This window comes from Saccostrea echinata, unplaced genomic scaffold (assembly GCF_033153115.1).
Source record: "Saccostrea echinata isolate AGI-Se365-2 ecotype Australia unplaced genomic scaffold, CSIRO_AGI_Sech_v1 ptg000005l, whole genome shotgun sequence".
NCBI classification, from domain to species: domain Eukaryota; kingdom Metazoa; phylum Mollusca; class Bivalvia; order Ostreida; family Ostreidae; genus Saccostrea; species Saccostrea echinata.
The window spans coordinates 15,219,839-15,291,927 of record NW_026889754.1 but is presented as its reverse complement, the minus strand read 5'-3'; the positions used below and the strand labels follow the sequence as shown (position 1 = coordinate 15,291,927).

The following is a 72,089-nucleotide window of genomic DNA, read 5'->3' as shown; positions in this document are numbered from 1 at the left end:
ATATCCAAATATGAAACAGATGTGTCAGACTCTGTAGTATCATTTATCTCAAGCTCACCGGGATATATCGTATCGACATAAGAATGGAAATAACCACTGTTTATTGACAATACGTCGTCGATATATCTAAATGTCGAGTTGAAGGCCACAGCAAGTGTTTTCGTCTTTTCACGTATAAGATTTTGGACAAAGTCTGCTTCATATGAATATAAAAAAAAAAAAAACAAATACAAAATCAATGAAATTACACCATTCAGTTGACGGAATGGTAACTGAATGCCAACTGAATGGCCACTGAAAGGTCACTGAAAAGATCCTTTCCCATGACTTTTCCGTAATCTTTCAGTTACTATTCAGTCGACTTAAAGGAAGAGACACATTTCAGTTGCCTTTCAGTTATCTTTCAGTCGTATCTTTTCATTCAATAATTGGCTTATTTTTTAACTTAATTTTCGAATTAAAAAAATGAAAAAAAGTGAATATAAGAAAAAAAATTCTTGCAGAAAGCCAGGATCGAACCGCGGGCTCCCACTTGAGAGTTTGTGACTTTATCCATTACGCTACGGCGTCTTATTGAAAGATTTAATATCAATAATTTGTAGAAATCGAATTGGGACAGCCAGTTCACCTGTTGTATCAAGGAGCTGGGCAATGTGTATATATCTTGTATAGATTTTGTATATTCTCTGTTAATTGCGCGGATTTTGGTGGCAGACTAATTAATCACACATTTCTTATCGGAATGGAGACAATTATCGGCGACGGGCAGCTGTTTTGATTTCTTTCCCCCAAAGAAATAAATCAAGATCTTCGACTCGGAAAACGTTGTAAATTTTCATGCGATTTTAACAATCAAGAGACAAAATTTACAATGTTAGGGTTCTTCCACAAGAGGCATAAAAAATTAATTATGTTTATGTTAAATAATTTTATTTCGATATCTTTTAAAAGCTAAAATAGCATGCGATTTTAAAAATTAAGAAACAAAATTTACAATATGAAGTTTCTATCAAAAGAGGCATAAATAATTAATTCTGTCTCGGCTTTCATAACCAGATATTTCTATGAAAACTAACCGCACTATACACTGTGTTAGATGGATTTAAAAATAATGAAAAACTATATTAAAGCTGAAAAAAGCGAAGAAAACTTTTTTCTTGTTTAAATTAAGAGCATTTTGACCGATATCCTCGAATTTTTCTCAGATTGACACATTGTTTTTTTTTTTCATTTAACAACTTGTTAAATTGATTAAGCTTGTGGAAATATTTATTCTTGATTTAGAGATTTTACAGAAAGAAAAAATAAGACAATTCTATTTCCGTTCATTAAATTCTGATGCGAATATTATTTTTCATCATTTGAATAAATTTCTTTTTCTAAATCAATTTTTCACAAATTAGAAATTCGAAAATCATCTTGAATTTTATGAGTCCACAGTTGAATTTTAATCTTTAATGTTAATAAAATTATATTTAGACATAAATGTTATGATTATTAATCACGATTTAACATTATAGTAAACAGTTTAAAGACAACTGAATATCTACCCATTACTAATTCTACGAACCTGAATTTTAGAATTTTATCACAAGAAGAAAAAAAAAATTTAACATTATAGTAAACAGTTTAAAGCCAATTGAATATCTACCCATTACTAATTCTACGTACCTGAATTTTAGAATTTTATCACAAGAAGAAAAAAAAAATTTAACATTATAGTAAACAGTTTAAAGCCAATTGAATATCTACCCATTACTAATTCTACGTACCTGAATTTTAGAATTTTATCACAAGAAGAAAAAATAAATTTTTAACATTATAGTAAACAGTTTAAAGCCAATTGAATATCTACCCATTACTAATTCTACGTACCTGAATTTTAGAATTTTATCACAAGAAGAAAAAAAAAATTTAACATTATAGTAAACAGCTTAAAGCCAATTGAATATCTACCCATTACTAATTCTACGTACCTGAATTTTAGAATTTTATCACAAGAAGAAAAAAAAAATTTAACATTATAGTAAACAGTTTAAAGCCAATTGAATATCTACCCATTACTAATTCTACGTACCTGAATTTTAGAATTTTATCACAAGAAGAAAAAAAAATACAATTATTAATGATGTGAATAATTTTATTTAAAAAATATTAAGGAATAATTACTGATAAACTAATGAAAAGCCGATGAAAAACTGGTTGAATTAAGACTGAAAGGTCACTGAAAGATGAACCCTTTTTATTACATTATTTTAACAATAAGTTATTATTAAACATGGACAATTGGGGCGTGCCTGAAGCCATGCCATAATAAAAAACCTATGCAATTTTTAATAAAAACATGACACCTCTCTTAAGCGGTCACTTTCTTTAGTCATTTACAATGGATGTTTGAATATACAGTACATATTGTTTTAATGTAGTATAGATACGTATATACAAAAGTTACACACGAAAAATTTCTTCTTTCAAAGCGAGAAGATCAACAAAAACATCAAATAAATGTATGGCTTAAAACACATGTATACATTTTAAATGCTGAAATGATATAGAATTTGAATGAATTTAGATATCTTATTGAAAGGAATAGATTTTGCAAAAGTGTTAATGTAAAACTTCTTCTCTAAAATTGTATAAAAAGCAAGCAAATTTAAAACAATGAATTATTAAATACAGATACATGTATTAATTGAGCAGAGGAGCTTCTCCATTGAACTGGTCACCATTTCACATCAATCTAACGTCTTAAAATAACACGGCAACAAAATCTCCGAAGTTCGTGTCTAAATTTCATATCAAAAAACCAGTAAATGTATGGATTAGCAATGTGATTCAAAAGATTGATACGGAGACAGAAAACGTAAATATTAAACTTGTAACCTTTAAGGTCCAGGTCTCCTCGCTCTGCGAAACTGTAAATGTTTGTACCTAGTGAGGTCAGATACGAAACTACATAAACAATAATGATAACAAAAAACATAATACTTATATTTTGTCTCGCTTTCTGTTTGTGATTTCTTTTGACAACTGATTTGTTGCAATGGTCAGTGTTATTTTCTCTCATATCCTTTTCTGGTAGCTCCATTTCGATATTTTCAACACAAGAGATTTGAATATCTGTGGAAAGAGCATTGGTATCGCAATCTTGAAACTTGTGGTTACTTGGTATATCAGGCGAAAGTGTCCTAACAATAGTTCTAATCACAGGGATATACAGGGCAGAGGTTATCAAAATATTAATGAAGGTAAGAAATAGCAAAAATCCTAAGTAGGAAATCATAGCTTGAATTCCACTGGAATCATTGTCAGAGTGACAGACATAGGCGCCCTGAGATACATTGCCAACACTGAGCTCTTCATATTCATGTACTCCTATAAATATGAACGATGGAGACGAGTATCCAAATGAGATAAGAAAAATAATCAAAATAGATATTCTACATAATGTGCTGTTCATTTGCTGGCCAAACGGACGACAGATGATCAAATATCTCTGCAAAGCTATCACCAGAATCAAATGAGCGGAAACTCCTCCAGTAAAGAAAATTAAAAAATACATTGTTTTGCACAAAATTGCATCAGGGTAATTAAAGTGCATGGTATCTGACAGGTAAAACTGAATCGTGTTCGAAACACATCCCACAAGATCCACAAACGCCAGAACTGGGACGAAATATCTCGAAAGTGTTTTGTCTTCTATATATTTTGTATACAACAGAAGAACAAGAAGGTTTCCAAATAGTCCAAAGGCAGCCACAATTAGTTGTATTATTGTGTTTGGGAGTAAGCGTTCCGAATATACCTCGGACAAAACCTGTGAATCAGCCATAGCGAAACGTAAAGGAGAGAAAAGATCACGGTTGCCTTTTACACCTTGCTCTGATTAAAGCTATGTCTCGATATATCTAGATTTAAAAGAGAAAAACGAGAGGTTATTAAAATATATGGACACCGATATCTGGGTGTGTAATTCTACACTTGAGATAAAAATGTTATTTGAATGTAGAATTATTTCCTGAAAAAAAAAATGCTGCACAGAATACAAAAAGTTCATAAATCATCTTATAATATAATAATTAGAGATGGCAATTTAAACGGTTATTCGGTCAGAATATCTCGTGGTTGATCGATTGGCAATTCTGTATTTGATTGTAATAATAATAATATTGGTATTATTCTAGATAATACGCTTATAACGTAAACTTGTCAACAAAGAAGGAAATTTATTGTTTCCATTTATATCTCTAAAATTACTCATGAAAAGAGTTATAAGTATATTACATTGATTGAAATGCAATAAAACAGTTGTCTCGCCATAAAAAATGCTTTTATAAATATGGATTTAAAAACAGGATCTTACTAGCTAATAAGCGATTCTATTTATTATTTGATCAATATCGAAGGGTCTTAATAAGAAATTAAGTAGAAATTATTCAACTGATAAAAAACCCAATACCGGTATTTTTTTTTCTTAAATTACAATGATGTTACATTTTAGACCAATGTTTGAATTATCTATGACACGCTCACCTGAAATAGGTACGTGATCAATCAATCAAGAGAGAGAGAGAGGGAGATTAATCAATCTATTGGAAAATACATTGATCAAGTCTAGAGGGGGATAAATGACATGCAGTCTTTGACTCAAGGTGTATTATAACAGATTTTTTTTTCCCGAGGAAGCTTTATTTTATATATATATATATATATTTGTCTAATAATGCTGTGATGTTTAATTTGTAAACTTCATGCACCCTTGGATTTTTTGCAAGGAGCTTTTCAGAAGAAAGTGTGCCTATAATTAAATTGGTCAAGATGGAGAAAATTACATTAATGCCGTACTGACTGAAATAATGAAGGATTGGGAAAAAATGAGGTAGTTTGGATAATAAAAGGAAGTAGTATTTTTATCAGGACTATTCAAATTATTTAGAAATAAAGAGGAGCACAAAAAAATGTTAAAGCAGTAAAAAATCAACGCCATTTAACGTACACTATTTTTCTTTAATTTAACATTAATTGATATTCATCTTGACTAATTGAAGAAATTATTTAAGATTAAACATTCTTCTATATGTTTAAATAGTAAAAAAAATGTTTGCGATGATTTATTTTGCCAACATTTGTTACTAAAAGTAAAGATGAAGTAATGCATTTGTTTATCCTAATTTTGTAAAATGCTTTTAAGACTTTTTTTGAAGTCATAGTGATACAGTAGGAAGAGTCTCAAATTCAGTTAAAACTATCGAATGACAAAGCCATTTTGAATATAAATTTCCTTGTGGCACTCCTATTTCATATTATGTATCACTACTACTTTTATATTGGAAAGCCTGAGTACATATATAAATCAGATAATTTTTCCTTGTTTTAAAAATTCTTTTGATTTTTCAACTGAATTAAAATTCTATTGTTTGAGGCCATTTTAAAACAAGAATCGGTTACATAGGTTGAAAACTGGGGAAGATTTTTTTAATCCAATCTCCATATACGTTCAATAACGGAAGTTAGAATAAATAGAATGAATATGTAGTGTTTGCAACATATGTGTGAATGAGTGTTAAAGATTTCCTTTCTATATATCCCTTGAAATATTCATATTTCATAATCTGTTTGAGTTAATCTTATTTAGCATTATCAGAAACAATAAATAAAAACATGTTCATGAAAGGCATATTTCACTAATATAAGAACAGAATAAATAAAAAAGAGAGTCCCTGCATGCTTTTACCAAACTAATATATTTTGTCCTAAAGAATGGTTGATTTATTTTTAATTCCTTTTGAAAAACTTAATCAAGAAGTTTTTTTAAGAACCCTTACTCAAGAAATAAAAACGGGAGAAAATGCAGTTTGGGAAGTTAATATGATTATTATTTGTACTTGCATATGCAATTGAACACAATGTTCAGAAAAATATTTGTAGATGGCCAATGACAAGTCATTAAATCAACAACTTCCATTTTATTGACGTTCACGGTAGCTCAGTCGGTAGAGATCTCGCTCCGTGATCGGTAGGTCGTGTATTCGAATCACGACCGCAACTGACCTAAGTCGATAAAAAATAGGTAGCAACTGTTCCTTCGCCAAGTGGACGTTGCGGGTCCTTCGGATGAGACCTCAAAAAATGAAGACTCGTGTCACGGCAGGCGTAGGCACGATAAAGATCCCTAACTGCTCAATGGCCCTGAATGCCGAGTAAAGGTCTAAATTTGAAGCCCTTCACCGGTATATGGTGACGTCTCTATATGAGTGAAAAACATGCAATAAATCAGTAAATCCATTTTATTGAAACAGTTGTGTATGGTATTAAAAAAGTCTGCTCTTTAATTTATCGTGTGGTGTACATGCAGTCGTATGAAATGTTGAAAATTCATTTTGTTGCTTTTCTGTTTCAATTTCTTTACAAGGGGACAATAATTAAAGACAGAAGGATAGATGTTGTTCATATTGCCCCTCAACTGTTTCAAACGAGACTTCAACATACATTTGATACTTTTAATCGATTTTATTTGTTTGGAAGCAAGCAAGAATACAAAAATAATCAAATACTGGATAGGGAAGTGAAATCACGAGAATCTTTTGTGTAAGTTGATTTCAGTTGTCTTAGAAAAAAAAGAAACTAGGATTTTTTTTCCAGCTCATCACATTATCGTAGCAGATGAGTCAATTATCCTGATCAAAAGGATGTCCACTTCAAATAATTTGTAAGAATGCATGAAATTTAAACCAAATGTTCATCCTTTTAATACAAATCAGAAGAAAGAGACATTACCAATAATATTAAGCGATTAAAATTTATGTTATTTTATTGAATTTCAAACTGGAGACGCGTAAGCAACAGAAAGAGAAATATAATGAAGATAGCAGATTCTGCACATTTTTCTGAATATTTGTAATGGTAAAAATCCGATGAGCGTAAAATTCTTCAGTAAATAATTAAATAGTTATCGCTTCACACAAAAAGACACCAGGGAAAGATAGTGCAAGGTGGTATCAAAGTAAAACCGAGTAACGTAGGACATAGTTCCCACAAGATCTTCAACAGCAAGAACTTGTATAGAATATCGAGAGTCGGGTTTTTCCCCTTCATATTTAATGTATAACAAAATAACAAGACAGTTTCCAGATATTTGAAAGGAAGCAATAATTCGTTTGACAATTGTGTTGCGTAAAAGCTGAACCGCACAGCTATCGGACAAAGTCTGTGCATTGGCCATATTCAAATTTAACCTAAAAAAATATGCCACACGATATTTTGATTTTTTTAAAACTATGATTTAAAAATGCAGAATTTATTAGTGCATTTGGTTATTACAGAGGTACTTAAATTCTAAGATATAGATCCTTCTTTTAAAACGAAATTTAGAGTGTGATGTTTCCCCTTAACACAGGGAAGTGAAAGACAGTCTTTGAGCTCTTTGTAAAAATGCAATGATGTGTAGAGCGAGAGAAACAATTTTAATATAAATTGCTTTCTTTACTTCTTTTTATCCTAGGAAATTGATACTTTATGATAATACTTATCCTGACGGTTTTCATACTAATTGATAGGCCATTATTTACACACTGATTACACACGGATTTCTCCTTTTGACCGATCATAATAAGGAGTGACCGGTCGACAGGGGGTACTTACTCCACCATGGCACCTGATTCCACCTCTGATGTTTAAAGAATTACTCCCAAGTAAAGCAATTTAATTTTCTTGGGTTTTTATTTAAATTTGATCGGTATTTATTCAAAGGTGACCAATATATCTAACAGCATATAGAAGAGCATGACCAGGTGATTGTTACTGAAAGATTCACTCTCATCAAATCATTATGTAGAACAGGTAGCTTTCTTGTAAATCAAATCAGTAACTATTGTTTCTATAATATGATTGAACTGTATTATGATTGAAGTGTCTTAGATTGATGTTAAAGATTGAACTTAAATATCTTGAAGATTAAACTCTAAGTTTTGCAATAAGGATATTAAAAGTGATCATTGAGCAATTCAATAGAACATATCAAGTTCTATAAATTAAATTTCCGCTTAGATATAATGCTTTGACCCTTATATCGTTTTTCCCAGTTTCATATCAAGTGGTATGGCGATGGTACGACTCTTCCAATTTTCAAAATGTTTTGCTCTGATGCAAATTTGTATTGGTATTGTTTCAATTGACTTTTGAGCTTCATTACTGTTCGTTATCTCAGTATTTCACTTATCCAAATTTTCTGTCGACAATCCTTCCTCCACAGTTTCGCATTTTATATTTTGATATTTGGACTTCAGGAATTTAAAATGATGTTTTAGATTTTTAATATTTATTTGTATATTTTTTTCTTTTGAAATCCTTTGCTTTATTCAAATGTTTATGCACATTCCCTATAGACTAATTGTCAAATATATGTTAAAAATTGTACATATAAAGACATTATCACAACTTCCAAACTAAAAAGGTAACTCTTTAGTTACTCTTAGTACATGTATTTCTCAGCATTAACAATATTTTTTACAAAATATTTATCAGTGACTATAAGAAAGCACATTAAACGGTAGCATGAACGATATTATCCATCACAAATGAGATTATCCCCCCCCCCCCAAACAAATGTATAAATTATCATTGATCAACCTTCATAGTATGTATGTAAAAATATTAACAAATGAGTTGTTTTTGCAATCGTACTTAACGAAACCCAAATTGGCCTAATATTTTTATCAAAATTAAAAAATATTGTCTTATTGCACATTTAGTAATGCTAGAGAACGGATGATTTACTTATACTCACAACGTTCATATATTATGTACTTTTGTTATTTCGAAATTGATGATTAATACTTTTTTGTTCTGAAATGCTCTAACTTTATGATGCAAATAGGAAATTGCACAATAATTTAACAGTATAATTGGTATAGGCCAAGTATGTATAAGCTTGCACAATTGTTGTCAACAGGAAATTTCAATAAATGAAGTAATATAGGGGAACTCTCATAGAAAGCACCAAGAAAGTACTTATTAATATTGTAACCAAGGAAACATTTTTTGAGGAAAAATATTCTTTTGGTAAACAGTTATCGCCTAAACTAGTATAGAAGTCGGTTCGCTTACAAGTCGCTTTTTTATATTTGAGACGAAATTAAACCGCTTATAAATTGGTACTATTGTTTGAATCAATTGCTAATTTATTGATACATGTTCTTTTGCATTAAAACGTTAAGTTTTCGAATAATTACTGATGTCAGGAAAAGTGTCAAAAATTTCCATGAATTTTCTAATTAATCAGCGCAAAGAAAGATGAGTCTAGTTGATAAAAGTTAAATGATTACATACTAGTATCATTTTTGTATATGGCATTTTCCCAATTAATGCAACAGCAATTAATGCTTTTTAAATGAAATAAAATGTACTAAGCAGTTTCCGCCGTCAGCCTAAGTTAAATGTATCACTGGTCGAGAGAGAAGTTCTGATTATTGGGCGGATAAAAAAGGTATTTCTCATTCTCTTATTTACAAGTAAAAAGAAAATAATAATAATTAAAAAATTTAACGTGGACATTTATGCTGGGTGAAAATTTGGAATTTCCATCGTACAGAGCATTTGGGTGGGGATTTTTTTCGCCGAAGCAAAAGTTTTACACATTATATTGATTTGTTGTTTACTATGATCGTTCATGTGGTTTAAATTTTGCGAAACTAACTAATTGCAGAATTATAAAAAAAAATTCCCCTCACACGAATATTTCCATTTTACAGTAAACCCTACATTTCACTTACTCAAAGATTTCCTTTAAACTTTGTATACGCTAAATGGATTAATTATTAACAGGATTGGATATTATTGGCATTGAATCTTGTGAGAAAATTCAACACAGAGATGAAAGAAGGGATTACTCTATCTAATCTCGCCTTAAAAACGTGGATAGAGTACCGTCTAGAATTCAAGTTTTTTAAATAAAAAAAAAATAAAATGAACAAGGTGAGGAAATTAATGGCAAGAATATGAGCAGGAATATTTATAACGCATTTTTGGTTAATCTATCATTTAAAAAAAAAATATTCATGGAGTGAATTAATGACATGACCTGAATTATTCTCAATATACCGGCAGCTTTTCTGTGCCAAACATCTCTCTAGGAAATGTGAAGTTACGCAAAATCCCTGGAAGTGACCATCATCTCTAATCTTACCAAAATTTACTATAGTTAACAATAGTAAGTACTTTGACACTTTGTATTCATTTTTTTACACTTTCTTTTAACCTTTTGAGCCTTAATATTTCTTATATTATATACCAAGTAAATTTGTGAAATAAACTGTGAATATACAAGTACTATCTCTTTTTAATATATATACAATAAAACAGCAATTAACTTTTTTATATAAACTCTACGTTATGCCTATTTCAAACATACAACATTTTTTTTTATCGCAAACCCTTACCAAATTCTGAGATCAAGACTGAGTAGGCTCTAAGAATTGATGTGTATGTGATTTCTTCTTTTATAGTGTTTTATAAGCCAACATCGATGCAATATTATATGTAAAGTACAACTAGTTGTCATTCACACAATTTTTTCTCATAACTTTTGTCATTTTTAAAGTTAATGTTTCATTTCAATTTTTTTTTAAATTCTGTTTTTGAATTACGTTTTATGATTTGAGTTGTTAGAATACGAAACAAAGGAATAAAGAGGATTGTTGTTACACAGGTAATTTGTAGCAAGCACTTAAATATGACACTTATAGAAACTTAAATAAACATATTCATTTGGTTTTCTCAATAGATCTTTTTCATGACATTTTGAAAATTGGAAGAGTCGTACCATCGCCAAACCACTTGATATGAAACTGGGAAAAACAATATAAGGGACAAAGCATTATATCTAAGCGGAAATTTAATTTATAGAACTTGATATGTTCTATTGAATTGCTCAATGATCACTTTTAATATCCTTATTGCAAAACTTAGAGTTTAATCTTCAAGATATTTAAGTTCAATCTTTATCATCAATCTAAGACACTTCAATCATAATACAGTTCAATCGTATTAGAAACATTAGTTACTGATTTGATTTACAAGAAAGCTACCTGTTCTACATAATGATTTGATGAGAGTGAATCTTTCAGTAACAATCACCTGGTCAAGCTCTTCTATATGCTGTTAGATATATTGGTCACCTTTGAATAAACACCGATCAAATTTAAATAAAAACCCAAGAAAATTAAATTACTTTACTTGGGAGTAATTCTTTTAGAATAAAATATTTAAGAGTGGAATTTAAGCATATCAATACAATTCTACAGAAATTAAACGTAAATTTTGAAATTTCCTCTGTCGTTATTTTGAAGTCAGCACTATGGAAACCAAAATAACTGTGGCAGAATCTGAAGAAAATAATTCGCTATTTAAGCCATTGTCTCCATTATTGATACTGAAGTATGGAGAGAGAAGTTCCGGTAAGATTTCAGATTAGTAGCTCGTCATTTCAACCCTTGCCCGGATTGCTTGTGTTGACCCTGTGTCGTAAATAAATATCAGCTGTAGTACCTAGAGAAATTTCTAATTTCTTGATAGCTAATATCCTACAGATTAACGAAATTTCTTCAAGACTTACAACACCTTATAAAGGGGAAATTGAAAAAAAAAAGCATGGTTACATCACTTCATGCCTTAAAAAATGACAATTCAGGCCATCTTTAAAAAAAAAATTGTTAATCCTCTCCTGACCGACTGACTAAAAACGGTCCGACTCAAAAAATAATTTTGATCTACATTTCCAAGTCTTTTCATCCCATTAATGACTATTTTAACATCATATTCGCAAGTGTCTTTGAATTAAAAAAAAATCCTCCTACCTACCTACCCAGTCTTTTTATCCTGGGTCGGGAGAGGGCAGGCAAACATTGTTGCAAAGTTTGACAATGCATGGCAACGGGTAACAATATAAATTGAAAGTATTATAAATTATGAGAAAAATATTGTTAACTACACAGAAATCATCACGCGATGTAACACTTCCATTAAGTTTGGCATTAAGACGGCTTATAGGTGCTTAATGATGGCTTATTGATCGTCTTTAAGTCATCATTAAGCACCTTCAAATTATCTTTGAGTAATATATACCCTATCATTAAGTAACCATTTAGCCATCTCAAAATCCTTAATGGGTGATTAAAGGAAGCTTAATGGTGGAATAAAGATGGCTTTATTTATAGGTGCTTAATAGTTGCCTCTAGACCATCTTTAAGTCACCATAAAGATAGAAGTATAGGCGCTTTATGTCCAAACACCATTAAGCTGCCTTTAAACCACCTTAAAGCCACTATTAAGTCACCATTAAGAAGTCGATAAAACTGCGTTTATGAGTAATTATAAATATTATTTTAATATTAATTTCGCCTTGCAAATTATAAATACCAATTAACACATTTGTTAATTCGGCGATTATACTTATTATAAATAAATACATTTTAACAAAAAAAAGTCTGCATGGTGGATAATATCCTACGACCTTGAAAGGTGAACCACTATGCTATGACGGCTGGAGGAAAATTCGGGGCAATAAAACACCTAAATAGTTGACTAATTTTTTGTGAAACTTAGAGTCATAAATGGTACATGTAATTTTTCGTAATGTTTATTATATATATTTAAATTAAATACTTGAATATTAAAGCAAAATTATATAACCGAGAAGTTCCGTGTGATGTTCGGTGTTATAAACTTTATGACTAAACTCTAAATCACATATTTCTTGCTCTTGTAAACATGATAAGATTAAAATTCAACAGATATTTAAGGAGTGTTTTTAAGTTTTGTGTGAGTTATTGGTGTGTAAATCACACAGACTTGTCACGCAGGCATATTTCATGAAGCGCGCTAGCGCTTCATGAAAAAATTGCCTACGTGCAAGTCTGTGTGATTTACGCATCGATAATTCACACTAAACTTAAAAACATTCCTTATATTTACATTTTACATGTTCAAAAAAATCAAAAATATACTCAATGTTTCAATTATTCGCTGCCTAACCCTGACAATAGAAGTTTTCTGATCTCGTCACCATACGTCGGAACGAATGAATTCAACAGCACGCCTGTAAACGGCACATAAGAACAATGCATCGCCATGATGATCATCTACGGAGACACAAAAAAATTGCTGAATTTATTTTATAGAATATCGTCACTAATACATTCTGGGAGCGGCGTTTCATTCGTATTACCCATTACTTTATTTGTATTGGAATATAGATTCTTACTATCCGACCCACATTCAGTGATTTTGTTTAGATAATACGACTGCTTGCTTTGATACAACAATTGTGAGTGGTCAAAACAATTTTTCTCGAAAAATATTACGGTAAACAGTCACGTTAGTAGGTCTCGATACGCGTTTATCTCTGCGTTTTTCTTGCTTAGAATCGCAAAGTTCTTCAGAGACCCACTCTGTATTTGGTCTCACAACAATGGTTTTTGTTAGTAATCGAGCATGTTGCTCAATTAAAACCTCAGATCCGAGTCATATCGTTGTACGAGTTCAGTGCGTAATAAATCAAGGTGATACTTCGATAATATAGTTATAACATCTCCGAATTTTTCAATTGCAATATTTTTTTTAGTTTCCTAAAGGATATATGTAGATTTCCGCGGTTTAGGTTGTTTAGATAGACATAGCGATGAATATATTTCCTGATGATCAACTGTAGATAAAGACCAAAGAAAATGATAAAAATATGATTTTAAAGAATGTCATACTTAGAAATGATTTTTGAGTATAAGTAGGATTTCCAGATGTAAAATTAAAAAGATCATCTAAAATACAGTTTTAAAAATGAGCCTTAGAATAACACGATATAGTTACAAACTTTGTCTGCTGGAACCATAACATAATGTACATTTAGTCTTTCTAATTCTTTACAATATATCTTTTCAGATTTAGTGAAAACGGAAGGATAGATTGTTCGCATATTGCTGGTTAACTTTCTAACACAATTCATAAAATACACATTTCTTTTTTCTAACAAACATTATGACAAAGTGTTAATGTCTTCCCTTTCATATTTCGCCCAAAGTCTGGCATAATCTTAGACACCTTCATAAAAGAAATGAATTTCTACCGCCAAGGAACTTTTAGAAAATTTGAAATCACAAAATTGTCTCCAAAATTAATAACATCAAAATGTACGACTTTTCAAGTGGTATGAAATAAGATGTGGATATTTAAAAATTCAAATGAAACATTGGAAAATTTGAAATCACAATATTTTTTCCCAAAATCAATAAAAAAAAAAAACTTACGACTTTTCTACTCTATATACAACCATTCCCCACGATGAATTAAACTCCAGGCCTTTTGACATCATAGACAGCTGCTTTTTCAATAAAAATGGAACTCTTGAATTCACTTACCTTGTCATTGGTCATTTGCAAAATTATTTTGTTAAAAAAACTTTCTGATTGTACACACAAGTACTCTGAAGTTGATATTAAAAAGATGCTTGAGTTTCTAATTGACAATATCTACGCAGTTTGTGTGGAAAAAAAAGGACATCAATCAGCCAAACTCGTCCAATAAATTTATTAGGACCCGACACTCTAAACCAAACTTTTCGACATTGTTTCCTTTTTGATACATAATTGTATATATATATATTTATATAGTAAAGAGTGTTTCGGCGGTTTGAACGGGTACTTGCCCTAAGGCCCGCCTCTTCAGGGGTCCACCTTAGCAATATTAGGCTTGTAGTAAACGTGATCTAATAATTATATCGCCTATGCTTTTGTCCTTGCTATAAGCTATAATTGGATCCGATGTAAATATTTCTTTGCATCTTATGTCTGTTTTCATTTCGTTCCAATATTTTAAGATGCGTTTTTTTAATCCCTTGATTCTAGGATTGTATTTTGTAACCATAACTAATTTATTTTGGAGTTTCGATTGTTTGTTGCTTTTATTAAGGATCTCATTTCTGTCTGCTTCACTTATGCTTGCGATGATAGGGTCTATTTCTGTATCAGAGTAGCCTCTCTTTGACAAGTGTTTCTTAAAGTCTTGTAGAATTATACTGAGTGTTGTAGCATCATTGGTATGTCTCATATGTCTTATACACTCACCCTTGATAAAACCTTTGAATACAGCTGGGTTGTGAGCGCTTTCTCTGTGTAGATACTGAAAATTGTTTGTTGGTTTTATGTATGATTTGATATCTAGTTTGTTGGATTCTTGAAATTTTCTTCCTTTATACTAGACTTTGACCCGTGCGTGCACGGGTTGACATTGTTATGAATGCATCAATGTGTATATCGGACATTTACAAAATAGATACATCGACACATTCATATTGAAAGGTACTTTTGAAATAAACAATGAATGTGAATATAATTCTGTTTTTTGTTTGTTTGTTTGTTTGTTTGTTTTTTTTTTTTTTTTTTGTTTTTTTTTTTTTTAATTCTTAAAATTGGTGCGTAACGGCGTAGCGGAGAATGGGTTTGACCCCCAGTTAGCTATAAATCAAGTCTTGAGTTCGAATCACGCAAGAGCTTACATAAATTTCACCTTTCCAAATAAATTTAATAAAAGAAATTATGGATATTTATTGAAAATATGACAACAACAAAGAGTTGAGCACTGCTGATTCATATCAAGCAAAGTAATGAAAATGAAGAAATGTGCTAAGGTGATATTCTTACACAATCAGTTATTAAGCTAAAGGTGCAAAAAAAAATTGTACCAATTTTAACACTGCAGACCTCAACTTGTTCAAAATATGACCTCAACAATAAAAGAGTTATTAAGCACTGCTAATACATATACGTTATATATACATGTACACAGGTAATAGACATGTATATAATCTGTAAAAGCAGAAATGAAAATGGACAAATGTGCTATACTGGTATTTCTACACAATTTAGCAGATGTGAAGCAAATACCCCCCCCCCCCCTCCAAAAAAAAAATACTTGTTGAATATCAAATGTACTTTATCTAATATATGATATAAGAAAATGCTCTCATGACTGTCTGTTTTGATAAAATTAATGTAATACCCTTAAATTAGTAATAGTTTGGATTGATTCGATTAAAACCCAAACCTCGGTTTTTGAATAATTTTGATTCAATTTTTGGAAGCAATATGTTTGCTTCAGTTGTGTTTAAACCTGTTATAGTTATTGAAAATTCGAAATATATTCTATGTAGTAACCAATTTGAAAGTTTTTTTTTCATCTTTTATGATTCAACAAATGTATTTGTTTTACTTTTTAGCTCACCTTAGCTGAAAGCTCAAGTGAGCTTTTCTGATCACATTTTGTCTGTAGTCAGTCTGTTCGTCTGTCTGTCCGTCTGTAAACTTTTCACATTTTCGACTTCTCCAAAACCACTGGGCCAATTTTAACCAAACTTGGCGCAAAGCATCCTTGGGTAAAGGGGATTCAAAATTGTTAAAATGAGCTACCACGCCCTTTTTCAATGGGAGATAATTAAGAAATATTGAAATGTTTTGGTAAATCTTTAAAAACATTCTTCTCAAGAACCATTTGGCCAGGGAAGTTGAAACTTTTGTGGAAGCATCCTCAGGTAGTGTAGATTCTAAATTGTTAAAATCATGACCCCAAGGGGTAGGGTGGGACCTCAATGGGGTTGAAATTTTACATAGTAATATATAGGAAAAATCTTTAAAAATCTTCTTCTCAAGAACCTTTTGGCCAGGAATGTTGAAACTTATGTGGAAGCATTCTCAATTTTGTTTAAATCTTATCATGACCTTTCATGACCCTTGGGGGGTACGGTGGGGCCACAATGGGGGAGGGGTATCCATGGGAGTATTTATAGGAATTTTTTTTATGAATTTTCTTTTCCAAAACTATTTGACCAGAGAGGTTTTCTGAAATATAAATTCATATAATGTACATTCAAATTTGATGATGACGATCACAGGGGTGATGATAGGGTACAACCACAATGGGATGGGGGGGGGGCAAAATATTTACTGTAAATTGGAGAAAAAAGTTAGAATATGTTTCAAAAATGTAATATAAAAAACTAAACAGATATATCTGATTTGTTAAAGCTGTTTGGGTTAGAGTAATTGACCATTAAAATTAGTTGCTCAAGTGAGCGGTGTGGCTCATGGACCTCTTGTTTATGCTAAGTTTAAAATATATGGGATACAAAAATTATCATTATCTTAGATAAGCCAAGCAAGGGTATCCTAAGTAAGAAAGTAGGAACTTGAAGGTACTTCTTGCTGCAATAATGAAGTCTTTTCCCGGGGGGGGGGGTACAACTCTTTTTGGATCATGCAATATCACTTCCATTTTTTAATTGAAATCATACAATGTAATCAGAAACATTTTAAAATAAATGTTTCTGATTTAATTATTCAGAGCATAAATTTTTCCAAAATATTTAATATAGTCTGAGTTTAGCGCAAACTTTAAAGTTTACTGACCTTGACCGATTTTATTTTGGGACAGCCAATGAGAATTTGGGAGCGGATCTTGAACTGAATATGGGAATTTTTCTTACTTTATACGTAAATAATGCAGCAAAAATAAAATACATACCTCATAAACATTTGTATATTTATTTAGTGATAACAAAAATTAATCTACTGCAGTATTAAACGTTTTTAATCAAAAGTCATTACATCACATGAGAACTGTCATGGCTGCTGAAGAGGATAGCTTGTTTTCACGCTGGTGTATTTTTTCTTGTGGCGATTTAATAAAAAATAAGTTTGTTTGCTACGATTAAATATAATTCATTTCATCATTGAATAGATATTTTTACGATCTTAATTTTGTCCCACCTCATAGTTTTGAGATTTACTATGCATGGATTATATTTTACAAACGATCGATATTTTAGCAGCATTGATAGAATGAACTGTACGGGTCGCAAGGGCTGCCTTCAGACTAACTATCAAGCGTAGTTACCATGACAACCTTCACATATTTAGAAAATATCTAGCCTAGAACAGGCTGTCCCTTCCATATAACGTACTGAAGATCAATAACAATAATTTACATATTTCACCCACTTTTTTAAAGTTTAATAAATTTTTGGAGGTGAAGTTATAAATCTCAGCAGTGAAGGTAATAGTAAACATGGCGAACAAATTCAAGTTGCAATCATTTAGACACATTTCAAATTGAAAATATTGGTTTTATTGACGTTATTTAATTATTTCGATTTATTTCAAAGTTAAGAAATGAAAATAATGTAATTGTAATTTTTGGCGGAAAAAGAATGCTCACTTCACCAAGATGTGATTTTAGGTGGAGTTGTAACACCCCCCCCCCTTTCCCCTCAAAAAAGCATAAAAGAAAGGAAGGATAAAATAAAATCAGGTAGTTACATTAATATTGCTTCTACGATCATGAGCTTTTTGCGTTGAGATGGCCAGAGACATAAATAACATAATTACAATAAGTGTATCCGAGATGGCGAATGATTACCCACGTAGCCACAATATCAAAGGATCAGTGCACTTAAGCTATGAGAGTTGGATCCCGGTGCTTTGCCAATAATAAATTTCCGAAATTTATAAACTTTTTGAATCAGAATTATTAAACAATATCTTAAGAGCAGGGTTTGATATATCATATCACATAAAAATATTAAATAATGCCGAGCGACACTGGTTTTTGCGACAGAGATCTAGCAGTTTTGTCACATTTCTATTGTTATTCATATGCATACCAGTTTTCAACGACATTGTTTACATCGAGCCGCAACTTGTCCATTCTTCTCATTTGCACAGAATGTGTATTTTGATTTAAACTTAAAAATATCCAAAGGGCAATGTTGGACAATTTGCGGCTCATATGTAATTTTTTAAAAAATTCTCCAAACTACGGTCGGGTTAGCTACTAAATTAACAGGTCACCGAGTGTCAACCTATTTTGACCTGTTTGATATTATACTTTACTCACATGACATTCCACTGTTCGATATGCTTCCATTGGGTCTATCAATGGACTTCAGCAGAGCTGTACACGGATATGTATTTAAGTACAAAATCTGACTATGTATAGACTTTTAATACGGTGAATCCTAAGATTTTTCGAATCTTATAAAACTGTATTAAGAATAGGGCAATGCTCTATTTCTTAATACAAGTCTTAACTTATCTTTCATTTTTAAACCAATCAAAAGTACTCACATTGTGGTCATCCTATTTTTATCATAACAAAAAAAGCACGTGGTAAATAATGGTCGACTTTAGCAGTAAAAATATCGAAAAACTCGCTGTTTTATGGGAAGAAGATCAAAAGGAGTAACTACTTGTAAAAGTTGTTCAAATGCAGCGTTAACTATTCTAAAGAAGTTTTTATAACTACTGGGGTCTTCTCTTTGCACCTCATCTAGCGATGCATTGTGTGCACCAAGTACATATACGAATGTTCCGCCGCTGTTTCCATTACGATGTTTCAGTTTTAATACAATGCATAATACGATAACAGATACTGCTAACAGAACCTCGTTTTCCACTATTGAGAGAGAGAGAGAGAGAGAAATATTGCGAGGGAAACACGTAGAAATCCCTAAAGTCTATTAACAATCTAATAAAACGTATAAATGTGTGTACAGGAAAGTATTATAAAACAAATATACTAGCTTATCTTTTAAAAAGATTGGTGAGCTAGCGCTGTAGCATAATAAAATACAGAAGATATCTGAACCATTTGTTAAATTTGCTGAATCGATTAATTATTAATAAGAAGGCACATTGGAACACTGGGGGCCGGGGTTGAGTCGGGGGGGGGGGGGGTCATAATTCAGAATGGTTAATCTAAGAGTGGGCTTCACGTCGGCAATGCATAACTCCTGACTGTGCTTTAAGCATTCTGTATTCTACTGTAATTTCAATTTGGAGGTGAAAAAAAGGTCAGTAGAACCAATGAGCACCTAGTTTAAAATATTCCAGTGTGGTACTGTTTTTTAGCAATCGCATCTTCTCGGAATTTTCCAGCAAGCTCGGTAAACGTATGCGAGGTTGCGGCGGTTTTCCGAACTTGCCGGAAAAATCAATGAAGGTAGATTACAAAAGCTAGGTATTCATTACAATTTTAGAAATAACAGTCTTCGTTTTATAAGACCCGAGTAACTCTGTTACTTTTTGTTCATTTACGTGCAGGATAGACAACAAAACACGAAACTTAAGATCATATGTATTTTCAGTTGATAAAAACTAAACTGACATGTCTTTCCGACATACTCTGAAAAAGATTTTTTCCGAGCTTGCCGAAATTATCCAGGAAGGTGGTATAACTGTGAGGAAAGCTAGATGTCTAGAATCTTGGCATTATATGACCTAAGTTTTTCTTGTACTTCTATGTGTAGGTTAGGCAATAAATAAAAAAAAAATTCAGAACCGGATCTAGACTGGTATTGCCTGTCTCTAACGTAAGAAATGTATATCGCACATATCAGACAGGAAAGGCTAGTGTAAATTAATTCTGATCATATCTATATTTGTATGACAAAACGAAATTGTTATCGCACAGTCTATCTACAGTAGTTTTCCCAGAATGCCCGACCGTGAAGTTGAGCATGCGTATTCCAGAAATATAGACTAACATAGTTGCTAGCGCTCGAGAGCGCTAGCAAATACTTGTATTATACAGTAACTACAAATCTCACCGTTTGTACCGGCCTGAACAACTTCAAAATAATGAAGAATTTTGCGAAAATTTTATTAGGGTCTTAAAGTTTACCTTGTCTTCTTTCACTAAATTGTGTTTTTCGTTTGGTATTTGAAGGAAATTCTGGTATTGCCAGTGCAAATCAAGTGCACGATTAGTATGTAGCTGTGTTAGCTCATGTCGCCTCTGTATTATGGTCTGCAGGCATCTACAGACACATCCCTAAACACTAGTATCATACCTGACAATATTTGGATTGCCGAAATGAAAGAGATATTGAAGACATAAGCGAGTGATTATCGATATAGTACGTTTCAGAATTTTCGTTGACCATGTTTTTTAATCTGAAATATACTTGTTCCGTCAATAAAATGTTAATTTAATTCATGTTAACCTAGCGACTCAAATTTTAAGTTATAATTTTTTATTTCATTTCCGAATGTTATTTATCTATACATGCATATAATGAAATATGTATCACCGTGAGTACTACATACATGTGTACATGTATAATTTGTTTCACTACACGTTTGTATTTATAACTCTACGTACTACATGTACAGTGAATTACGATTAAATGTAGTGTGACATCAAAGTCATGTACATGTGAATCTTTCTTAAAACATACATTCATTCTTTAAATTGAAAAGCATTCAGCATATAAAAACGAAAAATGATAAAGCTAAAGAAAAAGAGAGGGCATTTTTTATCATATACGAAAACTTAAGATTGATTTAATTCGGTGCTAGGCATCAAACATATAGATACGAATCGTGAAAATGATCAATATGTATGGCCATGAATCATTTATTATTTGTGTGAATCATGAAACTACACAATCTTTCTCTCCTCCATTTAAATTCATACTGCAGAATCAATCTGGAAATAATGTGCAAATGTTTACATTCCACTTCCATGCGATTTAAATATCTCCGCCCATTTGCGGGTCCCTTAAATTCGAAAGTGGTCCAGTTCAAATTTCCGGAATTTAAGGTTTATACATGTCCTTTTCAATGACGTTGTGTGGAATTATAGCAATATGTTTAACAAAATGTTCGAAGTATAAATATCAAAAGCATATGTATGCACAATAATCATAGATTTATTTAGCAATATAGTCTAATTTAAGGCTTAAAATGGGTGGCCGAAAAGGCTCCAAATGACACTCTAAAGTGCACTCATTCTTTGCATGGATAAACTCAGAAACAATGATACAAATACGTGTAAATTTTCATTGGAAATTTGCTATATATTAATGATTTCTTATCTATAATACTATATTAAAATAATAGACTCGAATTTGCTGTATATTTTGTTCATATATATTTATGATTTCTTATTAGAGAAATTATAAAATAACAAATATATATCTACTTAGTACAAATTACTTTTGTCTTCTCCGATTTGAATGGACTGGCTTGCCTCTCTGATATGCGCGATATACCAGTCTACGATTTGAACACCCTGATTTAGCGTGAATGTAATGCGCACGCGCAAGATTGTAAAATCCAAAAAATCCGGATGATTTCCGGAATTTTTTTTAGGAATTTTCGTTGATTATTAATTAGCGAAGCTTAATTGAGAAAAAATAAAAACAAATTGGTAATCTTCAAGTACCAATGATATTTAAAATATATAAAACAAAAGACAGTACTCTTCCGATTTATCGGTATTAAAGGCCAAAAATTCGAGTCTATTATTTTAATATAGTAGTATAGATACTGTTGTGTCTAAAAAGTTCACTGAATCAACAGAGATTTCATCTCTGTGCATACTCATTAATGTCAGGCGTGCATGTTTTGCTCCCCAGTTTGAAAAAAACTTAATATGTATAGAACGTTTTACTTTCTTTTTTGGAATAAAGACACAAGGATTATTTTTACCAAATAAATCAATCAGTTACAGACAATGTCTGTGTTTCAGATCCATATTTCCACAGTCAGGAGTGAAACACATTTTTAAAAAGATCCAAGGACAATAATGAAATGACTTCTATTCATACTTAAAAGTATTGTTTGATCAATTAGCATCTATTAAAATAATTAGCACTTACCTAATGACAGTTTTATTATTGAAATCTGTCCTTTTTTCAATTTTATCAATCCAGATATTTTCATTTTTTTTTTTTTTTTTTTTTGTAATTTTTTTTAAAAGAAATTTAAAACCAAAATACACAGGGAAATTGTAATAAAATTCAGGTAATTCCACAACGACTTTACTGAAACAATGTAACAAGCTCTGATAAAATTTATGCTTCAAAATTCTACCTGAAAGTCGCACTTGCTCTTCGTCGGGAGTGCAGCAAAAGTGCTTGAATTATCAATGATAAAATATGTATAAATATTAACAAAAATGGAAGGGTAGAATGTTTTTGGTTCGTCTCATTTGCTAACATTGATTGTCCCATATTGTAAAATGTCTTATTGAATACACCTTTTTCTTCTTAATATATTTTAAGCTAGCTGTTTTACGATATTACTAAGGAATAATTTGCCATTTAAAGCCAGGAATATACAGTTGTATGCTTTTAACCATGATGTATTGGATTACAAATAACACAATTTCATTGCAATTTGATGTTGCCAGGACCTTATGACTTTTTGTGTTTTGTGGCTTTCATTTTAAATCATACCCCGCAGTCAGGGGTGCAACAAAACTATCTTATAATTACCAATGAACGTCTTCTCTCTTGACTACAAAATAAACAGAAAATGATTTTATACAATTTGTGTTGAAATCAGTATGTCTATCGACAACTTACGGAATTATTTGGAAATTTCAAGTAAATTCACAGAATAGTTTTCATCACATTTTAACAAATATATATTACATAAACAAATAAGCATATTTTGACGTGAAGAAAATATCAAAATATTTCTCTTAAGGGGTAAAAATATCAATGAGGAACTGCTTTACAAAAATAGATATTGTGTGCTAAAAATTCTAAAACATTGCTTAATGAAAATCATACTAGATGTGGGCAGTGCAACAAAAATTGGTAAAATAGGATCACTTTAAAATCTACTATCTTTTATATAACAAAACTTACTTTATCAAACTTCTTTTTTGGCTTAGATTTGAAGAAATAACTTAATTCATAAAAAGCAAGCTAGAACTCCCGCGAATACAGTGCGCTTTGCTCTGATTGGCTCAAAAATCTCAATAACTCCCTTGTTTTTTTTTAAAAATACTTCGAAATGTAAAATATCGGTATATATTATAATGTTCTAAAGCATATTATCTACGGAAAATAATGAAAGCATGCGCAAGTACGTGTGCTGCATTTTGATTGGCCGAAACGTTAAATGCCTCAATATTCTTTACTTTTTAACAGAACAGGACGTAGTTCAGAATATAGATAGGTATAATATGTTAATGCATTATGCTAATACATGTATCAAAATTGAATACAAGTCCATATGTGCATGTTCGCTGAATTCTGATGAGCTGATTCTTTTAAGGTGTAACTCTCTTACTATTCACTAATATACCTTGTAATTTAAGACATACTATTAGGTATATAAGAATATGAATGTGAGAATTCTAGAAAATAAGCGCAAACACATGTGCTCAAATCTGATTGGCTATAATTGTAAGTGGTTTATAACTTTCTTGATTGCAACGAAAAAACAAAAGAAATTCAGTTATGTTAATAAGATAAGTCTCTACATTATGGTATTAAAAAATAAATATGAGGACCTGCATGCATGTTTGCTGGTTTCTGATTAGTTAGTGTTCAGGTTGCTGTAACGTTCTATATATTCAGTGAATTTCTTTGAAATCTGAAATGTAGCTGTGTATTATATGAAAACTTGAATTGATTTATATGGAAGTTATCGAAATCACGTGCATTTACATATAATTAAATCTGATTTGCATAATTATACCCCTTAAATACTTTAAAAAATAAATTGTATTAGTCTAAAAAAAGATATTTTTCCTGGTTTAATAAAGCTTATAGGAAATGAGGCACCATTGGGAGTTGGGGAACGTTTGGGGAACATCTGTAAAGGTCTCCGTTAATTACGGTACAATTAAAACTAGTTAAGGTCTTCTGTCTTCTACGGAACACCTTCTTGGTATTCATAGGTTTCCTTTTCACGTTTATTATTAGGGTCCTCCAAGCTTTCTTCGGAAGACCCTTCTGTTAGTCTACTGTTTCTTCTTATTTTTCCCCCGCAGATTTTGGTCAGACGATTTCCCAGAAACTTTTTGTCTGATTGTTATGAAACTTTCACGGTGGATACATTATGTTGAGGCCTAAAAAGTTTTTTTTTCAAATTATTGATAAAAACCTCAGTTTATGAGTTATTGCCCTTTAATTGATAATAGGAAAGGTTTATTGTATAGCCGAAATCTCAGGATTTATACTAAATCTTTTTCTTTGCTATGAAAAACGAAGAACATCGTGCTTTTGTTAAAGATACCCGATATTTTACAAAATGTATTTCATGAAAGAAAATGCAGGAACAAGTTGTCTACACAACTAAAAATAGATCAGGGCCTAAATGTATGTAAATATTACATGTACTATATGAGTGCTTTCTATAATGCAGTGCCTCAAATGTTTATATATATATATATATATATATATATATATATATATATATATATATATATATATATATATATATATATATATATATATATATATATATATATATATATATATTTCTTTTAGATTGGTATGACTGAATGTGAAATTTGATACCAAGCAATTTAAACAGTCACACAAGGATAAAAGACCTTTCATCTAGGATTAAGGACATATTAGACCTAAATACATCAAGAACTTGTAATATTTGTAATTTTACAGTATAATTTAGGGAGAGCTATTTTGGCATATGTGTGCATGTTTGAAATGACTCCACTACCAATGTACGTATTATGTGCAGCTTTCAGGAATAAGACTGAAGAGATACCCAATCACATTTCAAAGTAAACAAAGCACTGAATCCTGCAAAACTATCAGATGTTTGTTGTACTATTTCGCTCACCTGAGCTAAAGGCTCAAGTAAAATATATGCCCAGTGTCAGTCTGCCATGTGTCCTTTGTAAACTTTTCACTTTTTAGATCAGCTGATCCAAGAGCTGAACAAAACAAAATTTTTACATTTTTATCACTGTCGTAAACTTTTCGCAATTTCATTTTCTTCTCAAAACCAATTGGCTAATTTCAATGAAATTTGGCACAGAGCATCATTGAGTGAAGGGATTTAAATATGTTTAATTAAGGGCAACTCCGCTAAGGGTAGGTAATTAAGAATTAGTGAAAATTAAATGACATCTTTTAAAACTCTTCCGAAGAACCACTGGGCCATAAAAGATAAGACTTATACATGTGAAAGCTTATTACATAGTGTAGATTGAATTGTGTTAAAATCAAGACCCCATAGGGGTAGAGTTGGGTTCGACCACAACAGAGGATCAAGTTTTACATGCCACTGCAAATATAAATATATATAGGAAAAATCTTTAGATTTTTTTTATCAAGAAAAGCTAAGCCATGAATAGAAACATTGCAAGGTAGTGTAGATTCAGGATTGTTCAAATCATGACCTTAGGGGGAAGAGTGGGGCCACAATATAAATCAAAATTTTACTTAGGAAAATATAGCAAAAACTCGTTAAAATTCTTCTTATCTAGAACAGCAAAGCCATGATTAGTCATATTAATATGGAAGCATCTTCACGTTGTGTAGATTCATGTTTGTTCAAATCATGACCCCTGGGGGGAGGGGGTAGGACAGGGCCACGGTACAAATAAAAGTTAAATCTTGACAGTGTTTTCTAATAACAGGCACAATACCCCAGAATAGATTGCATTTTGTGTCCTTTAAAAACTCCTTTTACTCATTCAAATTATTATTTCTTTGGAGTTTTAATTTTTCTTGAATTCTACTTAAAAATGCTGCTTTTTTTTCCTCCTAGACAAAAGTAATCACTAGAACTATAACAAGAAAGATTTTCTATTTTAATTTTTCTTTATTTGATCATATCGGCTAAAATTTTATATTTCATTTGGCTGCTTTTCCTTCCGCCTCTGTTTATCTTGGTTTAACCCGACCTCATTACGGACGAACGTCAGAATATAAAGATATCTTTGAATATTTTTCTATTTATGTATGTTTTCTTCCATTAATTCTTCTTTATCTTAAATTTTCCATCGACTTTCTTCCCGCCATAGTTCCTTTCTATATATTTTTGTTGCAAGACATACATTTTACTATTAATGTTTTTATTGAAAACAAGTACCTAGAATTAAAATTGGACTTCAGTAGTTCAATTCTTATTTTTGTACATGCATAGTGAAACCTGCCTTAAATCCTATGAAAAGAAGGAAATTTGAGCAAAACATACCATTTTCTCAGTTATTTGATGCTTCATATTTCTGTCGCAAGCAGTGGTCATGAGGTTAATTGACTAATTCATAAACTAATTTGTCATAGAAAAAAATGATAACTTGTATATGGACAAAATGCTAAAATGCTTACGAGAAATATACTTTTGAAATATAAATGTACTCAGTTTTATACCCGTGATTAGATGTAGAATATTTATTTTTGTGTATAAAAGAACCTGGCGATTAATGATGATTAATTATATTTTGTGGAAATCTGTTCTCTAACTGAATCCTGCTTGGGAGAAATGTGTGATGGCTTTGTTTTAACAGGGGTTATGTTATTGTCTGGAAAATACCCTTAAATGTGTTGGTGACTTAAACTTCTCATGAAATATTTTGATGGGATTTTTTTTATATGTGAAGCAACAGCGACAAGAACGTAAAAAGAGTGGTAGACGAAATAAAAGCATGAGGGATTTATAAAATCAAACGCATTTGTTTAAAAGTGTGGTATCTGAAAATGTAAAAAAAAAAAATACATGTAATTGTCTTCAATTAGGATAATGAAAAGAAAAAAATGTATCTACGTTTATTCTTTTTGAAAAAAAAATAATACAGAAAGGCCTTAATGGCAACGCAACAAAAATATTTTTTCATCTTTGTCATACATTGTTTGTTGATATGTTTTATTTATTTCCAAATTAATGAACTATAAGGCAATGGTGTACAAAATAAGATAACAAATAGACAACTAAAATGATATTTATTTTAAAATTGAATAGAGTTCATACAGAAGGTAAATTAAAAAAAAGATACAGTGAATAAGAAAACTATTTGCACGTGATAACGAAAATACAACAGTTAAAAGCAAATATTAATGATAGCTTTGACTTACACACAACTTGTTAAAAATGCTTGCGACACCGTCCTTTCATTTACGTAAAATAAAGAGATTATAATAGAAATAAACGCCTTCATAAGTAGCCAATCATATACTAAAGCGTACAGGCTCCGCCCACAATCTACATACCGTTCACAAATCGAATTGTTCCGTGCAAGAAGCGTACCGTACACTGCACAAAGCGAACCGCACCATTCACAAGGCGAACCGTACCGTTCAAATATCGAACCATACCGTACTGTACACAAAATGAAACGTAGCATGTTTTCAGGTCTGTAAATTTACAAGAAACTGGAATGAAATTTGAGGATAACCAATCGTCATTATGCTCAAAATTTCAAATAAAAAACACAAATTTACAGCAGAGCAATCAACTTCAAATTAGGGACCAGGTGCCATGGCGCATCCAATGTCAACCGGTCACATCCGCCGTAAACGGATAATTGATTAAACGGGTTAATATGTAGTCCATTGAGTATGAAGACGATGGCTTAATAATTCGTATTAAAAACGTCAGCCAACATTTGACTTATCGATAGGTGTTATTTGCAAACAAGGTTTTTATGTTAGCCATAAAAGTTAGGAAATGTGGACATAAAACGAGAATGTTGATATTCTTGTAACATCATCTTTTTAAATCAATGGATTATGTACATATACTTTCCCGATTGAAGCAACACAAAATTGCGCAGATGTGATCCAATGTTAAATCTGGAAAGATTATCTTCCGAAAATTTTGCTGCAACAAAGCCTTCGAAGCTCATTTCTGAATTTGAAGTCATAAAACCAGTAAATATATGGATTAGAAATATGATTCAAAAGATTTAAACGTATACAGAATACATAAATATTTCGCATGTACCCTTGTGAAATTTTTCCGCTTGCGGAGTTATGGATTTGCGTAACCACTGACGTGAGACACGAAATTACGTAGACAATAATGATAACAAAGTACATCACACTGATATTTCTTCTAGCTTTTTGTTCATGACTTTTGTCTTTTCTGGAGGTGTTATTTGGCTCGTGATTAGCCTGCACTGTGCCTTTCGTAATTGTATTTATTCCAACACTTATCATTTCTGTTTCATTGGATGTGGATGTCATCTCGATGTTGTTATCTGAAATATTATTTGGCTGATTTCGCTTGCCAGGTGAACGTCTTTTATAAATAGTTTTGATCACAGGAATATAAAGAATAGATGTTACCAAAATGTTCATAAAAGAAAACAGTAGCAAAATCCCAAAATATATAATTCTAGTGGATCTTTGTGTTCCGTCTTCCACATCACAAATAGAAAGATTACTGGTTATGTTATGTGATCTGCTTCTCTGTATACCTTTGATTTTCAACATTGGAGATGAATAGCCGATGGAAATCATAAATAAAACTAAGATGACAGTTCTGCGCATGTTTTTGGTCAATTGTTGACCAAAAGGACGACAGATCATTAAATACCTCTGCAATGCTATGGCAAAGGTCAGATGAGCCGAGAATCCTCCGGTCAGCACAATTAAAAATGACATCATTTTACACAATAGGACACTAGGGTAAGTGAATTGCATGGTATCATTTACGTGAAATTTAATAACGTTTGACACAGATCCAGCAAGATCCACTACAGCGAGAATTGGTATGAAATATCGGGAGCCTGTTTTGTCTTCTACATATTTAGTGTACATAAAAAGAACTAGACAATTTCCAAGTATTCCAAAGGTAGCCGCAATCAGTTGTACAATTGTATTGGGAAGAAGCTCTTCCGAATAATCGTCAGACAAAGTTTGTGCATCCGCCATATTTAAATTAGAATGAACGGTGAAGATGAAGTGAAGAAACCCTTACAGTTTACATTTTAGCCTATAACTGCGAAGATCGAAATCAAACAAAACTTATTATAAAGGCGTTATCAGATAAAATCTTAGCTTCTTTCTAAAATAAAGAAATCAGAAGAGACAGTTTCCTATTTATACCGGGAAGTACAAAGTAGCTTTTATGCGCTTTGCAAATGGAAGAAAGTATTTCATTTTTAAGTGCTGTTGGCTTATTTATCTATATGTTGTGTACAAGGGATGATCAAAAAGTTTGTGGACTAGCGCGATAAAATTTTCGCTTTGTTCTCAATTTCATAATTGTTTTTGACAATATATACACAAATGTTTAAGGAACATACAAAATTTAATCGTTATAGACCAAGAAATAGAACAAAATTAACTCGCAAAAAAGCAAAGGCGTCGCGACCCAGCCCAGCCAAAGGGTCAATCGTCGATGTCAGGAACGTTATGAACAATTTTACATTTTTTTTCAAAATATCCCATGTTCTCTTGGCTTCTCTCTGGTACCAATTCAACTACATACTAAAACAGACTTAAAATTTCCCAGGTCAAAGATTAAAAGACACCTTTTACTGCTTACGGTAATTCAGTTCAAAAATCAGATCATTACATTATATTGAGAACGCAAAAAAAGAGCAAAATCGCAGGGTCTAGAGAATTCTTCCTTCACAGGTTTTGGACGTCCTGAGCGTGGATTATCTTTTAATAACTGTTTTTCAGTCCGTCCAAGAACCATTTCTGAGGCTTAAAAACTGAACATTTGGACACATTTTTCTTCCTTACTATATTATATTTATATAAGTATGTTTGCATATGAGTCCTTTAGCTTAAGATGTTAGGAATTAATAAGATCATATTTTTCATTCCCTCTCACAACTGTATAACTTGACAAGGATATAATACACTAAGTTTATATTCTAACAGGAACTATATGTTTGGCAAAACAGCAGCGTTGAAAATATCGCAATATATTCTTTTCAAATTTACATTTACTACTGAATACTGAATTTAGTTCACCGTCTTAAACAATCAAAGTCTGAAAGGATTTTCTGAAGTGAATCAAATTTATAATTAGTGACTTACGTTTAAGAATATAATATAAAAAAAAGATTTTCCAAACAAACTACAAACTTGTAAGCATTTAAAAGCTTTTAATCTACAAACAAAGAATGAGTCGTTTAAACGTCCAAATGTGCCCCCCCCCCCCGTTAATATACAAGAAATTTAATTAAAGATTTTCTACATATTTTTGCCTAAATCTTTCCATCAAACATCGCAGTTTATTAATTTCAATTTCAAATTTTACTTCCATGCATTATAATTAGGTATTTATCTGATTAATATAACAGGGGTACGTTGTTTACATCGATTTCTCATAGACTTTAGGCCACACCCCCATTTTGCAAGCCAATTTTTGTATGAGCGCATGGATGTTTCAAGTTGTTGTAAATACGGTCAATGTAAAGAGTTATACTAGACATTTACACTCATGAAAAAAATTGAAACAGTCTTGCGCTCATTTATTATTTTCCAAAAAGGTGCAAAACCAGGGTACTTGTCTCTATGGTGAAGGCACCTTGTTTACAAATTTCATCCCGCCTTTGACCTCATGTATAACAAAGCACTGAACACGTGACTAAAATCTATTCACTTTCGCGCTTTGATCACACATATGCGACATCGTACATAGGTGTCTGCGAGCTATAGATGGTCAAATCATTTTCAAATTCTGGGAGAAAACTTTTTTTTATGATTAAGAGGTGTTAAGATTTTTGATCTACTTGTTATTAAACGCTATTTCAGTCGATTTTGTTTTATTTTTTTTTTTTTGGGGGGGGGGGGGTATCTATGGCTTTATATTGGAGGCCTGTAGCATATATTTTGCACTTACTGCTTGTGTCTCATAAACACAGAGTTTTGAAATTTAAATTACTATGGGTATATATTAGGGATGGCAATTTGCAACCGGTTAACCGATTACTCGATAGGAACGATGGTAATCGGTTAGAAAATCTGTAATCGGTTAGTCGGAAAAAATAAAATATATGTAAATTTGAACGCAATTTTCTTACAATTCATTTTTAAAAATGAAACTTCTACATAAACGTTGATAATATACCGTTTTCACATATCTATTTAAGCTGATTTGGAGGTAATTATTGTTCTCCTGATTGAGATCGTCGGGTAATTGGTCAGTTGTGAAGTGTTAATTATTGTACAAACAATATGTCGTTACCCCAACTGTCCTGTAATTCTTTAATGATGTTAAATAAATCACCGTGGAGCACTGTGAATCATTATGTCTATCTCTATCAAATTATATTATTAGACAAACATTGTATATTAAGTGAAAGTTCAGACTTATAGTTTTGATTATGGTGACAATGCAGAATGTGTGACATCTGCTCTAAAACATTATCAACGTCTGATTCCTCAGGCATGTTTCATGGTTTTCTTAATTTTTTTCTTATCTATTGAAATTGAAATAAAATATATGTACATGTAGTTTCCTGAACATGATAAACAGATTGTTTCTAACATCTTACTCTGAGTAGAGCTACTTGGAAAAAAAAATGCCAAGAAAATGTGTATTTTGGTACGATTAACCGGTTAATCGGTCGGAAAGTCTTGCAGTTAACCGATTACGCAGCACTGTTAAGGCGTACTTTGAAGAAATCAACAGAATATAAACGTGCATAAATACATACCTTTTTAAAATGAATTTTAATTTTGTAAAGGTACTATATTATCTTGTGACTTTAACATTCTTTGAAATAACATTGTATACCCCGCTCTGTACTGAATTTGGTTTGGTCACGTTATTTGATAGTCACGTGATAAATGCATGTAATGTGTACTGTATGTAGGTCACAAACAAATTTCAATATCGCAAGGGCATACCCTAGTTAAAATTAAAAATTAAAGTAATAGATTGTTTCTACATAACTTGTAGTTAATGGAAAGTGCTGCTGCTTTAAATAGAATTCGCATTTTATTAGTTTAAATTTCAAGTTATCTGACTAATGTCGAAATATGTGTGACCTTTACCAAGTATTTTATGTATTTATTAAGTTATGTTATCGATTTCAGGAAAGCAGCAGCACTTTTCAAGTTAAGGAATATGTCCATTATGTGTATTCAAAAAATGGTCAAGATCTATTAAGTGTATGCCCTTGCGAAAAGGCGATTTAATGAGACACCTCGGCGTGAAACATGCAACCCTGTAGACAAAAATACGGTAGAATTAATTCAATACATTCTCTCGATATATTTTAAATAATGGCACTAAACAAACGTTTCAGATTTGTATTAATGGTCTACCTAAGATTTTCAAATAATATTCTGTTTAATAAAAAAATACATTTTTCACTGTGAAAAAATTACTTGATCTGCCTCTCACTGCACATAAAATGCGTCAAACTTTACCATGATGACGTCATGTCGACAGTGCATTGCGATCAGTGACTTGTTTATATCTTGCTGTGTGGGATTTAACTAGCGACAAAAATGAATGCTGTGGTAAGTTTTGATGTAGTTCATTACTCTTATGAAGTTTAGATTCGTAAATTATTTCATTTTCTGTTATTGTGAGGAATTGCTATATTTGTGTGATGTCACAGTAAACTTTTCCCGTATAAATTAGGCCCCGCCCCCTTTATGCAGCCTTAAAAGAGCTGCGTAGCAATTCTATAATCGATTGCCATCCCTAGTATATATATTATATTTGCCTTTGTTCCTAAATATACATCAGCGCTACGTTCATTGACTCCTGAAAGATAGAAAAAGGTTTTTTTTTTTCAATTAAAACAGTCATTAATTTTATAGATGTTATTTGAAAAACACTAATTCATAATATCCTTAGAAAAATAAACTGTTCGTTACAAATGCATTCTTCCAATTGGGAAACCTTAACGGAAAGAAAATGAAATACGGAGCCCTAAATTAAAAAGACCTGTATATCGGATAAAAATTCACTGGATGAATACATTTGCACAACGTATTTAGTGAAAAAAATCAATCGAATGAAAAAAGGCGTTAAAAATATCTTGAAGTGAATTATCATTTATCATTTTGACACGGGGCATCGGCTTTTAAAGGTCTAATCCGAAGGACCTGCAACTTTCACTTCAAAGTGCCGAGTGCTAGGCGAAGGAACAGTTGCTACCTATTTTTTTTTTTTATCGATTTAGGTCAGTCGCGGTCATTATTCGACTACACGACCTTCCGATCATGGAGCGAGCGCTCTAACCACTGAGCTACCGTAACGGCAGGAAGCTGTAGAGGAACCAAGGATAAATAATTTAATCATTGAGTCTACATCTCGGAGCAACTTCTTTTTTGAAAGAATAGTCAGAAAAACCCCAAATAAATGCACGTGACTTTTTGGCATTTTAATGTTAAAAAGGTGTGGAATGAGTAATGTTAATTTAACGCTTAACATAAATTGAAAATTAAAACAATCTTAATTTAACGTTAAATTTTTAACATCAAATTTATGTATAAGCTCGATTGATATTAATTTAACATTAATGTTAAATTAATGTTGTTTTAATGTTAAATTAACGCTAGGCAAAATTGTCTGTTTATTAAACTATCTCGACATAATTATTATGTAAAAAAAAAAAAATTAAAAATGTGAAATTCGTGGAAAATGGTTTCCATGTAATATCTGAATTATGATTGAAATAATTATGATTGAAACATTGTTAAAAATCTCGAACTATAGATGAAATAATGTTCGTATATTTGAGACAATTGAAAAATACGTTTAACGATTGTTGTACATTTTGTTTGATTACATATGTTGCAATTTTGCATTGTATGCTTTTAAATGGGACTAGTGTGGATTCAGCATGTTTGAATTTTTCATTTGGAGTGTTTCGGATCTTTTCCGCTTGGGAGCAGACGATAAATATGTTTAACAATGGACAAAGATAGAAATGGGGGACAGAGTTTTAGAGTCATTAGCGAGGAGAGTTGGGGAACTAGATGAACTGATAAAATCAGAAAATCAACAGGGAACTTTGTCATAATTATATGAGGTCAATGATCAAAATTTTGACATAGTTTATCTGCAATGGGTTTTGTTTGTATTTTTATATTCTTTATTGCATGCCATTTAATTATTTGAAAAAATAAACGAACTAGAATAAACCTAATATTTTCAAAATGATGTGAAAAAACATAATCTTAAGTTCAAGAAAATTATTGTAAGAAGAAAAAAATAAAAAAAATTGTAAAATTAGAATTTCGTCTGAATTTCCTATGCATTACTGTACATTTACCTATGATGTTGCATTTTTCTTCAAATAGTACGAAATTAAATATTTATTTATTACATTATCTTGTCCATCTAGAGCATTTTTGCTTTAAGATATTGTACTTTAGAGCAATCCGTTTCTGTCAACTAAAATCCTGAGTAAATATCATCCTTAAGCTTATTTTGTCTGACAGGCGAGAGTTTTTTTATACATAGTTCCTATTACAGGAATGTAAAGGGCAGAAATAATCAAAATGTTGATAAATAATACAATGAGCAGACTTCCTAAATAAGATATCATAACCATAATATCATCAATATCAGCGTCAGAACAACACATAATTGCAGATTTAGAGGCATTTCCCACACTGACTTTCTTGACAAATGCTCCAATAACTTTGAATAATGGACACGAGTAGCCAAACAAGACCAGATATATTTAGGTTACACTGGTTATACTGAACAATGAACGGTTTTTATTGGGGCCCTCAGATATAATCACTGTATAAAAGAATATGGTGCACAATTCCTTTTACGAATCTTGTTCAGCTTAAAGAAGAATAGATACAAAAAAAAACTTGCTTGCAACCCCAATTTAAGCTTGCCCATGATGCAGTATTGCACAAGATGGACCTTCACCATTCATTCATTTGATTAGTAAATGAAAGGTCTGGAAAAGTGAGTGAATGGCAGAGCTGTGTCATTAAGTTACCTTTAAGTAGAATTTCAATCGCCATTCAGTTATAAAAGTGAATGGCAGTGCTACATCCAGTGTTGACTCCCCTAAATATGTATAGTTAACTGATAGATTTGTGGCTCCGAAAATGATCAGTTATTAAACCAAGGTAGTCTACTGACATATAAGTTGATGTTACAGGGATTTCAAAAGCCTCGTTTAAAAACACATGCACATGTGTAAATAATATTGTCTTAGTTTAGTTTCAAGTAATCCGGTATGTAGAAACACAGTTTATAGAAACAATTCATTGCTTATATTTATGATTTAAATTAGGGCTTGCCCATGCAATATTTTAATATGATTTTGACCTCCAAGCAGCACACATGCATTTATCTAGTGACTATCCAATCAGGTTATTTAACCACATTTAATGCAATGTGATATAAACTTTATTATTTCATTTGACATTCACTTCTTCATGTTTTTATATAATAGCTTTACAAAAATAGATTAAGATAATTGCCTTTTCAGTGTTATAATAAAAACATATAAACAGGGTGTAATTTAATGCAACCAGCGTACTATCAGCGTGCAATTTATGATCAAATCTGTAATGTATAATCTAAAAATAGATTACGTTCTATTATAAGTAATCTCCAAACTAACAATATCATTCATTTGAAACAACCTTTAAGCTTTGATTAAAACCAAATTTTATGCTTGTATTTTATCAAATAAAAATTACTACATCTGTATCAAGCTCACAAATTCAAATTTAATAAATTTCATTAAAAAAAAAAAACAGGGCGTTCAATTTTAAATGATCGCTTTAGGAATGTTTTGGGGCATACTCAAATTCTAGCAAGGACTATATTTTTGGTAAAACAGCAGAGTAGGAAAAATAGCAATATTTCCTTTACAAATTAACTTCTGAAAAATGAATTTATTTCAGATTTTAAAGAAATCAAAGTCTCAAAGATTTTTTTGAAGTGATTCAAGTTAATAATAAGGGACTAACGTTTCAGGATATACTATATAAAGAAGATTTTTCAAACAAATTACAAACTTGTCAGTCGTTCAAGTTTCAATCTGTCGACAAATGTTAATTTGTATTTTCCTTTAATTTAACGGCCAATATATTTTTTTCTTTATTTCTTGGTTTATGAAGCCTTCATAACATGTAAATACGAGGGGTGATCAAAAAGTTTGCGAACTATCTCTATATTTACAAAACCACGATTCAGATCAGAATGATATTTGGCACACATATAGGCATACATATGCTCTATAAAAAGCAGGTGTCATGTAATATTTTGTTCCATGTTTGTGACGTCACATTGTGAAAATGACGTCAATATGTAGGTGACTTGTGACAAAAAATGGTTGACTTCGTTGTACTCGAGGAACAAACGGCTTTAAAGTTTAACGTGTATCTTGGAAAGTCCTTTGCAGTAGCATTTTATAATTTATACAACGTTAATGAACACAAAAGACTTGCCAGAAATTTAATCAGTAATTGGATTGGTTGTTTAAGTGAAGAAAGGGAGATGATTAAAAATGACGTTTGTTCTGTTGCCCAGTGAAAGCAAACGGGGAAAGAGATGTGTCTTTCGTTGAGCAGTTTGTTAAGAAAGATCGCCAAGTTACTGTTAGAAAAATAGTTGAATATCTTAACAATAATATAATTATTGAATCCCTAAAATATCGTTTACTTTAGACTTTAAACATATCAGAAATGATAAAAAGAAGGCGCCAATACTTTATCCACATTGGTTAAACGACGCTCCCAAGACAGAGGACTAGGGTTGTGATGGTCACCATGCTCATTTCGGGAAGGATATCCTTATCCACCCATCCTATTGCCGAGATTTGATCATTTTTGACAAATGGACTGTTCTTGTTATTAAAAAAACTTTCATGGTATGAAATATAAGACTAGGAAACATCTTTCAGCTTTTGTGAACAGAACGCTACGGAGCATGTCACGTGACCGCCTGGATCACGTGATTCGCGCATGGGCAGAACGGTGGTAGATGTACATTTAAATCGGAGAGGACCACTTTAAAATATAATGAACACTGAAACCTAATTTTATTTCTTTTATGAAAGTAAATCCATTAGTTCGCGAACTTTTTGATCACCCCTCGTATAAGACAAAATTTAATATTTTAAGCATAAAAAGTAACATTCCTTTAACATTTACGAAAATAAGAGGAAATTCTGGCTAGCTAATAACTATTTTTGTAAAACTATTTTTCTCAATTTGATAGTATCTTATGATAAACCTAACATATTATTGTCTTTTTGTGCAAAAGATGAACAAAATATAATTACATATGGAAGTGGTCAAAACTTGACAGGCTTGGGGATAGGTTGACCTTTAATGTCAAGAAAAAAAGGATGATCTTGACCTGACCTTGATGACCTTGACCTGATCTTGAAAAGATGAACAATTTTAACAGAAATGATTTTATTATTTATTGATATAGTCTTCTTTATTGTATGATATATACAACTAAAAAAATGGTTTCCATATGTTTAATTAAATGTGCAATAAAGATGCGCCTTCTGGCAAACGCAGCCGTTGTTCCACGCACAAACAGGCCACCGTCACCAGCAATGGAATCTTAAAACTGGTTTATTTAAAATAAAAATATACTTTGATTTAATAACAGAATTTACTTGCATTTTGTCTGCATGTCTTCTTTTTATGTCATCTGAATATTACAGATTATCTTATGTCGGTTTTTTACTGCATTGTAGTTTGAGAAAAGTTCTGCTTTTCAATGCATATTCTTTAATTTCATTTTTAAAATCTTATTTAAATGACAACATACTGATTTTTGTGCTGGTCAGTTGCGTTAATTAAAATAAGTAATTTATTTTCAAGATTTCGACAGGATGATAGTACGATTCAAATTGATTAATACTTTTAGAGGTATAATTTAAAGCTTGTAATAGTTCCAATGTACCTGCATACAAATATGCGGCTGTATCAGTTAACTAAGCAATTAACGGAAAATATATGATCAAAATCATTACAAAGACATTGCATCCAAATTAATAGCTTCTGAAATGTCTATGAATATTATTTTATTTCATAAGAAAAAATCCTCTTTGTGAAAATATTACTTGATCTGCCTCTCGCTGCATACAAACCGCATCAAGTTTTACGGAGTGACGTCATATCGACAAGAACAGTGCGAGTAGTGACGTGATTATACCATGTGGGATTAAACTAAGACAAAACAGCATGTTACAGTAAGTTGTGATGAAATTTAATTTTCTCATACAGTTTAAAATCACAAATCATTCCTTTTTTTTTTTTTGGATGTTTAAAACTTGTTAATTTCGTGTGATGTTGTAGTTGATTATATTTCGGTATAAATTAGGCCCCGCCCCCTCTTAATAGTCTTAACTTTGCTGTGTGTGATCAATATTCAGATTGGACATAAATTGTGCAAAGTAGTAGTAGTGTAAATTTATTGTAAAAAAGTTTATACCACAAATTTGATATATCCAGATGCAAGATAAATATCCTTTTTTCTGGTGTAAAATATTGCTTCAATTGGAATCTGAGTATAGAAAATAGTTTGAAGCACTGCAGCGCATATGACATTACAACAACAGATAAATAACAAAATGAAAGTAGAACAAGTGAAGGTAGTGGATGCTTTAACTATTGAACTGATTAGAAGATTTAATGAGACTAACTAATCTGGCGTATTTTATAGAGTAGATGAAGACCTCATATAACAAAAATAATATCAGTAAGCTTTTTTTTATTTTGTTTTACTACGTTATTTGAACAATAACCAAACAGAAAATATGGAGAGTGAGTGAAATGTCACGGTATAAAAATGACCTCTACAATTCCCAATATACCCTTCACGTCTTTAAGTCTTTCACTTTCTTAAGTTCCAGTCATTTATAACACAATAACACAATGTGTTTGGATTAGGAAGACTTTTGTAAGTTTATAGTTTTATTATAAAGTCACAGCAAAGGCAAAAACAATGGTACATAGCTCTCATAGTTAGTCTAGGAGATAAGATCTTAAAAGCCATTGATACTCAATGCGCACATCTTTTGTACAAGAAGCTACGTTATAGGGGTCACATATTTGGTAATAACAATCAGTAAGTTACAGTGTCACATAATTAATATTAATACAGTCCGCCCCTCACTGAAGCACTGTCTCTCATCTCCTTAAAGGATACGGCAATGTCCTCTGTTTACATTAACATTGTGTATCTTGCACATTCTTCAGTTAATTAGATGGTTGCAGCTTTCCACAAAGTCTGATTAGAAAGTGTCAATGTTCAAGAACAACACATCGTAAAAACTAATTGTCCGTCAAATGAAGACGCTCTTCTTATTGTATCCAATCTCCCAGAGTTTGTAAACAAGTTCATAATTAAGAGGTTATTGTCCGTCGCTCTACACACTGATAGTATCAATTATAATTCGTAACACAATATTTAAATATAAATAAATGCACTATATAAATTAAAATATGAATTAAAATTAAAATTTATACGCTCATTGTGTTACACATTTACAGTGCATTTATTTAAAATATGGCATGTTCTATATTAAGATTATATACAATCAGAAATTCTTTTTCGCAGATCCTTTATCCTTTCTAAACAAAAACATCAAGTATAAATCAGCCTATACCCTTTGTGGTATAAACTACTGTAAATGTATTACATTTGGCTGTGTATTCTATTTAGTGCCTTTCGCGGAAAGATGCTTCCGCTAAATCAAATGCTAAATCAAATGCATCACTAAATGCCTTGTGTGTGTATATTCATATAAAACACATTCAGAAAGTGTTAAATCAATTCTACGCTAACTTGTTGAAAAATCAATCTCCGAAAAATATCGTACACGCCAAATAAAATACATTAACAGTATTTTAAATTCTATGAAAAATGAGCTTTGAATATTTAATGCTAGATAATAATTTTGAAATGCAACATTTTTTATTCAAATAAATATACTTTTCGATGAAAATGAAAACAAAAAATCAAATTCATTAGTATTTAATATAGACATATATTATATTTGAGGATATCATCTACTTCTTCCCCATGGATAAACATAGTGACACAAATCCATTAAACTTTATAGCACAAACTACACATTGTAACGTCTGAAAATAACATGGTAATAAAAATTTCGAAATTTGTATCTAAATTTGATGTCAAAAAAAAAAACAATAAATATATAGATTAGTATTTAAAAAATTTAAAATGCTGAGAAAAACTGGAATTTGAAAAATTAATGTTGGATAATTTTGAAATGCAAAATTTTCATTCAAATATATAAATTTTTCGATGAAATTGAAAAACAAATCATGTATACTTATCATAAAATATCCCCGCCACTTTTATTTTGGGACAATTGAGAAGGTATTTAAACGAGAAATCTTTCCTTGTTTTTTTTTTTTATTTTTTTTTCTTTCAAAATGTTTAATCCTAGTCAACTCAGAATATGACACCATAGAGTCTGTCGCATCTGTGATATATTTGGATGTTTGCCATGTTCTAAATTTATGTTGATTTCATGTGCGCCATACTATGAAACACATTGAGAATAGTGCTGGAATAATATCTGCGCTGCATGTGCATTCATAATACTTTAAAGGAATAAGAAATGTCTAACAGCATAAGATTCGGTGAAATATCAGCTGATGATATGGGGTTTTTTTAATTGTAGATTGAGGAATATGAAAAATCTTAATTTATTCAGTTTCATAATTTTCGTTCATCTTTATGATTAAGAATATCAAATAAATGTAGGATTCAAAAGTTAACAATGAGGCCTCTTTAGTATACACACAGTATTATCGACCTTGTTCCCTTATTATCCCCTCGCAACGGAGTTGGAGAGGATATAGTAACTCGCTTTTTTATTTGTATAAGTTTGTCCTCGTGCGAAATGGAAGTGACGTAATTTGCATCGGAATCTATGTCGAATGCTGTCTTGATTGACAAATATGCTCTTTGCCAGGAAATGCTCCGCTTTGCGATACCCTTGTTTGCATTTAATCTCATCCACACTGTATTAATCCATTTCACGTAACCGCTGTAGTTATTAAAAATGTGGGCATTGCAGCTTTTCTTGTCAATTGAGAGATATACATGTACTTTAATATTATAAGGTAAATACAAAAATGTACTCGAAAATGCTTTCTATGAATAATATGGTTTTTATGTACAAAATGTAGTCTCTGAGAAGAAATATCCAGCCATTATTAAACTGAACTATACTTGGCAATATCGGTACTCGATATATTAGATGAAGATATTTTTTTCGCATAAAAGAGTGTTGTATTTTTGCCTTGTTTATGATTCTTATTTTCAATCGTTTACATGATTTATGATAGATTTTACTTTGTTATCTTCTCTTTTTTTTGTCTGACTTGAAATATCCAAACCTATGAACTAACTCTCTTCTGAATGAAATTTAGTTTCAAAGAAAGTGGCTCCCATTAGCCCCGTACATCAAATCACTTGACTCGACACTATCCTAGTATTTCGGTGGTGTGATATAAACGTGGTTTATGATTTTGAAAGTTTTTAAAATTTCAAAGAAAGTGGCTGATGTAAACCATTTTCTTTGAAACAAAAAAGAAACAGTAAGAATGAATCTTGGCAGTGTTTAGTAAGTACATGAATAATGCCCCAAAATATATTTCTTTTGTACCATTTAACTCTCTCGATTATTATTTCATTTGTGTTTTCCCCCGTAAATTCTGATAGAGAAAAGTAAACACTACAAATTATAACAGAAGAGGATTTTTTTTTTAATTTCTATTTTTATTTTTAATATATCGTCTAAAATTTTAAATTTTAATTGGCGACCTTTTCTACCGACTTTGTTTATCATGGTTAAGCTCCACCCCATTACTGACTTACGCTAGATATCTTTAAATACTTTTCTATTTATATATGTTTTCTTCCATTAATTCTTCTGTATCTTAAATTTTCCATGAACAAAAACATTACCAGGTAGTGTAGATTTAGGATTGTTCAAATCATGACCTTAGGGGGTAGAGTAGGGCCACAATATAAATCAAAATTTTACCTAGGAAAATAAAGCAAAAAATCGTTAAAATTCTTCTTCTCTAGAACAGCAGAGCCATGATTAGTCATTTTAATATGAAAGCATCTTTAGGTTGGGTAGAATAATGTTTATTCAAATCATGACCCCTGGGGGGGGGGGGGGGGTTAGGACAGGGCCACAGTACAAATAAAACTTAAATCTTGACAGTGTTTCTAATAACAGGCACAATACCCCAGAATAGATTGCTGTTGCGGGTTCTTCCCTAATGTTTTCCAAATAATAAAAACTCAAAACGTTTTCATATTTATCTAGTTAATTAATGGTACATAATATTCTGGCTCTCGTCCGTCCACTTCACAATGGTGAATTTCTACATTACACCATACTCCGTACACTGTGCACCATACACTGTACACCATATACCATACGAAGTAGAATGTGGGACGGGACCTGCATGATACAACAATAATAAACATATTAAGTTACACATTTATACACAAAGCTACATACAAGTTATGACCCACATAACCCACCATACACAATAATGGGACAATAATGTGGTGAACATCACAGCGCTGCATTACAGAACTTGTATTAAATGCTTTACCCAATAATTACATTATTTTACATGTAACTTAAACGTACACACAGTAACTTTACTTACATAGTTACTTTACTGTTTAGAATCATAATGAAACTAAATACTGAAATACTAGAGCCGATATTATCAATTAATTAATACTACTCACTATAATATTTATAGAACATACAGACTATACAAACGAACGAACATTCAAACAAAACTAACTAAAATTGAAATACGTTGAAATAACAATTAGTTATCCCAGGACCGTAAAATTAACAAAACAGAGAAGAAAATGTACATTAAACATGTTACTCACCTCAGAAGTCAGTGTCTGTAACTATACTTAGTAATACTTTAACTTTACAAACTTTGCGAGTAAAAGAGTTAATTGGTCATTCAGAGCTCGTGCAGCTATGTGTCCGAAAGCCGGTTTTAAGAAGGGCGGAAGCCTAAACTCAGGTGAATAAATACAGGTAGTGGAGAGGTACCATAAAGGGTATTCGAATAAGAGGTCCAGAATAGGATAACTGAAAGATACTACGGAACAAAGTTAGCTCAATAATTACAATAAATTTAAAATACTTTACAAGATAAATAAACTATACAACACCGTAAATGTGACAATTGCATTTCGTGTCCTTTATAAACTCCTTTTACTCATTTAAATTATTATTTCTTTAGCGTTTTATTTTTTCTTGAATTCTATTAAAAAATTCTGCTTTTTTTCCTTCTAGACAAAAGTAAACACTAAAACTATAACAAGAAAGATTTTCTATTTTAATTTTTCTTTAGTTGAACATATCGTCTAAAATCTTATATTTCATTTGGCGGCCTTTTCTTCCGCTTCTGAATATAAAGATATCTTTGTCATAAATTTACTACCGACTTTCTTTCCGCCATTTTCCTTCCTACATCCTTTTTTCGATGCAAGACACTTAAGATTTTACTATAATTGTTTCTTTCTTAAACGAAACATTTCTGGGGGGGGTTTGGGGGGATTTTTTTCAGAAGTTAGTATGTTATGGATCAATAATATACAGTAGTAATCATGTACTCCAGATATCTTCTCCGGCGTTTCAGTAAAAAACATTAATCGACACGGACTTTTATTTGTAAAAGTCTGTTATGGTACTCATAATTTTTGCATTTAAAACAAAATGGATGCTAATGCAATTATGATTTAATACGATCTAATATTTATTGTGGTCCCCATAAGCAATGATTTCTAATTTAAGCTGATTCTTAATGACTTTGATTGATCTGTACGAATAATGGATATATGATAAAATAAGAGGTACCAAAAAAGGTCCAAATAAATCTTGTAACTACTATAATATAACACATTACATTGGCAAAATCATTTGTTTAAAAACGCTCTGATTGTTTAAAAACACTCTGATTGTACTCACAAGTATCCTGAAGATGTTTTAGAAAGATGCTTGAGTTTCAGATAGACAATATCTATGTAGTTTTTGGAGAACAGGTCTTCCGACAATGTGTCGAAATTCCCATTAGTACCAAGTGCACTCCATTATTTACGTTACAAGCAGGCGTATTTTTGTAATTTTGTAAAGCGTAATGTATTCAAAATCTTATACATGAAAAGAAAACACTTGCTGTGATCTTCAACTCGACATTTAGATATATAAACGTGTGTCAACTCACAATTAAGTGACTGTTACCTGCGTTTCCATTTTTATTCCATGTTTACAAATTTGTATTGGTTACAGTTTTTTCTTTAGATCATCAATTTTGCTATCTGTGTATATTTGGAAAGGTACCTGTCAAACTCTTTTAAACAGATATCTCTGAAACATTGAGGATAAGGATAATTAAGACTGTCTCATACATCTCCTTATGTGTCATTTTAACGTAAATCAAATTTCTTATTGGAACATAGTTATGATAACCTAACACAAAAGCTTTATGAAAAACGGGATAACTTTTACTTTTCTGTCTTTAACTTCCCCACTTATAAATGCAGCATCAAACCCTTAATCATCACCTGCAAATGGGGTTTGTGTCTCCCAGCTGAGTAGAGCATGCTCTACGTACGAACAATTTTTAAAACAAGGAAAGCTTTTGACAAACACGTTGTTAAGACAAATTTATCAACAGTCTCGTTTGAAGTCATCTTTTCGCAAGTTATATGGTCGATACAATGAATCTGTCAGCACATACAATCTGTCATGAATGTACCACGATCCTCAGCTTAATTATTCAAAAGTTAGGTCACTGAAAATGCCTAACAAAAATAACTTTGAATTCATATAGTAGAGTACATTTAACTCCGGTATTTCTTCAAAGTTAATAATTATAGTTAATCATATTACATGTATATATAGAAAACTATCAGTTCTCAAATATATATTCAGGAAATGCGAATAAAACCATCAACAATGCACGTTCTAATTGAAAATTGATCAACAGGTGTATTTAAGGTTATAATGCTATAGGTATCAAGGCATTCTGAGAAACATGCATGTTTTTATATTACCTATTCGGTATTCTAGGTCTCCGATTTCCTTCAATTAGAGCGTAAAACATACCACATACAGCTTTTAGTATCGTTGCAAGGCATCACAAATCACGTCTTATTTCATATCATAATAAGCTTTGGAATCTAAGGAAGATTCAAATTTCCATTTCTGTAAAAGGGTATTTAATCCTGTTCTTTTAAAGGGTACAAAAGTCAACATTTTACAAGACTCTTTCTAAGACTTCAAAGAATCTTGAATCATATTAAGATACATAAAATGTTAATGGGACGTAAAACAACACACAACATTAAATGAAATTGTTGAATTTTTATTTTTATCTCATGCTTCATGTTGAGAATTTTTTCATCAAATAATTTATAATTTTAAGAGTTTTCTTTTCATGGCACTTGATCCAACTTCTGATGTTTTTAGAGGTCCCCACTTGCTCTGCTCCATATTTGTATTGTTGTAATGGACTTCAGAGCATGATAACTATTCATATTTTAAACATAGTGAAATTCTCTTCTTTTCAAATCTCCACTTGGCTATGTTAAGGAAGGAAATGGAAAATACTTTCTTAGAACCTGCGTAATATGTATAATTTTTAAAATCTTTGTAACAGAGTAACCGTATACATATAGGAAAGGTAATATAGATATCCATAATGGATAGGTTTGTACGCGGTACCAGTTATCAGTTGGGTGTCACGTGACTTGTACAAAAATAGAATTGCTAAGTTGAATGTTGAAAAGCACTCTAGTGCAAGGGTATAAGCATATTTTGGAGAGAAAAAAATTTATACATATAAAAAGGTAAACATAGTCTACCCGAAAAGTACTGGTGGCTAGTTTGTGCTGATTGGGAAGTACTGGTAAATTTGCCTAAAATGTGTACAATAGCTAAAAATTCCTAATTCACTTAAATTCTGCAATGAATAAAAATAAGGTTATGCAACCAGAATCAGCTCCCAGCAAGTTTTAAAATATACATGATATAAGCAATTATATTCCATATTTCAGCTCAAAAAGTCTAGTCTATGCCCTTGCTTTTTTTAGGTTAATTAGGAATAGGCTTATCCTGCTAGCGATATTCTTTACATTCTCTATCGCTTTACAGCTCCATAGCAACTAGATAAATTGATAATTTATATAATTGGTTTTTTTTAATATTTCCTTTAAGTTCTTTTGATTAGATTTAATAATTAACGATAGTTTCATATTCATTTAAGCATTTTTTGTAATTATTAAACTTAAGGATCCACTTCTCAGGATCACTTGTACTGCGTCAAGTCAACGCTAATGACGTCATTTATGAGACAAGTTTTGCTTCTAATTACTCGGCAATATTGTTATCAAATGTTACTTGCCTTTATTAATGATTGATAAAATAAATAAATGCAATTTGTTATTTACGCCTCATCATGTGGTAAAATTAATTTTTGTCGCTTTTTGAATTTTTAAATGTCGTTACAATGAAACTTCCCATACGGTGCAACACAAATGTGAACTCAGGCCTTCCTTAACGCAGCTGAGCAGTCAAAGGAACATCAAACTAGTTCATTAATATACATTTTGATTATGGAGTGTAACAACCCCGATTAAGGTCACCGTGAGTGACCTACTATTGAAATTTTTTTATGACTTACCATTCTTAAATCGTAAAATAATTATCCTTGAAACTATGAAATTTCGAAAGCTAGACCTTCTCAGGTCATGTACCATGTAATTTATAAACGCTCTTGATTTTGAAGTAGTTCACATTTTATCAGAAAAAAAACTTGTATCCCTGGAAAATTTGTTTTCGTATATTGTTTACATTAACTGTTCTTGTACTTCGGTGTATATCAGAGAACTACATTTGTTTGTTTTACTTGAAAATGAAACATATCAACTTCGAAGGCAGTATATCTGAGAATATATACGTAAAACATCAATAATATATTTGTTTTGTATTTTTCAATTAATGCGAGAATCGCTACCAAACCAAACGAGGGACCGAAATTCCCATTTTATGGCCTCTCAAACCTGAGCAATTTCTGATGCTGCAAAACTTGAACAAATACTGACCTATTTTCGTAGGTACTCTCAACTTCAGTAAACGGAAATGCTGACAATTCTTTAATGTCACTGCTAAAAAAAACTAAGAAAAGGGCGGACATGTATATTTTTTCAGGACGATCGATTGATGGATCATTGCATAACGCAGAATAGGCAATATTTTTACCATGTTTTGGCGGGAAATGAAGTGTATATGATCGATTTTTTAAAGGTTTTGGTTTTTCTGGCGGCCCCCAGTGAACTACTCTTTTTCGAAATCCAGACAAACGATATTCTACATGCCAAGAGGTTGCAATCTTAGGCACGGGGCAACATTAACGTCTATTCGATGAGCAAATGTGTAAAGGGCGTAAAATGAAGTCGATAAGTTATCTCAAGCTTTATAATTTATTAATAAATATTCACTATTCCTTTGATTTTGTTCATGTTTGTCCACATATCTGATTTAAGAAAGAAAAGTTTATATTTTTCATATAAAAATTGATTTTGCAGATTAAAAAAGAGTGCAAGGACTTTTATAATCACTGTTTATTTTTTTTCAATGGTTTTTTAACTTAACGAACCTAAACCAAGATAAAGGTAGAATAACAAAAAATGGTTTGCATATACCTTTGGCTCCGTCTCGAGCATGAACAGAATGCTTTCTGGCAAAATCCAAATCATATCTTTAAAATATCTCCTCTCAACGGGTTTTCCTTGAACACAATATCATTGTATAACCCAGACCTTTATGGACAGCAGAAAATTATAGAATAAAACATGACTGCAGTTTCTGTCAATATATTTAATTGCATTTAGGTATACTTCTATCAGTTTTTTTTTTAAATATCAATGTTATTTATAGGATTTTTTTTTCTTTTTCATCTCATTATTTTCAAACGTTTTCAAAAATGAACGGGCCTATATATTTTCCATGACGTAATTAACAACTGCATAAAATATTTAAAATGAAATGAAACCCTCTCTACCTCATTAGAGCATTGAACATTTTTTGGTAAACTGTCAACACAATCAATACCCTAAATGTTTACTTTCATATTTTATTTCAATGAACAGCGTGCTTATTATCTATTATAAAAATCCAGGTTCTTAATTTTCTTCATTCAATTTTATATTGTTGTTTCAACTTCGAAAAATAAAACTCCAGCTTAAATCTTCTAACCAAATCATTAGAAAATACATTTAAATTCACCGTAGAACAAGTGTAAGAATCAGATGTCATTTTATCAAGGGATCAATTAAATACAATCCTTAATTTCATATAAGATATGAATCTCTTCTTTGCAGACACATAAAAACATCAATTATGAGCCAAATAACTTGTCCTCTTCATGACTGTTAATCTGACAAATAGATACTAAACATATATAGGAAGAGGAATCAATATGTAACACAGAACAATAAATGTTCCTCTATTATTCTTCATTAAATAATTTAAGACAAATATAAAGGAGAAAATAATCTAGGGATTTTTTATTATCTACAAGTAAAAGCCTTTAAAAAATCGTGCAGATATATTTAAGTGTTCATATCTAACAAAGATTATATTCTGAAAAAGTTACTGCAACAAAACGTTCGAATTTCAGTTTTAAATTTGAGGTCAAAAATCCAGTAAATATATGGATTGGCAATGTGATTCAGTAGTTGAAAACGAATACAGAGAAAGTAAATATTTTTCTTGTATCCTTTTATTTCTTCTGTGCTTACAAATTCGTAGATGTGTGTAACCAGTGACGTCAGATACGAAACTACGTAGACAATAATGATAACAAGAAACATGACACTGATATTCATTTTAGCTTTTTCTTCTTGGCTTCTTTTTTTCCTAGAGGTACTACTGGATTCGTTATTAGCCTGCGCTGGCTGTTTTGTATCTGTAGTTTTTTTAACACTCGATATTTCCGTTTCCTTAGATACTGTACTAATTTTTCCATCTATTACATTAGATTTCGGATGTGTCCTGGCAGATGAAAGTCTTTCATAAATGGTTTTTGTCACAGGAATGTAAAGAACAGATGTGATGACAATGTTGATAAATGAGAGGAAAAGCAAAACTCCTAGATATGGAATAATTACACTTGAAGTTTTGGTTCCATCATCGATATGACATAGAGAAGCATTTAAAGTGACATTAAATGATTTGAATTCATATGAAATTCTTCTGAATTTCAAAATTGGAGATGCATATCCGATAGAAATCAGAAATATAATTAAGATAGCAATTCTACACACCTTAGGGGACATTTGATGACCAAACGGACGGCATATGATCAAATACCTTTGCAACGCTATAGCAAGAATCAAATGAGCGGAAAATCCACCGGTAAATACGATCAAAAAAGACATCATTTTACACAAAAATACACCAGGGTAGATGTAACGCATGGTGTTATCCAAGTGAAACTGAGTAACGTTCGACAGAGATCCCATAAAATCTACAACAGCCAAAACTGGTATGAAATACCGGGAACTCGATTTGTCTTCTACATATTTAGTGTAGAACAAAATAACAACACAGTTTCCAAATATACCAAAAATAGCCCCAATCAGTTGTATAATGGTGTTCGGAAAAAGCTGTTCCGAGTATTCGTCGGACAAAGTTTGTGCATCTGCCATCTCTGAATGTGGAAGCAAAGAAAGAATTCTCTACCTTCCTCAGAATGAGACCTCCAGATAAAACAGTATCTATTATATTGGAATTTTGACACAAAAATAGTTCCTTTCTCTACCAAAATATACGTCTGAGTGGGCGATGATATTTGTTCAGGGAAATATGTGCTAGGTTCTTTGTCATTTTAAATAAATGATCAAATTTCGAGGAAGAGTATGTTTAATTTTAGATACAGATTGTCTGCTTCATTTCCAACTTTACCCTGGACTTGTTTAATATAATTCCGCAGTTCTGTTTGTTCGCTATATAATTTGCACATATGACTTTATTTTAATTTTCTACCAGTGTATATACATATAAAACACATTATTATCTGTTCACAACTTATTTGTACATGTTCAGAATTAAGCATGTTCGTTCTGTTTTTCAGTCATGTTTTTATTATTTCTTCAAGGTTTGGTAAAACTGCAATAGAATATTGTCACATATCTATTTAAACATTAAAATTGCAATTTAATAAATTATTTGATCTGCATAATATTAAGTGCGTTAACGATATGAAAAAAAAAAGAAATAAACGTCACGTGTTGGACCTTACATGCATCTCTCATATTGGAATATAATCACACAATTATTCTTTAAAAAGCGGAATTCAAAGTAATTTTCACTTGTTTAATATATAAAACCATAATCATGTTAACGTAGGTACGTAAAACCTTTAAATACCGTTTGTTTTCTTTATAAGCAAAACACTAGCAACAACATGGACAAAAGGAACGTACCACAACTCTTTTTTTACATTACATTTTGTTTTTAAAAAAATCTGATTGTACACACAAGTACTCTGAGAATGATATTAAAAAGATGCTTGAGTTTCTGATTGACAATATCTATGTGTTTTTGGAGACCAGGTCTTCCAAATATCATTTGGAATTCCCATGGGTACCAATTACGCCCTCTTATTAGCAGACCTATTTTTGTATTCATATGAAGCAGAATTTATTCAAAATCTTATGCATGAGAAAAAGATATCTCTTGCTGTGGCTTTCAACTACACATGTAGATATATCGACAACGTATTCTCAATTAACAATGGTTATTTCCATTCATATGTCGACACGATATATCCCAGTGAGCTTGAAAATAAGATACCACAGAGTCTGATACATCTGTTTCATATCTGGATATTTTACTAGAAAAAAAACTTTAATGGTAATTTAACAACAAAGCTTTATGATAAACTTGTTGACTTTAACTTTTCAATTGTCAACTTCCCTTACTTATGCAGCAATATACCCTTATAACCTGTATATGAGGTTTATATCTCTCAAATGATTCGATACGCAAGAGCATGCTCTACGTATGAAAAATTTCTAAAACGAAGCAAGTTATTGACAAACAAGCTGATGAAACAAGAATATCAACAGTCTCGTTTAAAATCATCATTTTGTAAGAACTATGGTCGATACAATGACATTGTCAGCAAATACAATCTATCATTCAGACTAACGTTTTTAAGTAACAATGTGACAAATGTGATACCCTCATCCTGTCCGACATCGTCAGCATCTGATATTTATTTAGCAATATTTTATTATTCTCTGTATATGATTTCTATGTCTCTAAACTTATGAGATAAGCAAAGCAATGTAATGTGCACGATCTCCATGTAAACCAAAGGCAGATTTCAGACAAATAAAGCTGTTGTAACAAGGCTTTAATGAATCTTATATTAAACATTGCAAAATGTTTTTGGCCGTATTATGAGATAATTTTTGAAAATTTCAACATATCTTTGGGTCAAATTTTCAGTAATTTTTTTTTATATTGTTTGATCTTTGATTCTAGCTTAGTTAATGGTTTTGGATAATGGTTTATTCTGTTTACCTTATCAACATATATGCAGAGAGTTTTAGGCTGATGTGATCGGATGATTGACAATTCATAATAACTTTCTTTGATACCTCTGGTGTGTTCAGGGGGTCGGTGCTTCACCCTATTCTCAATTAATGTTGATTATAGGATGTATTAATTCTATTATTGCTTGTCATCTTCGCCAATTTCATTTTTAAGAAAAATAATCAGTGTTAAAAGTGTAAAAGTGTAAGACTCGGTAATATATCAACTGACGGTGCTGGTTTCTTGAATTACAAAGATTTGGGAATATGAAGCATCTAAATTCATTCAGTTTCAGAATTTACATTCATCTTCATGATTAAGAACATCCAGGAACCATAAGTAAAAGAGGAGGCCTGTTCAGGAAATTTCTTGTTACACAGAACTGTTGAACGTTGTTTACACTTTTTCATTCGTCTCATCCATGGTATATTAATCCATTACGCGTAACAAGAGTGGCCATTGTATTTCTTCTTGTATAGTCGGTTACATTATTAGAATTGTAAAAAATATATAAAAATATGCGATAATGCTTTATATGTACAACGTGGACAGATTTTGAGGACATGTATAGAATCATTACAATATACTGAATCGTGTTCAGCGATATATTTACTCAGTAATTATATGAAAAGCTTCCTTTTCACATTAGAAAGAGATCTGAAATTTAGAATGGGTATCACTGTTCTTTCAATACCATCGTTCTTCCAGAAAAAGTTATCAGTAAACAATATTAATCACTTTGATGCTGCCTTTTAGCGTTCTTAGCCATTGTGTAACATGGAATTTTTGTAAAAAAAAAATTCTGCTTCGGTATTCAAAACTTCTGGCATTTACACAAAAATTGACAATTTTTAAAAAATGTTCATTATCAAGTATAACATTAATTCTACAGTTGTCTCCCATCCTTAAAGAGAATGTCTTCTATAGATTTCTATAGATTCTAATTTCAGTGAATTTCTTACCGATTTTCATTATGAATTTTCCCGATAATCAGACCAATACTTACTGTGTAGTAAGTATAACCGGTCACGGTAGTAAGTATAACCGGTCACGGTAGTACGTATAACCGGTCACGGTAGTAAGTATAACCGGTCACGATAGTACGTATAACCGGTCACGGTAGTAAGTATAAACGGTCACGGTAGTAAGTATAACAGGTCACGGTAGTAGTATAACCGGTCACGGTAGCCTAGTGGTGTGGCGTTCGCTTTGTGATCGGGAGGCCCGAGATCGATTCTTGTTCTCCGACCCGCGTCAAACCTAAAACGTAAACACAGGTATTGACTGTTATTGACCAAGCGCCGGGCACTAGAAGTGAAAGTCAAGGGTCTTTCGGATAAAACCTTAAAAACCTAGGTCCCTTGTCACGGTAGGCGTTGGCACGATTAAGAACCCTCATTGCTCAATGGCCCTGAGTGCCGAATATAGGTCTAGATTTAAAGCCCTTTACTGGTATATAGTGACGTCTCTATTTGAGTAAAAAATTTTCGAATGGGACGTAAAAGAAAAAACAATCAATCCAGCCAGCCAGTAGGTATATGAACTATCATTTGACAGTAGTAACTATGGGCCGAGGATGTTTTTTCCGGCGTCTCATTAAAATCTGTTACTCAACATTGACTTTTTTGGTAAAATTCTGATATGTTATTCATAATTTGGGGCAATTGACTAATATTGAAAAAAGATTGCAATTATTATTTAACACTTGTATAAAATTTATTCAGATGTCGCCCAGATCTAAACTAAAGGCTCTTATTTTGGCGGAATTTTAAAATCATTTCACTTCTTTTGTAGGAGCTCTGGATACATCTGAACAGTTTAATAAATTTAGGGTACCATAACAAACATTCAAAATAAATCTTGACACTACTGTTATATTACATACTACCTAAAGAAGATTGTTTTTTGCTCGTCTTAAAACACATATATTTATTTTTTTATAGGTAAACAAAAGCACACACTTATAATTATATCCAAGGAGGTTTTCAATTTTTTTGTACATCTGATGTTCAAGCATTAGATCTTTTTTCTTCCGATAGTATTTTCTTCCATCTTTCTTTATCTTTGTTTTCTTTGCTTTCAAACAAATATCAAGTAATGAAAACAAAATTTAGATTTTCTTTTGATCTCGGTATTCTTCCTCCTGTTTAACACATTTCTCTGAATTTTCTGTTTCCTGCATTTTTTTGTCTTTGATCGACCACTGAGGTCCCAACATACCAACATGGGGGTTATAATTTGAGCAAATGGGAATTAACATTATGAAATGAAGCTTTCACATAAGTATCAACTCTTCTGGCCCAGTAGTTCTTGAGAAGAAGATTTTGAAAAAAATTTTCCTTTAAATTTCAATGTAAAACGTAGATTATCTGTTGTAACCCCACCCTTCCCCAGGGGGTCATAAACTGAATAAAATTTAATCTACAGTTTATAATGAAGCTTTCTCATAAGTTTCAACTTTTCTGACACAGTAGTTCATGAGAAGATTTTAAAAAGATGTAACTAAATTTTCATTAATTCTTAATTATCTTCCCTTGAAGGAGGGTATGACCCTTCATTTGAACAAACTTGAATTCCATTTATCCAATGATGCTTTGTGGTACGTTTGGTTGAAATTGGCCAGTAGTTTATGAGAAGAAGCTGAAAATGTGAAAAGTGTACGGAGGGTCAGTCAGCCTACGATAGACAAAATGTGATCAATAAAGCTCATTTCAGCTTTCAGCTCAGGTGAGCTAAAACTGTTGACCCCAATCCCAATTATATCGGCACGTGTAAGAATATCGCAAAGTATTTTCTAGATAATTATTACTACTGAACAAAAAATTAACATTCAATCTCCTAATAAATATAACGAAAATAAAAATTGATTTATAAGATATATCAAGAATCATGGTATCTTGGCATAAAATAGTGGTTTACATTAATCCTGGACACAATTTTCTGACCAAAAGCTTTTCTCCCAATATTGTGAGTATTGCGAGTAATGCTTAAATAAATACAACGTCACAGTGTCTATCCTTTTGTCCATTTGTCTGTCTCTCACCGTATTTGTGTGTCAAACTTTCTCTCTTCCTGACCTTAGTCAATATTCTTTAAAAATATACATATCGGCGACAATATGTGCAAATGTTCACGGTACATATTGTCGCCGACAAAATGCGCCGATGCATGACTGTACATTTCGTCGTCCATTATGCAGGAGAAAAAAAGGCTCGTCTCGGTTGGCAAAGGAATTGTCGCCGGCGACAATATGTACCAATGGACGACAGTTTGTGCAGTGAGAGTAGGTACATATTGTCGCCGACGACAATATGTACAAAAAGACAATATGTACCGTCACAAGGGTCTTTATATAACCGACGACTACAGTGACACAGGACAACAGTTTTAAGTACTCGTCCAAAAGACTTTCACTTCTAATGCCGAGCCCTTGGCGAAGGAATTGTCACTTGCAACCAAAACTCAACAATAAATCAATTTTCCTTCAACCTCTTTTCAAGGTCTATTTTACTTTGACATCTTAAGTTGAAACATTTTTGGGTTCTCAGTGTTGTCTCAAAAATATCTGGGAAGTTTCAGTGGATAATAAAGTGATACTGCAGTATTCTTCTATGCAGATACATCAGCTAGTGGGGAATTTTAGGGTTCTAATGAGTCGATATATTGCAATGCCATATACACGATGAAACATTATAAGCTTTTACAATTGAAGTCCGGACGTATTAAGATATATTTGTTGTAACTTTACAAGAACAAAATCTGGAAAAGCTAGATATTTTTTTTAAAAAAATCATATTTTCAAATATACGTTCTACATTTTTATTTTCATTTCTTCCGGCTTTTCTTCCGCCTTCACTTATCTTTTTTCCCTTTTTAAAAGACGTCAGAGAATAAAGATATCTTTGATGATATTTTTTATTTTCTATTTTTGCATTTCTGTCCACTTTTACTTTATCCTAATTTTCGACTTTCTTTACTTCATTTTTTTTTCTATACCGTTGTTTCTGCAAGGAAATTCGTGTGTTTTCATAGAAGTTTAATTGCTTTCCTTTATTAGATACTCCATACATACCCATTTTTTCTTTTGTCTGTCAGTTAAATGTGCCGGTTTTAAAACTTATTTTAGCATTTTAAGAAGACTCCAATTGGGGCACCATACTTACCCCAAGGGTCATGATTTGGAACACATTTGGAACAAACATATACACTAGCTGAGGATGTTTCTTTATTAGTATTACTAAATCATATAAACATAACACAAAAGAATAAATATTTGAGAGGGACTTTGAAACAAAAGTAAATTATGACAGGAATGTCAATGGCGTAATGTCCACAAATGAGGTCGTTACATCCATCACTGTTGAAGCGGCACAAATTGTGAAATTGCAATCCATTGTTTACACTATGGTAATATTATCATCCCAACATGTTACGGCAACAGAACTTTCGAAATTCATTTCTGAATTTGAGGTCAAAGAACCAGTAAATATATGGATTAGCAATGTGATTCAAAAGATTTAAACGACCAAAGAATGCGTAAATATTTCTAACGTACCCTATTGTATTTTCATTGTTTGCAGACATGTAGATATGTGTGACCAATGACGTCAGACAGGAAAGTACATAGACAATAATGACGACAAGAAACATGACACTTATATTCTTTTTAGCCTTTTGTTTCCGACTTTTGTCAATCCTCGAGGTATTATTGGGTTCATCAGTAACATGTTCAAAATGGTTCCTGCCTGCTTTCTTACTAACACTCAACATTTCTGTTTCAATTGATGTCATATCAATGTTGCTATCTTGAACATTGTTTTCCCGATTTCGCATGCCTGGTGGACGTCTTTCATAAATAGTTTTGATGACAGGGATGTAAAGAACAGTTGTAACCAAAATGTTAATAAAAGAGAAAAATAGCAAACTCCCTAAGTATATTTTACCAGATCTTTGTCTGCCGTCTTCCACTACACAGATAGTTACATTATCGGTAATATTAAATGATCTGTCTTTATATATTCCTATGAATTTTAACGACGGAGATGCATAGCCGATGGAAATCATAAATAAAACCAAGATGGAAATCCTGCATATCTTTTTTGACATGTGTGGACCCAACGGACGGCAGATCATTAAATACCTCTGCAATGCTATAGCTAAGGTCAGATGAGCCGAAAATCCACCTGTCAACACAATTAAAAATAACATCATTTTACACAAAAAGACACTAGGGTAAGTATAGAACGTGGTGTCTTCCACGTAAAATTTAGTAACGTTCGACACAGATCCTACAAGATCTACTAAAGCCATAACTGGTATGAAATATCGGGAGCCGGTCTTGTCTTCTACATATTTAGCGTACATCAAAAGAACAACGCAGCACTGTTAAGGCGTACTTCAAAGAAATCAACAGAATATAAACGTGCATAAATACATCACCACATATACGAGCTCTTGTCTCGGATATGTGAGTTTATGGAAGTGACCCTATCATTTTGACCATTCCGGATAAATTAAGTCCATTTAGGTTCATTAATGTCATTCTGTCCGGATAATTGTAGTCCGTTGGGGTAAAGTCTAATATTAAGTATTTCAACTTCCTTTCTAGAAGATTCGAGAAATTGGTAAAGTCACGAAATTTGCAGGAGAAAAATTGCTTTTAATTTTATTTGAATTTGTTAGTCGTAAGAAGTTGAAAGATTTTTAGATTAAGTTTAAGGATTATTTAACTGCGTTTTAAAGCAAATTGAGGCATCGATGGCTAATTTCTGCATCGATTTTTGATCGATTTAAAAGTTTCACGTGTAGGGAAATTTTTTGTGAAATAATTCGGATAGTCTTTGTCAAATAATTATATTTATGTTTTTCGAGCAAAATGCCTAAAGCAAAATTCAAGTCAATCATATCCACACGGAGGAGGGCTAAGAAAGCACGGATGGAGACAACGGAGCCTACGGTTCAACCCGGGCAAGTCCTAGCCTCTGTCTCGGAGCCTCAAGCAACCCCAGCGACCAACGTGCCCGGAACTTCAGCTCATGTAGAGCTTCCCTCACTGGTGTTGTCCACAGCCTCTCAAACAGCCCCATCTACCAACGTAACTGTAACACAACCACAGACAGCAATGGTCTCGGGCTCTGCAAATCAAGTTCAACCGGAAATGAACGCTATTGCTCCAATAGATGTAGCTACCAGTTCTAAAGGTACAGTTGGTAATGATACTTGCATGCAACCAGATATGTTTTTGCCAAATTCTAGTTTACCTTCTATGGCAAATTCAACACAATTATCATTAGGCTATCATGTCGACAACTCGACCAAACAAAAGATTGCTAATGGGGAGTATATTAATTTGGCCCTTCTCTTGGTAAGGGACCCAAGTAAATTACAGGTTTCAACTTTATCAATGGATGCACAGGGTCAGATTATTGCACAACCAAAGAACACAAACAAAATAACATCAATTGACAAATGGACAGACGCATTTCTGATTTTCGCTAGCATTTATCTAACAGCACACCCCAATAAAACGCAGCAATTGCTCAAGTACTTGCACGACGTGAGATTAGGGGCTGAGAAATCGCAGGGTTGGGTCACGTATGATGAGCAGTACAGGTTACGCATGGCAATAAACCCAAATGGTAATTGGGGGGTAATTGACAATGAGTTGTGGCTTGTTTATATGTCACCTTCTGTAGCATACAATAATCAAAGGGCATCTACATATTACAAGTGCTTTGATTACAACTACAAAGGCAAGTGCAGCAGGCTTCAATGCACATATACACATCGCTGTCTTAAGTGCAATGATATGCACCCTGCATTGCTCTGTTTAAGTTCCCAAGCAGCATCTGCTCAGACTTCCCTTAACTTAAATCGTGCCTTTCGTGCAAATGGACCAGCTGGTCAGCAACCGCAGTTCCAAACCCCATACCAGTTCTATGCCAAAAGGCAACCTGGGCTACAAGCAAGACCTTTGGGACCTGGGCGTTTCCCCTATAAGAACTAATGCAGTGATGGAATACTTGGATAAATACCCTGACGAGTCCACGGCCATCTTTTTAAGGGAGGGTCTAATTAATGGGTTTAAGTTAGAATATTCAGGCCCACGTCTTCCTGTGTTTAGCAAGAACTTGGTATCTGCAGTGCAACATGCAGATGTTTTACAGGAAAAAATAGATAATGAAGTTAAGGAGGGGCGGGTAGCAGGCCCTTATCAAAGACAACCAATACACAATTTGCACATATCCCCAGTAGGAGTTGTTCCTAAAGCTGATGGCGGTTGGCGAATGATAATGCATCTTTCATACCCACCGTCAATCAGTATAAATCATAATATTGATCCAGTTTACACTGCTGTTAAGTATACATCCTTCGACACAGTTATACAAACAATAAGTAAACTGGGAAAGGGGGCAGTAATTGCAAAATGTGATATTAAAAGTGCATTTCGGCTACTTAGGGTTTATCCAGGTGATTTCGAGTTACTGGGAATGTACGTAAATGGAAACTACTTTTTCGACAAATGTTTACCCTTTGGATGTGCCATTTCATGTAAGATATTTGAAACATTTTCAACATTTTTAGAATGGGTGGTTAGGGATAAAACTGACATGGACACAATTCACCATTATTTGGATGATTTTATTTTCATTGGTGGGGCACACACTAAAGATTGTAAAATCCTTATGCAAACCTTTCAGAAGGTTTGTGTTGATATTGGAGTTCCCCTTAATCTAGAAAAAACAGTAGCACCTACTACTTGTTTAGTCTTCCTGGGCCTGCTTATTGACACAATCAAAATGCAAATTAGAATTCCCCAGAATAAAGTTAATGAACTTGCTCAACTGCTGCAATTTTGGGTGGGCAAAGAAAAAATTAAATTGTTCGAACTACAAACTTTAGTGGGCAAGTTGAATTTTTTTAGTAAAGCAATACCTGGGAGTAGAGCATTTAATAGACGTTTCTACAATGCGATGAGAGGACTAGACAAACCATATTTACACATTAGAATAACAAGACCAATGCGTGAGGACTTGAGAACATGGCTTGAATTTGTAAAAAATTTTAATGGGGTGGTGTATTTTCCAGATAGTGAATGGAGTACTTCAGATACACTTGAACTTTTCACAGACAGTGCAGGGTCAGCAGAGTTAGGCTGTGGGTGCTATTTTAAGGGTGAATGGATCTATTTCCAATGGCCTGCAGATTGGGCTAATACAGCAATTTTAAGGGATATTACTTTTTTGGAGTTGATACCTATTGTGTTATCTGTGTGGGTATGGGGGAAAAGATTGCAAAATAAAAAAATCATTTTCTTCATAGACAATATAGCCTTAGTTCACATTTTAAATAAACAATCATCGCAGTCTGAAAGAATTATGTCATTAGTTAGGCCACTAATGCTAGCATTGTTAAGATATAATATACAATTTAAAGCCAATCACATACCAGGTAAAAGTAATTGTATTGCTGATTCTATATCCCGCAAAAAGTGGGAGGTTTTCAGGCGCCTTGCACCAGCAGCGGACCCAGAGCCGCAGACCATCCCGGGGCCATTCCAGATATTACTCTCTCAGTTGAAGTAGAGCGCTTGTTCAACGCATCTATGTCCTTAAATACTGCACAAGCATACACAGTTGGGATTCAAAACTTTGACCATTTTCGCGAGACACAAGGATGGTCGCTCACTTGGCCGCCACCAGATACGCACATAAATATGTTCATTGCCCAACTGTCATTAAGGGGTTACAAACATTCGACAGCCAAGTCATATATTACAGCAATTAGCTTTTATTGTAAAAGTAATGGCATTAATGACCCAACAAAGACCTTTGTGGTGCAAAAACTTTTACAGGGCATGAAAAGATCAAATCCGGGTGGGGATAGTCGTTTACCAATTACATTGGATATCTTGTTTGTCATAATACCTAAACTTCAGGTAATCTGTAGCAGCTCCTACGAAGCCGCTTTATATAAGGCAGCTTTCTTGCTTGCGTTCCATGCATTCCTAAGAATAGGTGAAATTGCCTTATCAAAGGGCAATACAGTTAAAACCATATTACAAGTGGAAGATGTTTCATTATTTGCCAGTAAATTGACAATTAGTATTAAACATTCGAAAACAGATCAGATGGGTAAAGGGGTGACATTAAGCGTTCAGGCATCGCATGGGGAAATGTGTCCAGTTAGAGCTATGCAAGCATACTTACTTGGGCGTCCAACAGTTACGGGCCCACTTTTCTGTCATTTTTCAGGAAAACCCATGACTCGTTATCAATTTAGTTCAGTGTTGAGTAAAGCTTTAAATACGAGGGGTTATCAAAAAGTTCGTGGACTAGCGCCATAAAATTAAAACCGCTATTTGTACATCAATGAATTTTTAAACATTTAATCAGCATCATCTTTTCTGTCTGTAAAATAAACTATAAATCATAAGTTTTATTTTTTAGTGAATCTTAAATGTTTTTGTAAGCAATGGTATGTCCAGGCGGCGCAACCTCGAAAAGAACGTATTTTCTACCTAAGTGTAACTGAGAAAAACTCTTCTTATATGAGCATTTGGCATCCGAAAATCCCATTAATTCACTAGTGTGATATGACACAATTTTTTCGTAAAAGTTGTAAGTTTTACCTCATTCTGAACATTCAATGAAATTTTATCGTAAATTTTATTTTGAATGTCCAAACAGTAAAGAGGTTAAAAATGACGTCGAAAGGGGGTAAGGTGTCATTTTACAACATTTTATAAAGTTTCAGCCCCTGAAAAACCTTGCATAGCCTTAGAAAATGTTTAAACAGGCTACAGAAAATAAAATTCATCCAAAGTACTTGTTTTTAAATACCAAAAGAGATTCAGCAAGAAAGGAGATACACGGTTAATATCGATTTGTAGTCAGGGTGTCCAAAGTCAGTCACGTCGAAAAGTGACGTTGATCATTGGTTGACGTTGAACTCCGACAAGAAAATTATGCTGGCAAAATCAAGCGAGGATATTTCTCTATGTATAGATTTAATATATACAATATTAATGCATTGAAATCAGGAGTTCATGACATTGTAAAGTCATATAAACAAGACGGATTTAGGTCTTTACTTTACTCCAGAGACTCTCATCAAGATAAGTGTATTGAGACAGAAGGACCGTGCATTGAGAAATAATGACGTTGTCGGACATCATGAAACTAAACGGCGACAGCGCCGGGTGATCATATAATGCCCTTTTTATTTAATGATAATTTGGCAAATAATCATCATATCAAGCTGAAATTTTCAACACTTCTTCAAATTTTGTTGTTTTATGTTCCCTATAAATTTTGTAATCAACGACTACATAGTATTAATTTTATCGCATCAGTCCACGAACTTTTTGATAACCCCTCGTATGTCCACCATTGACAGTAGAAATTATAAATCACATTCGTTCCGCATTGGAGCGGCAACAACGCTTGCTCAACAAGGGGCATCAAGGGAAGTTATTCAAAATTCTGGGAGATGGCGATCTAATGCATATTGTTCATACATTCGCTAATCATGTCAAATGCTAACATGCATCTAGTTTTTAATTTAGGCTATTATAAAGTTTGGATCGTGGGATCATCCATTGTCAAGAGAGCTTTTTTAGCATCAAGATCAAGAACAGGGGGTCACAATCTTAATGTACCAAATACATGCATATGGTGGCAGGGCTATGGGGGTATGATCTTGAGTCAGCTGATCCCTAAACTGAAGCTTCTGCAGAGATTAGAAGATGAACCCAATCTTGTTATTATTCACTGTGGGGCAAACAATCTTGGCCTATTAAAGTTGAAAGACTTGTTGCAACAGCTGAAAGAAACGCTATTAAAGGTATCAAAACTATTCCCCAATTCAAAAATAGTCTGGTCAGGTATGCTCCCTAGGTTTGTATGGCGTTATTCAAACAATGTAAAAGCCATAGAAAATGCAAGAACTAGAATGAACAGGGAAGCTATTAGGGTGGTTACAGCACAGGGTGGGGCATACATTAAGCATTTACAGTTTGAGAGTAAGCATAGGAGTTTGTTTCATGACGATGGGGTTCATTTATCACAATTGGGGAACGACTTATTGTTGAACAATTATCAGGGAGCAATTGAGCATATTAGGTCTGGTCAGGGTAATGCATTCCCGGCTAAATGAGCGGGCCCTGGTCGTGGTGACCAATTGCGTTGGGGTACTGCCGCCGCCACTATGGTTCTTGGCACCCCATTTGTGGCGGTTGCAGTGCCATAACCTTTTGTGATAGGCTTAGGCCAGCACACAAATGGTTATGGCCCTTGCAAGTGGCGTATTCCGTCGCACCTCAACGCAATTGGAGGAGTGCAACACATTAAGCTCATTACATTTGATTATTTTGATATTGAAGTTTGAACTGTTGAATTTGTACATTGAATTGAAATTGATTATTCAATATTGATTGCTAATTGACTATTGGGCATTTAATTATAATTTGACTTGGGCATTTAAGAGTAATTGACTATGAATTATTATTGTATTGGTGACGTCCATGCACTTGTGACCTACCCAGTGCAGGATTCGCCCAATTTGGGGCCGTCACATATTTTGTATTGATTGTTTATTGTTATTGAGGGGTAGCCCTGTGGTAACCCCTGAAATGAATCACCGCGGCCAGAAGCGCCACAATAAACAAGTATAAATATATATCTTGTTGTTTATAGGGAATCTGAGATAAACCTTTTTAAACTGAATTTATTTTTGTAAAGGTACTATATCATCTTATGACTTTAACATTCTTTGAAATAAAATTGTATACCCCGCTCTGTACTGAATTTGGTTTGGTCACGTTATTTGATAGTCACGTGAGAAATGCATGTAATGTGTACTGTATGTAGGTCACAAAAAAATTTCAATATCGCAAGGGCATACCCTAGTTAAAATTAAAAATTTAAGTAATAGACTGTTTCTACATAACTTGTAGTTTATGGAAAGTGCTGCTGCTTTAAATAGAATTCGCATTTTATTAGTTTAAATTTCAAGTTATCTGGCTAATGTTGAAATATGTGTGACCTTTACCAAGTATTTTATGTATTTATTAAATCATGCTATCGATTTCAGGAAAGCAGCAGCACTTTTCAAGTTAAGGAATACGTCCGTTATGTGTATTCAAAAAATGGTCAAGATCTATTAAGTGTATGCCCTTGCGAAAAGGCGATTTAATTAGGCACCTCGGCGTGAAACATGCACACACTGTAGACAAAAACACGGTAGAATTAATTCAATACATTTTTCGATATTTTTTAAATAATGGCACTAAACAAACGTTTCAGATTTGTATTAATGGTCTACCTAAGATTTGCAAATAATATTCTTTTTAATAATCAAATGCATTTTTCACTGTGAAAAAATTACTTATCCGCCTCTCACTGCACATGAAATGCGTTAAACTTTACCATGATGACGTCATGTCGACAAGTGCATTGCGATCAGTGACTTGTTTATATCTTGCTGTGTGGGATTTAACTAGCGACAAAAATGAACGCAGTGGTAAGTTTTGATGTAGTTCATTACTCTTATGCAGTTTAGATTCGCAAATTATTTCATTTTCTGTTATTGTGAGGAATTGCTATATTTGTGTGATGTCACAGTAAACTTTCCCCGTATAAATTAGGCCCCGCCCCCTTTATGCAGCCTTAAAAGAGCTGCGAAGAGTATTTCCCAGTACTCCAAAGGTTGCTGCAATCAGGTGTATAATAGTGTTGGGGAGTAATTGTTTCGAATATTCCTCAGACAAAGTATGTGCATCCTCCATATCTAAATTTTGAATAAAAGAAAACAATCACAGTTTGTTTTCCTTTGATTGAGAAGTTTGAAAAGAAACAAAAGTTTTTTATAAAGAAGTATGACACATCAATATAGTTCCTTCCTGTAAGAAATCGTTGGAACAATTTCCTGTTTATTCCGGGCAGTTTTAGTGCAGTTAGTAAATCAGAGATAGTAGAAGTCGAGTAGGACTTGCCTACATTATTTTGTCTTTACCGTGGACTAGGAACACATTTCTTTTTTATTATAATCGTTTTATATTCAGAATTTCTTTTTTTCTAGAAGAATGTCTGTGTATTTAAAACCAAGGAATTTAAAAAGAGGTTGTAAAATCAACAGTATTTCTTTCTGTTTTGAATTTTATGTATGTCTTGTAGTTCAGTAAAAGTATGGATATCAAAAAAAAATTTGTTGATCAAAATTGCAACTATATTTATGTGAAAAATACGGTACTATTATAATTAACATCGTGTAACATTCTAAATATAAACTTATCATATGTGTTTACAATAGATCCCATCAACACATCTGTTCGATTTGTGTTCATATACATGTATTAACTACATACATCCACATGGAGTATAGTTAAGAGGATTGATTGTTTGTTTTGCGTCCAGTTCGAGAATTTTTTTTCTCTCATGTAGAGATGTCACAAGATACCGGTGAAAGACTTCAAATTTAGACCTTTACTTGGAACTTAGGGGCATTGAGAAACAAGGGATTTTTATCGCGCCAACGTCAACCGTGATATGGAGCCTTTGTTTTTTAGGTCCCATCCGAAAGACCCACAATTCCGCTTTAAGGTGCCAAACGCTTGGCGAAGGAGCAGTTGCAACTTGTTTTCTATCGACTTAGGTCAGTCTCGGCCGGGGCTAAAACCCACAACATTCCGATCACGGAGCGAGCGTTCTACAGACTAAGCTACCGTAAACGCATCGTATAGTTAAGAGTTGTAGATTAGGGAGTTAATGATTACTTCGTCGCAGTTGAAAGTCGAATGCATGACGTTGAGGCCTGTCCTTCGAATGAAGCCCTATTAACTGAGACCCTGTGTCACAGTAGGTGCTGGAAAGAAAAAAAATCATCACTACTCTATTAAGATAAATGTTGTTCATATTTCTGCTCTATCAAAAAATAATCTAGAATATAAAACAGTCCATGCAGTACTTGATATAATTTACAAAAAAAAATGATGAAAAGAAATGTCGACAAGTAAAATTGGTCTTCAGTAGTTCAGATCTTATTTTTGTACCTGTAGAGTGAAACCTGAGTAAAACCCCACCAGATTAAGAGTGTGAGCAGAATTTATCGTAAGGGAGTTTTCTTTTTTTATGAAATGCATTATCTTTCTGAAGCAAACAGTGTTTATCAGTTTAATTTACTGAATTAAACTAACTTTTTATTAAAAAAAATAAAATAAAATAATAAATATATTTTAAAAAAGTAATAAAAACTTGCAAAAAAAACATATGTATGCAGACATGGATAATTTTGCACTGTCCAGTAATAATTTGCTTCTAGAAAATGTTTTTATAAAGTACATGTTTATTCAAATTTGTAGCGTTAAAGCTTTTTAGAGTTTGAAGGATAGGATAAAATATTTTATTAAATTTTCTCGTGTAGCCTGGTCACGATTTAAATCTGGTAACAATCGTTTAAATCTGGTAACAATGTCTTTTAGAAACCTGGTAACAGTTTTGGAACAAAAAGAAAACAAGATTGCTTAAAATTACTTAATTGTAAATCAACTTGAGTGTACAATCAGAATGTTTTGAGCAAGATAATTTTGCAAATGACCAATGACAAGGTAAGTATATTTAAGATTTCCATTTTTATTGAAAAAGCAGCTGTCTATGATGTCAAAAAACCTGGACTTTAATTTATCGTGGGGATTGGTTGTATAAAGTGCTGAAAAGTCGTAAGTTTTGATGTTATTGATTATGGTAAAATTTTGTGATTTCAAATTCTCTGAAAGTTCATTGGAGATTTTAAGTATCCACCTCTGATTTACACCACTTATTGAATATACTGTTGTGCAGAACTCCTGGAGTTTCTTCTTCACTACTGTGAAAATTTTAGTGAGGAGTAAAGAAAAAGGCGTGGTAGAACATTTACTGGAATCCGCTACGTATCTTTGTTTGTAAGGATATTTTTGGAGTTTTGGAATCCAGTATAGGTATGGTAATTCACATTCATTTTGATTGTTGGGAATATTGAAAATATTTAAAATTGACATGTGGTTTTGAAGTATTTCCTCCTTAGAAAGAGAGCTATGGGTATAAGTTGGCTTACTACTTGCAGAATTAAATCCTAATCCTCTAAAATACAATTCAAATAATGAGCCTTAAAGGGGGAGGAAATAAGCACCTCCTACTAATTTACCTGGTCTGTGAACCCCTGTCAATCATCTGAAATTAATCCTGGGATTGGATACTTGGATTTGATTGACATTTAGTTTTCTGCCATTGTGTATATCTTGTGTACCTTGTCTGGAGATCGTACCGACCATCGAATTTACATTCAGGCTTTTGATGCTTACCGCAAATGATAACGTGATAAAGAAGCAAGGAAAACATTTTTTTATTTAATTCATAAGAATATGCCATAAATATAATAATTCTGTTAAATAATTTAAAAAAAATGATAATAAAAATTATGCTTATATATTAAAATTGTAATTTAAAAGAGGGGATTTCATTTCACTATTACAATCGATAACTATAATTTGTCAAAACATAGTTTAACTGACGTACATTTATTCTACCTTAAAAAAAATATACCGACCCGCGTTTGAAGAATCATGGAAGTAAATAGAATTATTTTTTTTAAAACAAGTATGACAACATTGTAATATTGCTCAAGTGAAATTTTATATAAGACAATTGTGTTACGTGTCGCTTTTCTTCGAGACAAGGTGACGAAGTTACGGTATAATAACCAGTTTTAGAAGAGAAATTATTCGGATTATAACGTCTTGCTTTGCATATAATATTTGAAATTATGAATCCCGAAGGGAAAAAAGTACGATGCAGGTGATTCCATTCCCGTTTCACCGGGTAATAGCTAGCTGTCGGGAAACCACCCCGGTCCGAAGCCCTGGCCATTTTATACAGATCATGCGTCCTGGAAAAATCACGTAGGAATTATCTTCAAAAATATTTAGTTTATTGTATTTCTACAAAATGTAGCCTCCAAACAGCGTTTCTAAGTTTTATTTTTACTGAGAGACTTATTTTATGACTCACTTTCTGCTTTCGTTTTGCATACACGACGTGCAATTTGAATTACTTCTCTTTCTGTCGCTAGCTTACAACGAAAGATTTTGGCCCTCTTTTCGTTATAACATTTGATATTAGTTTACAAACACACATATAATTGAAATTGTTGAATTATTTTTAAAAACATTAATTTCAAAAGAAAGAATTTAAGTAGGATTCTGTTCGCAACAAAAATATTTCGCATGCTTTTTTCAGAATTTTACGGTCAACATTTCAATTGACCTACACAAGAAAAACAATGACATTGTTTTACCATGTTATACAGGTAATACATTCAGGTAACATCCTGTGTATAAAGGTAGGTATACACAAGCCAGCGTCGTTCCCTCGGGGCTTCTCACCCGCTTCGATTAAGCTCCACCCCACACCAAACTTACCTGAGGAAAACCGACCGGTTGAAAACCTCGGCCTTTAAGAACAAAGACAATGTTGTTACCTGCTTTGTCAGCTGGAACCAGTACATACTGATGCGTAATCTATCTATCCTTGTTTCACTTCTGTATTGGAAGAAACAAGGATAGATGGTTTTCTTATTTCCCTAAATCGCTTAATGCGAGATTTTAACATCCATCTGATACTTTTAATCCTTTCTGACAAAGTGTCATCTGAAAGTATATATTTCAGATGTTCGATATCTAGGAATTGGAAATTTTTTTTTTTTTTTTTTTTGAAGTTTTGGTGGAATTCAAGCCTGGACCCTTTTAACTGCGTCAATTCCTTTGTTGGCGTATTAAGAGCTTCTCTATAATGACTTGAACTTTTATAGAGGAGCTGTGGCACGCATAGTCTCAGAGTGAAAACTCTATGATAAAAGTCTTTGATACCGTAAACTCAGATCAGGCAAAAACTGGTTTCTACGTGTCTTGATTACTATAGCAACATGTTCTAAAGTTTGAGAAATGGCATTTTTCAACATGTTCAGTGACTATGCGTCGCAAAGAAGTTTAAGTGGTTACAGAGAATCGCTTTTAAAGTTTAAGGAGCAACGGGTTGTTTGAGCAGTATTTTTCATCCGTAAAACGTGAGGGTTTAAAGAGCCTATGATTTGCAATATCCATAATCACAGATTCAAGCCTGTATTCTTGTGTCGAAGACTCCAAATATGGACTTTACTTAACTTTTACAATTAGACTATTTAAAACTTTCAAAGAAACAGAGTAAAGTTTTGTACGAATGTGATGAAGGCCTGATTGTTTATTTACATAAGGTAGTAGTGAATCAAAACAGACATCGTGTATAATAGGTTTATTGTAAGACGGATGTCCATGACTACGCTTACATCTCTGTGTACTGTTAAAAAGTCCCATCACATTCACATTGCTACATTGTGAACTTGAAAGATTCACAACACTATCGACATTGTCATTGCTACCGTATGGAAAGGCCGTGCCTAGTTTTCTAATCCAGTATTCTTCTCGTTGTCTACGGAAATGTGTATCTAAATTGATTGAAAAATGTTGGCTTACTGCCCGTACTTTTAGTAATGCTAGAGAACGGATGATTCACTAATGCTCTATAGTGCATAGATTATGTAATTTTTAATGGATATTTTCTCCAAAATAGAAAAGTACAACCGACTTGTAAGCGAACCGACTTCTATACGAGTATATACGATAACTGCATAGCAGAACTATATTTTTTCCTCAAATAGTTTTTCTTAGTTACATTTAGCACTTCTGCTTTCTGTGAGATTTCCCCTACATTACTTCATTCATTAACATTTCCTGTTGACAACAATTATACGAGCTTATACATACTTGGCCCATACCAATTATACTATTAAATTATTATGCAATTTCCTATTCGCATCATAAAGTTAGAGAATTTCAGAACAAAAAAGTATTCATCTTTAATTTCCCAATTACATCATGTATGCACTTTGTACAAATCATTTTTTTCTCAAGCATTACTAAACGCACAATAAGCTAATATTTTGCAATCAATTTGGATATAAAGCCGATAGATATTGTTTTCTTTTAATAAGATTGCAAAAACAATTCATTTGTTAAATATTTTATATACATACTATGGTGATGCAATAGGGTTAGCCGACCACCGTCTCTGGTTCTAAATTTTACTGTGTTGTTATGGGGTATACGACAGACGCTTGATCACGTCACACGTGCGCTTCAACACGTTATTTTCACTTTCTCACTTTTGTTTATTAACTTGATTACGAGTTTGCGATGGTTATATACCTTTGAGTTCCTCGTTTTGGGCGGTAAAATGGTCACAGATATACCAAACCATGCTATAATATAACTAAAGTGGCATGTAGCCATAAAACTAGAAGATCCTACGACGAAACGGTTACATGGCGTCCCTGGATACAGCTAAAGATCACACTTTTGTAGTTTACCACTACTATTTCCAAGAGTCTGACTAAGGGGTCAGAGTGAGGTGCAGTAAGGTTGATTTATTGATAATCTGTACAACATAAAGCATTTCTTGATTTCATCAGTGTTCATTTGATTGCTATTGCATGTAATGATTTATTGAAGTTCATTTAGCTTAAATGTTTCTGTTTTGTTTTATATTTCAGAATTCAGAATTTCCAATACTAAAGTAAGTACAAATTTAATCATGCATCATGCAAGTCTCGTAAAAAAACAAGTGAATTTATAGTTTTTATTTATCACTGAGCCATAACATGTAAAGATTAATGACTGTATGAAAAGTGAATCACAAAATAAGATTACATTATTAATGTAATTTGATTCAACAAAAAATAATAGTTTTGTTAGATTGAAGTGCTTGCTGAAGTCCAGTAACCATATGTGACTTCAATTTCAGCATAGCAAGTGATGAAAGACAATTTGAAGAGACTCCACATTGTTAAAAGCAACTGTGGGGAAAATTAGCAAGTACCAAGCATGCACCTCGTCTGTAATGGAGATGACATGTAGTAATCAAATCCAACATGTTGTTATTTTTGAATTTTCTACAGGAGAGACTACCCCTGAATACAAAGAACCTATGCATAAATAGATCCAATATCCACGCAGACTTTGGACAATTTTCTATTGACCACTTCCAGAAATTGAGAATTGTAAAATAGTTTAGGATTACACTGGTTTCAACAATTAAACATGTTCAGCTATTTGTCAATGCCTTTGGTATATGAACTGAATTTTATACTTTATATTTTTTGCAATGGCTAAATCTGGGAATTTTACTTAGCCGACAAAAGTGCACAATAAAAATGCTGAAGAATTAAACTAATTACAGTCAATATGAAAGCTTAAATTAATGTACAACTTCTTATTTTACATGTACCAATCCAATATTTAAGCTGTAAACACTGCTCACTGAAAAAGTTCTAATTACAGTAAAACATGCTTGTAGCGAATATGCTTATAATTAAGTGACGCTTAAAGCGAAGCGATTTTCATTCTCCTTGACTTCAAATGTATCAATTGAATATTTAACAGATGTAACGAATTATGCTAATAACGAAGCAAGATTGTCGGTCCCGGAACTTTCTTTTTAGAGTGTTTACTGTATATAATTGGATCGTGATCTGGCATTTGAAGAAAAATAAACAGAAATCTTCAGAAAATGACGCAATTTGAAAAACAGTTGGAAAAAACATGTATTCCTAATACGTTAGACCAAAATATAGTTATTGAATACATGACCTGCATA

General features: G+C 32.3%; 1 protein-coding gene across 1 annotated transcript; it reads left to right on the top strand.

Annotated features, from left to right (window-relative positions):
- The first annotated feature begins 58,082 nt into the window (after window positions 1-58,082).
- On the top strand, window positions 58,083-59,374 carry LOC133179703 (uncharacterized). Its single transcript, XM_061314396.1, has one exon. The coding sequence runs from the start codon at window positions 58,244-58,246 to the stop codon at window positions 59,372-59,374; it is 1,131 nt and encodes a 376-aa protein (XP_061170380.1). The 5' UTR covers window positions 58,083-58,243.
- Window positions 59,375-72,089: the final 12,715 nt, after the last annotated feature.

Coding starts and splice junctions, on each gene's coding strand:
- LOC133179703 (XM_061314396.1), top strand. CDS start 58,244: ATGCCTAAAGCAAAATTCAAGTCAATCATATCCACACGGAGGAGGGCT.